Raw genomic sequence first — 72,089 nt, 5'->3', positions numbered from 1 at the left:
GTCACTTTCTCTCTAAATACGGAACCCTAAAAAAATTCCACTTTCTCTATTTAAAGTTGCAAAATAAATGTGTCAGAAAAGCGTGTCATCGCGATCACGATGTTCCTTCATCACGCCCACGATGAGAGCATCGCAGTCGCGAGAAAAGTAGTGGTAAATTCTTCTCTTTTCTTACTTTTTCTTCAATTTTTTACGAAGTCCCCATTTTTTCTCCTTTGAAGATTTTTCTCTTTTTCCACCTATTTGCTTTATTTTTTCTCATTATTCCACCTATTTTTTCGAAATTGCTCGCAAATATTACATAATGACTAGGTGTCATCTGCATGTCACACCTAAGGATGTCTACTCCATCCTGCCCCTTTTTTTATGGAGCAGGCCTAAATGGGCCAGTCATGCCCGTTTTTCCCTCCTAGTTATCATAGGATATTTCATTGATGCATGATGAAATCTTTAAAAAAGAGTTTTGATTTTTGTGGAAGTGCGTGCACCAAGGCGTGGTATTGATGTGGCTGATTCTATTTATAAATGTTTGAAAACTTTGAGATTCAAAATAAATTATTTTCAGTATCCATTGATAATGCTTCTTATAATGAATCATGCTTAAGATGCCTCAAAGATAATTTATCTCTAAGTTAATCCTTGATGGCTCTTTGTATCATGTAAGATGTTGTGTCTATGTATTGAATTTGTTGGTCCATGACGATCTTAGTAAATTTAAGGACATCTTTTTAATATTTGTAAAAGTGTCAAATATGTTGACCACAATAATGCAAAACTAAAGACATTTTGTGATGTGGTCGAGGAGAAAAGTTTGAAAGAAAGGAAACTCATTGTTGATTCTCCAACAAAATAGAATTCAACCTTTAATATGTTGCCAACTATTTTGAACTTTTAGATTTCATTTGTAGACTATAAAAAAGAGACTCGTTATGATTATGCCCTTTCACTTACATAATGAAATAAAGTTGAAAAAATTTGTAAACTTCTATAAGTATTTAATCATGTGATCTCATGTAGTTTATCAAATATTTATTTTTATTTTTATTCACTTTATTATTTTACTATTGTTTACTACAATTACTATTTTTCTTATTTTTTTTACTTTATTATTTTATTATTGTTTACTACAACTACCATTTTAAATGTAGATGTAGGTAATGAATATCTGACTGTAAATTTGTATCTATCAGAAATTTGAAAGGTAAAAGAGATACTTGATAAGGACGGTGAAGATGAAGATCTCTTCATGAGAAAAATGGTGGATCCAATAAAAATATAGTTTTGCAAATACTGGGGGAGTGTAATATGTTGATAGTTGTAACTAGTGTTTTGAATTCTATGTGCAAATTTCATTCGGAGCGTATATGTTTTCCCAAGATATGTAAATTTAAAGAAGTTTTATTGAAAAAATAAAGAAGGACATGTGGGACATGTGTTCATTGAAAGAATTATATGATGAGTATGTTGCAACTGTCGCAACTGTCAGAATTGAATTTGATGAAATTCTAAGCATTATTCAAGAATAAGGCATTCCTCTAATTACAATATAATTATAATTGTAAAATTATTTTGATGAAGGTATTAATTAGGGGTGGCAAACGAGCATGTCTTCCCCGTTTAAGAGCCTGCCCCATGAAAGTCCGCAAGAAAATGGGGCGGGCAGTCATAGTTGAGGATGCAGGCCTAAAACCTTGGTACGCCTCACACTAAAGTGTGAGCAAAGGGACATGTCCAACGGATCAAGCCCGTTTTTATACCCCTAGTATTAACATCCATAAAATGGAACAACATTATGAAATATAAAATATTGTTTAAGATGGTTGTTGATATACTAGTTATTCTAATCTTTGACTATAGCTTCTAAATTCACATTCAGTACTACAAATAAAGTTATTGATGAATGTTGCTCTAAACTAAATAAAGAATATGTTAAAGCTCCTTCTAAATTCACATTCAGTACTACAAGTAAAGTTATTGATGAATGTTGCTCTAAACTAAATAAAGAATATGTTAAAGCTCTCGGAGATTAGGTAGATTGTGAACTCAATTTGCTCGAGCTTCTAATGGCATGGGTGGCTCAATTGATTAGGCACTAAATTAGATGTAACTTAGGAAATATTAATTATAGAAAGGGAGAAGGGGTTACGGTTATAAATATTGTAAAAATATTTAATCATATTTAGACTTTGAGTTTTGTTGTACATTCACGTCACCAGAACTTAATATTATTTTTTTGTCAGAAATTAACGGAATGTAACAAATAAAATAACCGAAGTGAAATTAAGGGACTAACTTGTAATATTTTTTAATTAAAAAACTAAAACGGAACATTAAATTAAATTAAGAGTCTTGGTGACTAAATATGACTTTTTTTTATAAAGCAAAGAAAATGGTGCATGAACTACAAAATACAAAATCTGAAAATGGTGCATGAACTACAAAATACAAAATCTAAAAATGATGCATCATATTATTTTTGACATTGAAAATATAGAGTTATGTGATAAATAAATCAATTAAGTGCAGTGAATAAACTTGGGGCTCTGTTTTAACAGATTTCAAAGAAAGTTAGCATGAAATAAGTTCCAGCATGCATGTGATATGAGATAAGGAGCTAATTTATGAGTGAAAGTAAGTTTGGGTTAGAAACTTGAGAGTAAAGGTTAAGGATCACAAAGTGTGACCATATTAAATGTTAAAAACTAAGTGGATTCATCTCCAAGGTCCACTAACCTCTCCCTTAGGTTAACATGCAGTTTGAAAAAAGGATTCAAAAACAGAAAATAACAACTGAATTTCCAACCAAGTGGTTACTCAATACATGACTAGTATCAACATGTAGGTGATAAAAAGTTTACCCTAAATTTCATCAAAAAAGATGTGTAACTTACAGTATTGGAGGGAGATGGCCACCAATGCAAAGCCGCACCAGTATGAACAACTTCAATTGAATCTGATGCAACGGTTAGCGATTGTGTCTTCCCAAAACTTCCTGGCAACAATCCCATAATACACAAATGCCTTTAGCCCATATATTATCATCTCAAGACAGTTAAATGAAGGAGGCAGAACAACATAAGTCTAATACATGATGTATGCATTCGTACTCCTTTTCATCACCTGTATTTTAATTCATTTGCATAACACTATAGCGCCTCATCCTGCCTCAATTTATCAGAGTTTATTGGTGTTGCTGTCAAGTAAATATGATGTTAAGAATGAAACAGCAGAAATTGCAATAGCAGTAGTTGTAAAGAATTAGAAAAATCAAAGCACGGTACGTCAATAAAAATACAAGAGATTCTATATAAAATGTATTGCTAGAAAATTCAATTGTTCAATTCAAAACAAAATATCACAATAAAAAGTTAAGAATTAGTATTAAGTTACCATAACAAAGAAACTAAAATACATATATGAAAAAAAATCACTAATTTCAGTTAAAAATAAAGAATAATAAAAATAAAGTAACAAACTTTCAACACTAAATTTCTTTCTTGAAGTCTCCTGAAACAGCAACAGCAGCATTGCAGCATTTGATCTTGATCTACTTCAAAAATAATTCTAGCATTAAGACCAAGGTGATATCAAACTCTCAACACAATCTTCTGAGATGTCTTTCAACATTGAACTAACTTTAGAAGTATCATTCTTGAAATTGTAAACAATCAACGACATACTACCCAAAAAATGTTTAAACACGAGCAGCACTTGATCGTCTTGAAAGATTACATTTGTCAAGCGAAAAGAATTAGATGGAGGATCTAGCAAGTGAGTAACATTGAACAATTTAGTCCAAGAGTCTCGAATTCCATATTCCTTCATGACCCAAACATCATGATCCGAAATTATGCATAACCAATCCCTCAACACACTCAAACCCAAATATATAGGTTCTCTTTGTTGTCGAGGAGGCAAAATCTTTCTATAAGACTCGTTGACTAAATCAAAAGAAACAATCCAGCGTTGACAGGTCATCCAATTAACTGTACTGCTTACATATTTTCCATATCTTCCCTGTGGATAATCAGGGAGAGTACCAAAATCTGAAGGGAACGGTTGAATGGTTCTCCAAGAATCAGTCTTCAAAGTATAAACCTTTGCTCTGGTTGTGTGTTCAGTGAGGCAGCTGTAAAGAACAAGCAGTTTGTAATCATGAGAAACATGATCATAGCCGAAGCCATATGTCATACGAAGCCGAAGGCGATAGAGCTCAGCTGGGTTTTCAAAATGGGGCAATTCCTTATATTTTCTAATAGAAGGATTCCACAGTACAACGAAACGTTTATAATCCGGGGAAATGCGATAATTGGCAACACAGAGAATTCCGTCACAAGAGCCAACAAGGTGATGGGAGTAGCGTTCAGAAATAACATCGAGGGGAAACTGGAATCGAGTGAGGTTATAGTTTGTATCTGTGAAAACGGATTGGAGGGAGTAAGAATTTAAAATAAACCTGTGCGAGGGACTGTCGTAGCTTACACGGAGGAGGCGGCGCGTGGTGGACAAGTTAAGGTGCTTTTTAGCAAATTGTGGATCAGAGATGAGTGACTTCCATGATTTGGAGACGCATCGGAATTGGAGAAGGGACTTCACCGATAACCTACCTAGTATTTCTGAAATCACATCAAAAGGAAGTTCGGCGGAAGAGAAGATGTTAGGATTTGTTCTCATATGTTTGGGAGATCTCATGTCTCTCGATTAGAATCTACAGTAACTAAACCAACATATATACACTGCCTCACTACTTGTACTTGATAAGGATTGCAAGACTCCGCTACCAATCTTATTTTAATTTAAAAAATCACTAAAAAGTAGGACTGAAATTTATTGATAGGACACGTATTTAAAACCACCTTTCATTACTAATTTAAAAGAAAAATATTTGGCTATACAAACAATCAATCACAATTTTTTATTTAATTAAAAAATAAAAATATTTTTTCTCTCTCTTCTACTCAATCACAACCACCCCATGAATCTAATTAATAAAGAAATTAAATTTTAAATAAATTTAAAATTGTCTCTTTTCTTATTGGTTATTCCTAACACTCATTATTTATGTTCGTATCCATGCAAGTTTTTCTCAATTTAAAAAATAATTATATTTAACTGTTAATTCAAAAACAATCTCACAAGTATCCATTAATAATTATTATTAATTGAATTTAAAAAATCTTATTAAATTAAAAAAGCTAAAAAAATTAAATAAATAATAATAATAATAATAATAATAATAATAATAATAATAATAATTTTCATACAAATTACCAAACTCTTACTACTAATTCAAAAACGATTTCTCAATTATTCACTAATAATTATTAATATAAAAAATGAAATGAGTTGGCTTAAAATCTTAGCAAAATATTTTTCTCCTATTACTTAATTAAATAAAAGAAATTAAAAATAACTCATACATGGTGGTTTTCTTCTTATTCTTTTATTATAAAGTTAAATTAAAAATACTACAACTTGATAGTTTTCTTCTTATTCCTTACGTAGGTTTTTTTTTTTAAGTTTCAATTACATTTGATTCATCTTTATTTACAAATGTGTTGGGTTTTTTAGCTTTCAATAATATGGAGAAAAATCCAAACTTATCAAGCCCAGTTGTCTCGCTTTAGAGTGAAGAAATTAAGGCTAATTGCAACAGAAACCAAAACATAATAAGTGAGAGAGAAGAGAACAAAGAGCATTTCGCACAATTTTGAGCAGCATTTTTAGGTTTGTTGCCACACCTTCGTTCACCGTCGGATCAAGTTAAAATTTGGCCAAGTTTTGTGAGTTCCAGTACTTCAATCTGAACGGTTGGATCAGTAAAAAGTTGTTTGTAGTGAGAGATATGAAGCTCGAACAGTAGCTCAAAAATTTTGGTTTTTTCTGGTTTCTTGGTTCTCTATTTCGTGGTTGTTTATTTATTGTTTGGAAAATTATTGAGCATGATTATCTGCTGCATATTACTCTATTTAAGTTGTTATTTGTATGAAATTTCCCATCAAAGTGGTATCAGAGTTCTTCAGTTAAAGGGTTATTTGACTTGCTTGGATGATAGAGGCAAATACAAAATTAGAGAGAATACCAAAATTTGGATAAAGTACAAGTAAATTAGCACATGAAGGTAGTAATGATTGGAGAAATATTAGTGTTAGAGTCATGAGATGAGTAATGAGCATATTATCAATGAGTTCATGGATTGATTTAGAAATGAGATTATTAAAACATAAAACAATTGACAAACATGTTCAAAAAATAATTAATAGAGAAAGAGAACAATGGAGAAATTTATTACTTAGAATCATTGCGATTGTTAAAACTCTTGGAAAAAATAACTTAGCATTTTATGGAACAAATGAAAATATTTATGAAGAAAATAATAGAAAAAATTTAGGTATAATTGAAATGATTTTATAATTCTGATCCTCTAATGCAAGAGCACATTTGTCAAATAAAAAATAACGAAATTCATAACCATTATCTTATGGTTAATCTTTTCTCCGTGACCTCGGAATTCCTTACTCCGAATCTGTCAACATACTCTGTCAAGATATTCTATGAAGCCCAGTGGTTACTCTTTCTCCATGAAGCCCAATGATTACTCTTTCTCAGGACCTTGAAATTTGTGGAATCTGTCAACATATTCTGTGATATTCATTCACAAAAGCCCTTCACCTGGGCCCTTTTTCCATGCTTGCCAACAAACATGGACTGCATGATATGCATTCCAGTTTGCAAGGGTGTTAAACACAATTAACGTATATTTTTAAGTGTATTTAAGTTAGAGTTTTATTTTGTATTCATCTTCATTATTCAATGAATTCCAGATTTGTGTCCAAAGAACACCTGTTAACAAGAATATAATCTAATAAGAATCAACCATATTGAGGTGTTAAATTACTGCATTGGATTGAATATTTGCAATGAATCTCAACTCATATTTGAGACTAGTACAGTATGAGAAAAGAATCACTTTATTAATGTGAAATCTTAATGTTTATAATTAATGATTACATCAATTGCTATATTATTCTCTAAAATAAATAAATAAAATTCCTCTAAAATCTCTTGCTTCTGAAACTGTTGCAACCACCAGTAAGCAGGAAATTCCTCTAAAATCTCTTGCTTCTAAAATTGTTGCCACCACCAGTAAGCAGGATCATTGAAGACAATTTCGAAAAAAGCGGATCCCCTGTTTGACGAATATATTAGTGGCAAAGAAACATTGATAACTATCAACTCAAGCACAATAATCTTTGGGGGGTTAAAAACCAAGTGATGAAAGTTTATACCTGCAATGCAAAAGTAATATCTCCTTCGTCAACTTTGGGTGTCACTCTTCTCAATTTATCATCTCGGGATTGTCCTAGTTTTATAAGGCCCTGTAGTAATAATTTATGAAACATCATTAACTGATCATCTAGTGGCAAAAATTATATCAAGAAATTCATAATAAAATCAATTTAAATACCTGGTCATTTAACACTCTGCACATGTTTGAAAATTCCATAATTCCAGCTGGGGGAATTAGTGATGATTTGCATATCGCCGCATAAGATTTATATAACTGTATCATTATTACAGTTTTAGTAACCAATATAAAAATTAAAATTAGTCCATCTATAAACAGTTTCAGAGCTGATAAAGCGTACCTCGCCAAGGATTGAGTCTTTCTTGGCTCCTCGGAAATGTTTCATGGTAGAGCAGAGTATAATCTGCAAACAAATAAAAAAAATTCATCTTAGAAAGTAAGTTACGTAAAATAGATAGCTGCATGTATTTTTCAAAAATCTACATTCGACTTGTTCCATGTTTGTTTAGCAGGGATGCAATTACTTTACCTGTTGATGATGTGGCAGAGATTGTATTGTATCCACCACCGGTGATCTATATGTTTTGGACAAGGCAAGAGCCATATGATCAATCCTTACCTGCAATGAATTAAAAATATTAGGCCTATTATTAGCTACAAAATGGGAGATAATAGCCATGTAAATTAGAAACATAGAAACATGACAAATGCAAATTTGTACTCATTGATCACTGAGTTTTATCCTTGAACTGTTGTCAATTTGGAATTAGTGCAAATCAATGCAGGGGAATGTGGCCAATCATAGCAAAACTAGAAACAAATCAACAAGAACTTACCATATCAAGTTCTTGTTTTTTCACAACATCCAGAGCTGTAGGAAGATTTTGTTCCGAGGATGATTTCTCTTCTAAGGCATTCAAATTGGAAGCAGAATCTCTAATTTCTGCTTCTAACATCTCAATTGCACTCCTGAAAAAACAATCAAAAACATTCATTTCCTGAGGATGCAAAGTTTAAGCACTCAGCTTATATGCAATAGAGAGGATTTCAAATATAGGGGCAATGATTTATTCAATAAACAGTAAATAATAAGGACCCAAAAGACAGACCTGCATATGGAAAGAGCATTCCGCATATCTCCAGAAGCTGCGGCAACTTTCTGCAATGTCGAGTGCTAATTAGACTCTAAGAATATTATTTAATGATGAGATAGAATATCCCTTTCTTGTGCTCCTTATAGTAACATTAGATTATTAATCAAAATAAATGATGACTGAGAAGTAATTTGGACAGTGGTTAATGTACTTACTCTAGCACATAGTTCTAATGCTTGTGGTTGGAAGACAGTGTAAGGAAGTTCCTGATTGCAAGACAAAAAACTATTAATAAAATATTCTTGTAGTAATATTGCAAGGAGAAAATGGCACAATTGTAAACTTACATTTAGTCTTTCTTTAAGAATTCTAAGGATCTGATCTTTTGTGTATGCTCGAAAAGTTACAACAGTAGGCTTGCCTGAAACAGAAAAATAGAATAATTAAAAAGAGATCAATATACAATTACAAATGAAGAGGGCAGCTTAAATCTTGGGGTCATTTGATACATGATACTAAACTATTTGAAAAAGAAGTGAAAATCATTCATATGAGGCTTGATTTACTTTACTCACAATTTAATGCAGTAAGCCTTGGAAGAAATCGATCTGCTAGGTCAATTGCATTAGCTACACCTGTAAAAACAAGCACAATTATTCATAATCATTAACAGATCAAACTGTTTCACAATCAAAGGGCATGAACAAGATTAAAAACACTATTTGTTTCACAAATTTACCTATCAGTATACACCTGGAAAACGGGAAAGTGGTAAGCATGAAAAGGTCATGGAGCACAGCTCTGTCTTTGGTTATTAGATAATCTAATTCATCTGCTACAATCAATCTGATACAATGGTGGCTTATTGTTAGCATCCAAATTACAAAAACAATTAACATGAGTTCATTAAAGAAAAAATATAATGTTTAAATCAAAGCCATGGCAAGAATATGTTTCTTACATCATGTTCTTTGTACGCGATTCATGAGAATACATATTCCGAAGTTGCTGCAAGGCTGTGCCTGAACCCTTCTTCCCCAGAGTTTTGTGCAATCCAAGTATCTGCCATATCATCAAATTGGTCAGTCAACTAAGTAATGCATGCAACATTCAATAAAATGTGCTTAAACAGTCCAATTTCTCACCTTTGCAAAAATATCAGATGTGTTTGACAATGATGTACAATTTACAGATAAAACATCCGGCATCGGCAATCCTGCCTGAAAATGAAATTGCATTAACAGAAGAAACAAAAATACAGTAAACATTTCAATTTAAAAGATCTACTAAGAGTGTATTTCTTCTCCCAACTACACTGGATGGTATACTATCATCTACCGGTGTTGGTATTGTAATTATAAAAAACCATCATAATCTAATCAAACAAAAAATAATTAAACTAAAAAACAACCATCAACATCTACATCATGAATCCATAAACATTAGAGATTAATCTAAATATACAATTACCAGAGGGGCAAAATATCAAAATTGTGCATTGTTATTGAATCAATATCAATTAATTATATCACATTAAACCACTTGTTAATTGCATCTATATCCTTCAATACTATCACATAATAACATTCGCTAATTGTACCAACAATCAATGCCCACAAATTTTCATCAAAATTCCAAACATGCAATTAATTTCAATTCACCCAAAATCAATAACTAGTGAAATAGATATACCTCTGTAGCCCAATTGAGTAAATTCACTTTAACTTTCTCCATAGAAAGCGATTTTCCTGTTCCAGGACACCCACAAATATAAAGACTCCCGGCCTTTTCATGCTCAACAGATCCTTTGCAAAACCCTAACACCACATCTTGCTCCTCCTCACGACACACTATGGTAGACGGTGCAGTAGACAAGTGCAACACCTCCTTCACAATCCTCAATTGCTCTCCATCTATCAATCCACACCACACATATACAACAAGGATAACTAATTAATTAACTAATTGATTAACTAATTAATTAACTAATTAATTGACTGGTTAATTGCTAAATTGATTAATTATAATCTTACCTTTGGGATTCCATTTGGATTTCACTGCTACTGTTTCATGCGATTCGATTAGATTCTCATCGGTGATGAGTTTGCGGGCCACAGATGTAGCAGAATTGGGAGATGCAGCGATGCAATGGCGGGGAGATTTCCGGCATGGCGGAGAAGCGGCGGCCGGAGTAGGTGAAGCAGGAGATCTGAATCTGCGTTTGGAAGAAACTGAAGGCATTGTTGAATTCAGAAACTAAGAAGGAAATGGTAATGGAAATGAGAATCAGAGATTGAGATTGAGATTGAAGATAGAAAATGGAGATTGGAAAGAACCTAGAGGGTTTTGTAGTTTGTGTTGAGCGGGAATACATTGGCGCGGTGTTTTCGTTTTCCCGCCCCATGCTTTTCATTTCGTTCGGAAAATGTTTTGGGTTGCATCGTTTGCTGATAAATAAATTATGGAAATAAATCATTTTTTTTCTAAATATATTGGGTTGCGTCGTTTTACTTATTATTTAAGGAAAAATACAAAGAATTTATCTCGTTTTATAGATACATGATGAATTTGGTATTTTTTGAAATTTGTTGAGAAAAAAATTTATAAAGAAATTACTTCAATTTTTATTTAAATAATTTAAAGAATTGTGATTATTACATTGCATCGAGATGAATAGAACATAATTTAAACTCTTACTATAAGTATCTTTAGAAAAAAAAAACTCCTACTATAATTTGAAAATAATTTTAGTGGGCGGTAAAAATAAATAAATTATTTAAAAAATGTAATAATCATTATGTTGTGATTTTTAAGATAATAATCTTGCTGGTGAATTTTTTAAAGTATTAAATTGATTAAGAAGGAAAGAGGTTTGGAGTAATAAAATGTAATTGTTTTGAAAATAGAATAGGATGTATTTGTTAAATAATATTTTTTGGAATCCTATTTTCTTAATAATTATTTCTAAATATATTATTTTTATTTAAGTGTTTAACTAAAATTTAAAATTTCCATAAATATTTACAATTTTATTTAATTTAAAATAAATAGAAAATAACTTTTTTAATCTTTGAAACAAACGAGCCGTTAAAGAAAAAAATAATGAGAAAAAAACAACTTAAATAATAGAAAATACAAAATTTTACTATAAGTTTAATTTATTTAATTACACTCATTCGACTAATTGGTACATTTATTTTAAAAGTATTAAATTTTGTGATCTTTTATATTTTTAAAATAAAATTAATAACATAATATATTTTAAGAAATATACAAAAATTGATGAATAATAATAAAATTGTAAGAAAAAATTATTACAAAAAATTTTAATTTTATTAATCATTTATTTTTATAATTTAATTATTAATATACAAATAATTAACTTATTTGAGTAGTTTCTATCAATATATCGTATTTTATATAATTTACAACATAACGCTTTATTTATTTTTTGATTACAAAAATATGGAATATACAATTTGAATGATCTTAAATTAGAGATCATAATTGTTTCCATTATAATAATTACACCATTTTTATATAAATTTTTACCTTTTTATATTTTTTTTAAATAAAGTTCAAAGACATTAAGTGAAAATTGTTTTTTATCTAAAAAAATAATATTTTTTTCAGTAACCAAATTATTGTTATTGACTAGCAAAATTAAAAAGTCGTTAATGGTGGTAAAAGCTTTTTTTTTAATTCTAACATTTTTCTTGAACTATTAAGGCACATTGGTGGAAATGTCATCATAACATTATGTATTTGGATTTTATGATACCACATATTTTTAGAGAAGTCAACATGTGTGCATATAAGTTTGTCAGCATTGGGTTGTTCTTTATGAGTGGAGTTACGGTGTACTTCTCAAATAAGTTGTAGCTTCAAAAGTCATGAGTAATTAGAAGAAAGAACTCTGATAGAGCTTCTTCTCCAAGATCAGAAATCAGTGAGCGAGCTTTCACGTCAAGTTTAGAAGTCAAGATTTGTTAATCAGAAAAGTTGTTGCTTTTAATTCTGAAGACAAAGTCAAAGATTCTGAATACATCAAAGGTCAAGTCGTGAATAGAAGATCGGACTCAAGGATGTACTGAAGATCAAAACTAAGTTAACCAAACAAAATATCATATACCAAGATCCAAGAATCATAAGTGCTTTCAACAATGAAAGAACTTGTTTTCAAATTGGATGTTGCCTATATATATATATATATATATATATATATATATATATATATATATATATATATATATATATATATATATATATATATATATATATATATATATATATATATATATATATATATATATATGGAAAACAATGTTCCAATTCTTAAAGGATTCTGAAACAAAATCTGGACAAGCTATAACATATAACATCACAAGACCACTCCAGATCAGAAGTCGAGTATCGTTTTTCAAAAGAGCTATTGCTACCAGTTCTGATAAATAAGACTCTGACTATGATTCTACACTTCATAGCAAAGTAGTTTCTAGACTACACATCAGAATCATTATCAGAAAGATGAAGATAAATTGATCTCTTCCAAACTTACTACTTCAGAACCAGATGTACATTATTTTAAGATAAGATAAAAAAAACTTAGTCAATAAGAAAATAGTACAACAATACATTACAAATTACACTATAATCAAATGGGAGTACTATTTTAAAGAAGTTGTCTCCCACCAACTCACAACGTATCAAGCTACAAGACAAAGGAAATACTATCTATAATAATGCTTGATTCTGTCTGTTGGAAGTCAAAAGGACCTTCTTATCCTTCAACGTCTCTTTTGAGAACCATAAAAGAAGACCAAATCATCTAACAAAGGTTGACAACATTGGCAACACCAATGTTGTTCACATCACACCTATTGATTAAAATGCATCTGATGTAGCTCTTGATGCCATTGGTATCGCTACTAATGTCACAGTTGCTAACATTACATACGATTTTTATACTGCCATAACGATTGTTGTCGTTGCAGTTGTTAATTGTTGTTTGGATTGAATGGAACTCAACCAACACAGATTAACAAGAACAAACATGTGAGCAAATAAGGTAATGCTTAGAAATTGATGATAAGAAGCATATGTCAAAAGAGAAGTTGAAGCTCATGCCAATTCAAAATACTACTAGGCCAATTAGTTGATGCTAATGCCTAAGTTGATATGAAGAAGTCGATCAAAACAAAGAAGATGAAGAAGATGCTACTCGACATACAATCACATACACCTTTGTAAAACAATGTAATGAACACAAAAGTTGTTGCTTAGATTGTGTTTTAGTTATAGGATTCTTCATGTAAATTGTTTTAACATTAGAGTTGTTGCTCAAAATTATGTTAAACAATATGTGCTTAATTAATTGTGCAATCTGCTTAAGAGAAGCAATCATGTAAACACAAGTATTATCAACTGTATGTTAATGGTACCTTGAGAGATCGAGTGAAGATTAGAAGCTCGATAAGACAATGGCAGTGAGTCATTATGGAAATCCTCTTAGAAGACCGAGTGAAGGTCATGACTCTAATGGGGTAAATGAATGTTATATCCTTTGAGATCACCGAACCACTCATTTCTTGTTAGTTATTCACTTGCGGTTGCTCGTGTAGGGTTAGTCACTTGCGGGTAGTTTGTGTAGAGTTGTTAGTCACTTGCGGGTAGCTTGTGCATTGTAGTTAATCACTTGCGGTTGCTTGTGCATTGTTAGTCACCGGCGGTTGCCCGTGCAATTGTAATCAATTTGGTTATAGTGGATTAAGACCTTGATTTCAACGCGAAATCACCTTTGAAGGGTGGATTGGACTAACTTGAGAATTCTTAATTGAACCAATATATATTGTGTGTCTTTGATTCTGTCTATTATATTTTGATCATCATTTAGTCATAAGCTATAGTAAGGCTTAAAGTTCTAAGAAAGCTTAATACTTCTGAGAAATGCTAAGCTTTTGTTAAACAAAAGCTCCTTAAGCTTCCGCGTAAGAACTTTAAGAATAGAAAAGTTATTCAAAATCCAATTCAAACTCCCCTTTCTTGTGTTTTTCTCCACCTTCACCAACATCAAAAAGAGGGAGTATGTGAATGCATCTGTCTTTTAGATGTTTTGCATGATGTCAAAACTATTATTGATTTAGCTTTTATGTACATTTAACTATGTATTTGAGTATATGTGTGCACCCTTACATTAGAAGCTATTAGGAACTTAGAAAGCATTTAGAACAAGTTTGGATTGGTTCGTTTGGAAAAATGCATGAAAAAACATTTTTTTACACAAAATCACTTGCATGTGTCTACACTTAAGTGTTTTGTGTCAGCACGTGCACTGTTGATTTAAAGCATGTAGTTTTCTGTTTTTATGTGTCAGCTCATCCTTTCTTTTGTGTCGAGATATGCTGCATAAATCACTTTATGTATCGACACATACGTGTTTCATGTCGACTCATGTGTTATCATCTTAAACCACAAACTTTATGTTTCTTGGTGTCTACTCATAACAAGCTACGGGTCGACACATGCACCAATATTTACTATCATGTGTTAACACAACTTGCTTCTGTCGACACATACTGAAGCAAATTCTACAAATCAATGTTTCTATTGAGTTTCTAAGTCTTTCTTTTTCCTTTAAGTCTTTCTTTAATGAAATTATAAACGCATACTAAGATTGCTCATCATCTTCAACCTCTCATCTATGCATACACACAAACAAAGTATACATAATCATTCATTGTTTGGGTGCCATCTAGTCTTGGTTGATAACGTTCAATTTAGGTTAATTGTAACCTAGGACTGGGTAGAGAATCATAAGGGGTTCATTGAAAAAACTGTGAGGGTTTTTACTCCAAGATCAAAATGTGGATTTTGGGGTTTTCAACAAGATTTACGCAATTGGATCCAATCAAGTGAAAAGCTTTGAAGAACGAGTGGTTCTTGCATAGGAGTAGTGTGAGAAGGTGAATCAATTGGTAATCTTGGGACAACAAAAACTCACAATTTGGGTTCTGTAGCGGTAAAAATGTGACTCGACGCGTTTTCACGCATTCGAAGTACAACAGAGTCGCCACCGAACTTTATTTATTCCAAGAAGGAAAGGGAAAATATCGATAAAACCCACAAATAAAAAGAAATGGATAAGATGGTCGTTCGTAACCAAATTAGGGTTCGGGAGTCGGTTAAGCAAGGGGAAGGTATTAGCACCCCTCACCTCCATCGTACTCGATGGGACCCATTTAGTTAGTTTCGTGTTTGAGTGTTAGTATTTTTGTTTGCGTTCTTTAGCTTATTAATCGAGAAAAGATAAAAGAAAATGTTTTTTAGGGTTTTATTATTATGAAGAAAAAAGAAAATATTTTTTATTATTATGCTCGCCAAGACGTTTGTATCTTGTGCCTACGTATTCCCTCGTGCAATGGGAAAGTCAGAGCAATCGTAGTTCGGGGTAAGAACCACGAAATGTTTGTTGGTTGATTTTAGCGAGAGGTACTCGATCGCTTTCAAATGGAAATACTACGCGCACATGGATATGATATCACTACAAGAATGGATGACTAAATCAAGATAAGACATGATTTTGGCCATCATCGCATTCGAGTGGAAGATATTCGATCTTCACATGTGGAAGTATGTTCGTATTGAAAATTGGATAAGTGTCTCGTTTATGAAAAGAGTTTTAAAAGCCATAAGGCAAAAAGGTTGAATGAAATTGAGATTGTATTTTTAAAAGGGACATTTAGCAAAGGATTGAGCATAGGTGTGCACCCAGCGCGTCTTTACCCAAGGTATTGAACAGGAGCGAGCCCCATTGTCACTTGTTGTCCTTGTTAATTAATGTATTTTAATTCAAAAGATCAAGGTATTCAAGAGGTGTTCACCCCTTGTCACAGGACCTTTTGGTTTGATTAAGTGTTTTAGATTCAAAAGATCAAGGTATTCAAGAGGTGTGCACCCCTTGTCACTCAATCTCTTGGTTTGATTGATGTATTTTGATTCAAAGGGTCAAGGTATTCAAGAGGTGTTCACCCCTTGTCACAGGACCTTTTGGTTTGATTAAGTGTTTTAGATTCAAAAGATCAAGGTATTCAAGAGGTGTGCACCCCTTGTCACTTAATCACTTTGATTTAATTAATGTGTTTTAGTTCCAAAAGATCAAGGTATTCAAGAGGTGTTCACCCCTTGTCACAGGATCTTTCGGTTTGATTAATGAAAGGTTCAAAAGATCAAGGTACTCAAGAGGTGTTCACCCCTTGTCACTTAACCTTTTGGTTTGATTAAGGTGTTTTAGCTCAAAGGATCGAAGGTATTCAAGAGGTGTGCACTTCTTGTCACTTGATCACTTTGATTTTATTAATGTGTTTTGATTCAAAGGATCGAAGGTATTCAAGAGGTGTGCACTTCTTGTCACTTGATCACTTTGATTTTATTAATGTGAGGTTTAAAAAAGTCGTTAATCCAAAAGAATCGGGGTATTCAAGAGGTGTACACTTCTTGTCACTCGTTCTTTCGGTACCGTTTAAAGAATTTTTGAAAAGAAACTCGACGTTGGATCGAGAAGTTTATTTGAAGCGACTTGGCGTAGGGCCAAGGTTTATTTATTTTTGGATTTTTAATATTAAGAGAAAGAAATATTAAAGCAAATTAAACAAAACAAAACAAACAAAATAGTTGAATAGCCAAACAAACAAGGAGTGTGTAATGTCTAATAAAGGTGTATGGTGGGAAATGCATGGGCTTCTTAAGGGAATTGGCCCAAAAACTTCGAGACAAAATCTAACAACAAATGGGGAGTTGTGGACTGACTAGGGGGTGATATTAACAAAAAAACGGAATGGGCCATAGAACCAGAAGCCCACACACAATTAAAACACATGAAACCCTAGCAATCTAATAGGACAAAAACGTCCGCCTCCCCTGTTCTCATTTTTCTCACGTTAATCGCAATGAACGAAACAACACAACAAGAAGAAAAAAAAATTATCTCTCCGCCTCTCTCGACCTCTCGCTCTCTCTCATCTCTGTCCCTCTCTCGCTGGACCGAAACAAAAACAACAACAATGAAACTCTCTTCATCTCTCTCTCTCTCTCTCTCTCTCTCTCTCTCTCTCTCTCGTTTTCGAACAACAACAACAGTAATCTAGACATGGCAATGGTAGCACATAACACTCAACAAACCATCTAAACAACACGGTTCAACAATTTCAAAGATACAAACATGAATATACATACAACAATTAGCAATGATTTTTCGAAAGAATGATAGCGATTACCGGCGAAGAGAAATTTCTAGGATCCAGGTACGAATCAATTGATTGCTCGTCGTTTCTCTTCTTCTTTTCCTCGGAGCGTCGATGATGATGACTCAATGAGGAATTCAATATTTGCCGCTGAAGATTTTGACGCGAACGGTTTTGTTGCTTCGGTGATGACAATGCGACACAGTGAAACCTTGTTGAGATGCTGATTTGCGGATGCTTGTGGTTTCTGTAGATACAGGGTGATGTTCTGTTGGACTCGTGTGTGTATGTACTGAGTTCATGAATGTGTTGGTTATTGTTTTTACAAATTTGTTATAATTTCGATAATGGAAGGTTTTGAAGGTTCTGCAGAGTTGTTATTCCAACGTGGCTGTGAGGGTGAGTGAGTTTGTAGTGTTTGATAGAAAAGAAGAAGATGAAGGTGAACGTTGAAGGGTTAAGTACACTGAGTTGGTAGTGATTGAAGATATGTGAGAGGTTTGAAGTGGTGAGTTTGGTTCATATTTTGGAGGAAGATTTTAACAGCATAAGGGTACCTTTTTCTCCTCCCTTTGCAACTGCTGAAAAACTTGTTATATAGAGCTGAGATGAATTTCCAAAAAAAGAATTGAGGCCTCCTTGTTCATTAAGTTTTCCTCTTTGTTCTTCTTTTCTATTTTGCTTTAATGATACAGATTTGTTATGGACATTTTGGTGAAATTTTTGGACTGATACAGGGGCAGAGTTTTTGGACACATTATGCAGTGTTTTGCAGGTCTAATGGTGCAGCAAGAGATAGCAGGGATTGATAATGATGGCACAAAGTGAGCAGGAAGCGTGGGATAGAGATTAGAAAAAGAAGGACCTCTTTTTGTTTATGTTTTGTTCTATTGTAAGAAAATAAAAATGGGCTTAAAAGAAAAATGTAATTTGGGCCCAACTTATAAAAAAAAAAACTCTCTTTTTTGTATTAAATATTTTTCTAAAAAAGAATTTAGTAATAATAATAATAATAAAATCTAATAATAATAATCAAGATAATAATAATGATAATATAAGATGACAAAAAAAGAAAAATCAAATGAAACAAAACTACTTATTACAAAAGATAAAATTTCAAACCTAATAAAGAAAAAATGCAAATAAAAAATAAATGCGACGATTTAAATGTATACCAAATATGAATGCAATATGACCAGATGAATGAAATTCGTAGGGCAAAAATTGAGGTGCGACAGGTTCGACTAAGTGAAGGCTTTGAAGAATAGTGGTTTCTTGCAAAGGAGTAGCGCTAGACAGTGAATCAATTGGTATTTGTTGGGTGACTTGATCAAACTAAAATCAAGGGAAGAAAAGTGCAAGGATCAACAACAAACATATGGTTTGTAGGTTTAGACTTCTTGACATCTCTTGTAAACAATTTTTTGCATAGTAAGATTGATATCTCCATTCCAAATTGGAATCAAGGGAAGACGTAGTTGTAACACCCTTCTAAACCCCGTAGAAATTAATAAAATAATTCAGAGTAAAACATGAAATCAAGGGTGCCACAATTCAATTTAAAACAAATTATCATAACTCACTTGTCATGCTTTCACTAAGGAACAATTCATCATAACTCATAAACATCTCATGTTAACACAGCGGAAAATCCATCATACGGATAAGCATAACATCATCTATGCAATATCCCACACAATTGATACAATAACAACATAACAGAGTATCATCTTAGACTCTAACTAGCGTTCCCCAGTGTTACAATATCAGAGCATGACACTGACGCTATGCTTAAACAAACTGGCCTATGAGCTATCCTCACCAAAGCCAAAAGCCGCTACTCGCCAATCTCAAAATGTCAACAGTAAGGGTGAGTCTCATTCAAATTAACAAATGTTATTGAATCATAAATAATAACACATCATAGTTACATCATTCACCCAATTGAAAACATATTTAGAGTTCAGACAAGTTTTATCATCACAAAACAATCAACCAACACATCATTAATAATTATAACACTGGAATACATCCAATCATGTTATAAAAGTATCCATATGTATGAACCGACACTATGCATGTGGTACCAACATCATCAAATGGGAATAACCCATGACTGATCCAACATCATCAAGATACGGCCCTGCCAGCACAGATTCCACACAATGGGAATCATGCCCTTTACTGATCCAACACATCATCATGGATACAACATCAACAATGAATATGAATGAATGCAACATATACAACATACTTATACCATCATCATCATCATCAATATCATCATCATCATCATCAAGTATGTTCATATATATTAGCATCATTCAATTACAATTCAATCATCATCATCATCATTAAAAAACATACATGTATTCGCATCAATCATCATCATCAATAAGAAATAACATACATGTATCCACATCATTCCAAAACAAATCAATCATCATCATATAATTCTCAACAATCATCACATAATAATGTTTTCAAAACACATCTTATATTGTCACATTTCATCATATATGTCAACAATACATCATTCATCAAACTAACAAAATATTCACATCATACTCATATTCTCTCATAGGATGTCTCATACGCCTCGTCATATAATTCAAAAAAAAAATCATCATACGACTCACATTTTAAACATAGCATACATCGTCATATCTTATAATATATATCCACAACACATCATACATCAAAACAAGCAAATGATGATAAAATAAATTCAAGATGCTGCTCATTTCATCATTATAACACAAAGAATATTTCATAAGCTTCATCCTACTCAAAACGGCACTTAAAACAGGCCAATGGTTCGAAAGTTATGCATCTTTAAACTTTTCAAAATTTACTAGCAGCACGCGGCGCCACACATTGTTCGCGACGCGCTGCCAGGAAATGACGCCTTCGCGGCGCCAACAAGGGACGCGGCGAGAACTGAGCGAAATAATTTTCCTTAAGCTTTCTGCCAAGTAGTTCGCGGCGCCAAAAATGGGACGCGGCGCGAACTGACCAGGTCAGAGATCCCAATCGCAATTGACAGCATACGAACCTGAATCCCAAATTCCTCAACCTCAACCAAATGGATTCAAGTTGATCAAACACCACAAAACAGCCATCCAACATATATCATACACACATATAACATATGTTATACATCATCAAACATCATACCACACCAAATTCATTGGATTCATCGAAACAGATAATTATCAACAAACATCCCAAAACCCAAACTCTATCATTCGACTCAATTGACATGAAATAATATATCTATATCAGTCCTATTATCCATAACCCGATAATAAATGTTAATCGGAAGAGTCTCCCCTTACCTTAACCAAGAATCTGGACTTTTCCCCTTCTTCTCCATCAAACCCGTAAGCCCTTTTTCCTCAAATTCAGCAAGAATCTCCCATCTTCAAACTCGCCTATCTCCCTCATCAAAAACCTCCATGACACGAATTAATATATCAAATCAAAGGAAATTTCGTGTAGAATCCGAATCTTCAAGAATTATCTGATTTGGAACTACGAGCATAAAGTTATGACATGATTTGTGGGAGCTGCTCCATGAATACGAAAATAGGTCTTTGTCCATGAGCTCTCTCCTTCTTCCTCTTAGGTTGTCCTCTTCTATTTTCCAATTTTTTTCTTTTTCTTATTTTATGAAAATAAAGTAAAATAACTTTAGTAATAAGGCCTGTCAATTACACCCCTCCATTACTAACCACAACTTGGCCCAATAGCTTATTTTACACAATTTCCAACTTAAGTCCAATTAAAAATACCAATAATCCAAGAAATTAATTTAAACTCCCATTAAATTAATAAATGTAAAATATGGGGTGTTACAGTAGTCGTAGCGAGGAAGATCGGTGAACTGCCCAAACAAACTCCTCATGTCCTCTCTCTCTCTCTCTCTCCTCATCTCTCTCTCTCTCTCTCTCTCTCTCTCACACACACACACACACACACACTCTCTCTCTCTCTCTCTCTCTCTCTATTTCTGTTACATTTAAATTTCCATTATCAAATTGTTAAATATATTGATTGAGCAATTGATTCGTAGTAAATTTCTAGAAATTATTTTGATAATTATTAAGTTGTTGATAATCTTGCAATCACTTTGATTGTAAGAGGATTTGAGTATCAATAAACTTGAAAAAAATTTATGAAAAATCAATCGCAGACCAAGTATTCGATAATCTGACACTTTATTTTTTTTATGTTTAAATTGGTTAGAAATTGATTAGCTTGTGGATACTTGAACTGCTAATTTGAGAATTCAATTGTTCACATTGATTACCTCATTGTCATATTGTTGGTGCGAGTACAGGGCAAGCAACAAAAGATTTGGAAATATTTATCTAGGAATTATCGTGTCCACAGATATGGTTGTAGAATGCCATTCAACGTTTCTATGGTTTTGAGCTCGGGTTTGAATGAACAAAAATATAAAAGCGGAAAAGTAATTATTAACACAAAAAGAATTCATTCTTTGAAAAGATAAGATTTATCAAGCATTGCATACAATATACTTCTCACAGACTTAAACTTATCGACCAATTATACTCAACCTACGATACTCGTCTATGTTATCTCATATCTCTCACATCAGTGTCCATCTCTGGAGCACCTACGAGATCAACTCACAACCAAGGTTATCTCTAACACAAAGTTGTGAGAACATCTGTATTCTCGCGTCGGCAATCTCTCACGCGCCACTCATACACGAAAGCATTAAGGACATATACACAAGTGATTGTCAGCTCTAAATATATCTATAGAGTTCAGAAAATAACACATAATCATTCTAGATAAGAATTCAAGAAGTTTATCTCTAAAGCAACCCAAATCCCGAGCACAGAGCAAAAATCTAAGACAATAATCAACACAGATTTATAAAGCAAATTTTATATAACGCCATGGGCAACAAATATACATGAGTTCAAAGTAAATACATACAAAAAACCCAACTATAAGAGAAACACACAAAGATGAAGAGAAATGAACTGAAAATATCCCTGTTTGTCAACTCCGATTGATGAGCAATCCAGTTCTAATCATCCAAATGCAAGCTCCATAGTTGTTCTAACATAATCTAACCTAAAAATGATAGTTTGATGAGTTGGGAACAAATACACCAAAACATAACCTAAAAAATATGATTTTTTCCCCTTTTAATGAGCTGCTGTCTCAGGAAATCTCGCTTAGTGAGCTTAGTTCGCTAAGCGAGTAGCATAAAAAATCAAATTTTGTTTTCGCCATAACTTGAAAACCGTAACTTCAAATTGTGCCCAGTTCGAAGCGTTGGAAAGCTTATTCAATGATCTATCTAACAATGACTAAATGGAAACCAAATTGATGATTTTTCTCATCCTTATTTTGAGCCTATGGGAGCGCGCTTAAAGACGACTAAGCGAGCTTCTACATGATTTTCATTTTATTGCTCCAAAACTACGAAATCAAAGCCGTGCCTTCGACACTTTATTCCTCGAGACTCCGATATGCATAAATATCTAAAAAATAAAGGAAAACTATCAAACAATACACAAACCGAATCAAAACTCAAGAATACAAATAGTTACCCAAAAGTTGAGATTTTATAACAAAAACCAAAAGAATAGAATCGATAAGTGCCACAATGATATACTCAAAATAAAGACATTTTGCACTTATCACATACCATCTACGATAGCGCATATCCGAGTTCCAATAACTTGTTCAGTTTAGACAAATTTTGATTTAAACGCTAAACTTCCATTGTCCAAAGTTTAAAATCTTTTCAAAAACTTTTAAACTTGTAATTTTGAATTAGGGGATCTATTCACCCCTGTAATACGGTGAACTGACTTTTATTTTTATAAGCAACAATGTTGCGGTGAGCATGAGTCGCCACCGACTTTTATTTTGTCCAATGTTAGGAAAGGTAAAAAGTACAGAAAAAGACCTTTTGAAAAAGAAAACGGGCTCGGGGGGTAAGTTATGAAAAGGGAAGGTGTAAGCACCCTTTTCATCCGTAGTTTTCTACGGGCTCTTAACTTGCTTAGCTCATGTTTGTTTGTTTTGAGTTGAAAAGAGGCATAAGGACTTTAGCGTAAATGCGTAGCCTTAATTTTGAAAGAATATTGAAAAGAGGTTTTTTAATTGAGCTAGGCAGATTAAGAGCACTACCCTAAATAATTGGTCTTTTTCTATGCTTTTTAAAGTTCCTAAGACTATCCATACTATATAGAAGTAGGTAGTCCTTGTTTATATTGGATGTGCGGGTCATCGAAGGGTCATCGAAGTCGTTGAAAGCAACAGGTAGAGGTACCTTTAGCAATTTCGAAGGGACGATCGTCACTTTTTCGTAGGCAACAGTCGCGGGTCATCGAGGGACTTAGTGACGATTTTATACTGAGGGACCTTTGCTAATGGGTACCTCCACATTTCGAGGGACACGACCTTATAATCGAAGGCAACTAAGAGGGGCGTACCCTAGAAGTGAGTGAGTGCAAGTGAGTTAGATTCAAATATTTTATCTGAGATTAGTGAGCTAACGATTGAAATTTGAAATCTTTTCACTCCCTAAATTACTAACACACGCAGACATATATTGCAGGAAAGTAAAGGGCAGAAAGTAAAAGGTCCTAGCTATTACATGGCTTTGGGGAGAGGGGTTACAATAAAATCGGGAAGCGAAGGGATTATTATATACAAAAAATTATAAATGCCCATCAAATAATCCGAGTGTCTCAAGATAATAATACCTCGCAAAAATAAACAAAAGTTAGTACGGATATAGAAAATGATTTATGAGAGATGATAAAAAATTAACATTTAATCAAGATTAATTAAAAAAGCATATTAAGAAATGTCTAAAAAAATATTTAAATTAAACAACATATTTTTTGTATTTTAATATAAAAAAAACTAATCTAATCTAATATTTTTGATATTTTTCTTTTAAAAATAAATATATATTAAAAAAAAAGGCATTTACCATGTTAATAAAATAAAATAAAATAAAAATGAAATAAGAAGAGAGATGATACGTGACATCTCCACCTCCTCCTAATTATTCTCTCATTTGGTTTTCTATTTAAAAAACTAATAATAAGTATTAAATAAATATATTAAAAAAACAAGGAAGAAAAGTGATATGGTGGAGAATTGAGTGGGTTGAAACGTCCTACCCCTAATTCTTCTTTCAATTAGTTTTTTTTATTTATTTTTTTTATAACAGTAAAACAAACGAAATAAAAAAAACTTGGTAAGAATGTTTTTTAAAAAAAAACTTACATAGTGACATTTAGCTTTTGAAAAATAAATAAATAGAAAAACAGAATTCAATGTGATATGAATGAACAACCGAGACGTTGTTATCACTATTCAACATCAAAATGCAAGTGTACTTTCTCATCTCTCTCTTGCCATATGGTTTTATTCTTTTCTTCTCAAACATTATTCTTTTCTCAAATCAATAAATTACAAAATTCATACAGTCTCAAATCAAACCCTATAATCAAACATGAACGAAAAGAAAACAAAAGCGAGAAATTGTTACCGGATCGGAAAGCTCGCGGTGGCAGCGGAGGGATGGTTTTGAACGGCGGCGACTGGTTCTTCACACGGTGTTGTCGGCGTGTGATGGTGACGGATCCGGTGAGATCTTGAGCGTCTGTACGTGTTGAAAGGAGGCGTTTTGGTGTGGGTGTATTTGTTGGAAATTATTAATATTTAATAATATTTAATCACCATAGGTGTGTTCCAAAATGACAAGAAAATGTCTATGTGAAGTTTGTATTTTGAATATGAAAATAGGCAACACTTCGTGAAGTGTTGCAATAGGCTGTTTGTAGTTTGAATCAGAAATAGGTAACACTTCGTGAAGTGTTGCAGAATGAAAACATGCAACTCTTGGTAAATGTTGCAATAGGCCAAGCATTGTAACTTTTGGAAAAGGAACTGTTTCACGAAGGGTCGCTACCTTATGAAACAATACTAAAGTGGCCTATAAAAACCTCATTCTTGATTCAGAAATTAATAACAAAATTGTACATCTGATAAGCCTATTATCTTCACTAAAATTTCAGACACTCTTCGCTACATCCGAGTTTTCGTCGGTCTTACGCAAACTCGATAAAGGCTGAATTATCCTGGGTATTCCTGCGTTCCAACTCTAAGACATATTGAGAGTGCTTGAAATACTTATAAGGAAAGTGATTTCGTTCACGATTCTAGCCTCGATCCATTTGACCTGAATTGATTTTTCTAACAATCTTATAAGTATTTTGTATAATGGTGATCGAGGCTTCCGTTTCAAGTGTCAAATAGAAGGAAGAAAAGAGAGAAGAATTCGAATAAAGAAATCAAAGAACCGAACAAGAATCGTCGTCATAAATTCAGGTACAATCTTATTGTTTTTCATTGAAATTAGAACACGGTGAAAATCATAATATCAATCTTGAATTAATAGTTACGGATGTTATGACTTTGTTAAAATAATTTAATATCAATCGGTTGTATTTATGACATATCCATTTTGTTTTGCATTTTTGTTTAAAAAATAATACGGAAATCGAATTGTTTTTGCATATCATCATAAAAAAAAAAAAAAATTTTTCTGCACTGTGTTAGAGTACAGTGCGTTAAAATTAAATTACAATATTGCATGTGTTTCACTTTAATGCATTATGATAGACATTGTGAATTTTGCTGCTAAGAGCATCTCCAACCGTGAACCTATTTTTTGGTTCCTTGTGGGACTTATTAAGCCACGTCAGCTTGAAGCAACTCAACTAAATTTTATCTCCAATGGTGCAACTCTGAAGAACCCATATTGGGTCCCACAATTTTACTTTAGTTATTAATATTTTATTCATATTAAATTTTATAGTAATTAAAATAATAATTTAAATTATTTAAATTAAAATTGATATAAAATAAATAAAATTCAAATTGAACTTATAATTTAAAATGATAATTAATATTAATCTCAAATACATGACATATAATTAAAAACAATAAAAATAAATAACATCACATAATAAATTAAACTTAAACTTCATCATCTACATGTCCAAAACGATCCCAAATATACTCGACTAAATTTCCTTGAAGTTGACGATGAACTTGTTTTTCTCGAATACTTGCTCTTCTTTGTAGTCTTGTTGCAAGATTCGGATGAGGACCGCTAAATGTTTCGGTTGTTGAGTTGTTGTCATCCACATTATCATAAGAGTAATCAAAATTACCTCCATATGTATGTCGTTCGTCTTCAACAATCATGTTGTGCAATATGATGCATGCATATATGGTATGCTTGAGGGTGTCCATGTGCCAAGCACGTGCTGGGCGACGTATAATTGCAAATCGAGATTGAAGCACTCCAAATGCCCGCTCCACATCTTTTCTAGCTGATTCTTGATGTTGAGCAAATAACTTTTTCTTTTCTCCCTGTGGCATTGAAATGGTTTTGACAAATGTAGCCCACTCAGGATATATACCATCTGCTAAATAATACCCCATATTATATGGTGTCCCATTGATTGTATATTGCACATTGGGAGCGTGTCCTTCCAAAATATCGTTAAACACATTAGATTGGTTTAACACATTAATGTCATTGTTTGAACCTGCAATACCAAAAAAAGCATGCCAAATCCATAAGTCTTGTGATGCCACTGCTTCAAGCATGATTGTGGGCTTACCATGATCACCTCGACAAAATTGTCCTTTCCATGCAACAGGACAATTTTTCCATTCCCAATGCATACAATCAATAGAACCCAACATACCTGGAAAGCCACGTGACTCTCCCATTTGTAAAAGATGTTCAACATCAGTGTTGTTAGGCTTTCTCAAATACTCAGCCCCAAATACAGCATTCACTCCCTGAACGAATCTTTGTAAGCACTCAATTGAAGTGCTTTCACCGATTCGAACATACTCGTCTACAATGTCAGCAGCAGACCCATACGCCAACATACAAATAGCAGATGTACATTTATGCAATGGTGAAAGACCCATTTTACCAGTTGCATCGACCCTCATTTGGAAATATTCATCATGATTTCCAAGGGCATCTACAATTCGAAGAAATACATGCCTATGCATTCTGAACCTTCTTCGGAATTGAACATCTGTGTATACTGGATTTTCCGAGAAGTAGTCATTGAACAATCGATTATGCCCTTCTTCACGACCTCGATCTATCGTTGTTCTTTTCTATGCCCTTCTCCGATGATGCCTCACTAGCATAAGTCTTTGTTATTTTTGAAGAACCTTCAATCGATTCTCCCATCCATTTAGGTTCATCTTTTAACAATCTCCATGCGTACTCAAGGTTGAATGTTGTACCTTGATCCTGAGCAAAAAATGCATTTGCAGCGGCCATGACATCGTTCTCCGATGTCCCACTTTTCTTTCCATTAACAGCTTGTTTGTAACACCCAACAAATTTTTGAACCAAGCCATTTATTCGATGCCATCGACATTTTAATTGTCCCTTTAACTTTTCCCGCGATTCCCCACGATACTGGTTATAATTGGCAGCGACTCTTACCCAAAAACTCTCAGCCTTTTGATCAACTCCCACAATTGGATCCTTTGAAACATTGAGCCATGATTGGATAAGTAGTATATCTTCATCCCTTGTAAATTGCTCTCGAGATTTTTTTTTAACAACAACCCTTTCTTCATTTTCAGTACCAACTTGAGTAGAAAATGGTGGAACTTGAGTAGAAAATGGTGGAACTTGAGTAGAAAATGGTGGCATCGGTGGAATTTGAGAATTTTGAGGATTAGGATTTTGATAATTTTGCATGAAATTGAACATAGCTTGTTGATAATGAAAATGATTAGGATCCATTTGACCTAAACAATTGTAATTTGAAGTAAAAAAAATGAAAATTTGAATTAAAATGATAAAATTGTGAGAGAAAATTGAAATTGAAGAGAAAATATAAGTGTTGGTTAAATTTGTGTTGGTTAATTTTTTTCACAAAACTATATTTATAACTAAAAAATAACTAAAAAAAAAGAAAAAAAAAGAAACTAGCCGTTACCAACGGCTATTTTTATTATTAAAATCAAAAAAAATTTTGAAGAACCGTTACCTATTTATGCACTGATGGCCAGGTGGAGTTTCAAGGAAAGGAAAAAGTGGGCCCCAAAGCATTGCCATGCTGGCAAACTCTCCCTAAGAACCAGCGCTGGAGCTGCTCTAATATAATATTAACTATAGAAATGCATTGTTAAAAGTGCCACCTTTGTCAACCGGTGTAACAGGCAGGACCGTCACTTTCCAAACAGTGTGATTGTTTTGAAAATTTGTTTTCATTTATCGTCGGTTAATGTTGCACGAAAAGAAGCACAGCGTGAATGCCATACAAATGTTAGCATATATGTCATGGGAATATTGTGTGTCTCACAAATACTGTGTTCAATTTGATTAACATATATATATGCATGAATTCCATGTTAATTTTAACGTTATAAATTACCCATAATAAGAACATCTTGTTTATAGTCGGTTATGCGATGCATCTTGAATAGACAATTTATATATAGACTAATTAAAGATAATAATTAATAAATAAATGAAAATATACATTATTTTTTGTTTCGATAAATGAATCATTAAAGTATATAGTTGAAAGTAAATCTCATTCTTGAATAATAGTTTTCGGAAATAGCTTTGAAAATTCGGAATCAAATTGTGGGATGTGAACAGTAGGTATTGTTAGTACTGTATGATAAGATTTTGAAAAAAAATAAAAATAAAATTATGCGGCGTTAAATCACTGAAAAGCTAAATTGAAATCGAAAAATTTGAAATTTTAAAGTATGGATTGGTTGATTAGTAAAGTAGTCAAATTTATTAAAATTCATGATTTCAAATTATACAATTGAGTTTTGATTTGGATTCTATATGAACAACTTGTTTGTGTTCAAATGAAACTTATTATAAGGCATATAATGATAATTCAAAGATGAATCATGATTTATTATAAACCTCTGAATTTGGAGTCTAATATAACTATTAGATCCTGAGATGTGGAATTTTGAGAACCTTATCGTGGAGGATAAGAAATTTGAGTTTCTCACAAATGAAGAACCTCATGAGAAAGGTTTTTCACACGGCTTGTTGAACCGAAAGTTCTTCACGAATTGTTGAAACATATTCCGAACTAAGGACAAGGTAGAGAGTCTGAAATGCTAAGGATCTAGGACCGAACAAAATTGCTTTTTGACTTATTTCTCTTGTGTAGAAGGAAATAGTGAGAGTTTTGTTGGTAAGATTTCTATTATTCTTCAAGTGGAAGATGATCCTAAGATTTATAAGGAATAATTTTAAAGGACTCCTCTTGGAATGATGTTATCCAAGATGAAATGGATTCAACAATGTCAAACCATACTTGGTTGGATGCAAGTGGGTGTTTAGAATGAAGTATTATAAAGATGGTACACTAAACACCTACAAGTCTAGATTAATAGCCAAGGGTTTTAGACCAAAAAAAAATGTGTTGATTGTTTCAACACATATGCACTAGTAGCAAGCACAACGAAAATTAGAGCTTCGTTTGTATGACCCTATAGTTCATCAAATGCACGTCAATATGACACTCCTAAATGGAGATCTCGATGAGGAGATTTATAAGGAGAAACCACAAGGTTATGTGCTTCCTGCAGGTAATGAACAAAAGGTGTGAAAGCTTGTTAAATCCTTGTATGGATTAAAACAAGCATTGGGACAATGACATTAAAAGTTTGACTTTGTCATTGCAAAGTTCACAAATTAAAGGGGAGACACACAAGTTATGGGGAGAATTTTCAATCTTATCAAAACAAGAATTCAAAGAGTTTGTCATCATCAAAAAGAGGGAGATTGTGAAGAATATATCTTATATCTAGTTTTGATGAAGACAAAGGTTATCAAAGAGGAAAAAAGATCAAAAGTGTCATGCACGTAAATGATGTAGTTGATCAAGAAGGTTGAACATAGAAGTTCAAGAGAAGATTTGAGAGAAGTGAACATAACTAAGGTACTCATTGCAATTCATACTATTTATTTTAAATTGCTCATAAATTTATCTCTCACTTCATCTAAAAACCTTCTTGCATCATCATGCATGATTATCTAAAAACATTCTTCATCTAATTCTTGGGATAAGTGTTTGTACACAAAGTTGAGTAAAACTATTGTGATATTCCTTTGTCTCTATGTTGATTACATGTTGATCATTAGCAATGAGATGAATTGAATCTTAGAAACAAAGAGGTTTCTAGCTTCCACATTCAAGATGAAAAATCTTGAAATAGTTGACACTCCTTTCGATCAAAGTAAAGCGAAAGAGTGGGGGTTTAAAACATAGTCAAATACACTATATTGAGAAAACTTCCACATTCAAGATGAAAGATCTTGGACTAGTTGACACTTTTTTGGGGATCAACGTAATGCGAAAATAGTGGGGGTTATGAACTTAGTCAAATACACTTTGTTGGAATACACAAGTGAAATTGGTTTTCTAATGCAATATACTATATGCAATATAGCAGTTGCAATTAGTAAATGATATACCAATATGAGTTGGATATCGAGTGTTGGAGATCATAAAATTACAACTGAGTGGATATTTACACTAGTTGTAGGTGAGATTTCTTGGAAGAGCAAGAAACAAACATGCATCACTCTCTTGACCATGGAACCGTGGTGTGTGGATCTCGCTTCCACTAATAAAAGAAGTTAAATGGTTGAGGGACCTTCTGTCGGAAGTTCCATTGGCTAAATACAGTGTTTCAAAGGTGTTAACACAATGTGTTAGTCAAGCCAATTTAGCAAGAGAATTCAGATAAGTGTAAAATGGAAGTCTGGGCACTGAGGCCTTAGACATTCGTGAGAAAATTGATTAAAGATGTAATCATTTACTCGCATATATATGATCGATCTATAATTTGGGAAATTCATTTACTAAGCCACTGGCCAGAGACTTAGTAAAAACAACCTCGAGATGTAGGAGGTTGAAACTCCTTGAGTAAGAGTTCCGACAATGGCGGTAACCCAATCTTACGTTAACAGAACATTAACCTCAAGATTTTCAATGGGTAACAACAAGTCTTTGATTTGGATAATTGTCAAACATTTCGTGGTAATGTTGACCTTAAAACGAGGGTTGAGTTTTATTTCAAACTCTTAATGAAGTTCAATACCGAGGGTACGTGTCTCATGGAAAAAGACACAATATGAACTTCACCTATGTGAATTTCGAGATGGTGCCGTCTCAAAGTGAGAGTTGGAGTTTCTCTCATGAAAAATTCATGAAACAGGATAGCACATGGCCATAAATAAGTGTTAGGCGAGAAATGTAGGCGAAGAACTCTTAAAGAATGTGTGTAACGTAACGCCGGTATAATCATATGGATTAATGGTTTAAAAGCATTACTACCTAATATTCCGATTAGACTTTGTGTTATCCTTACTAAGATTAAGTTTAAAATCGAAAGATACTTAATTGTATTAACATTCTTTGTTTCCCTTTTTCTGGAATTGATCTTGTCATTATTAGAATAAGTGGGGGATTGTTGGAAATTATTAATATTTAATAATATTTAATCACCATAGGTGTGTTCCAAAATGACAAGAAAATGTCTATGTGAAGTTTGTATTTTGAATATGAAAATAGGCAACACTTCGTGAAGTGTTGCAATAGGCTGTTTGTAGTTTGAATCAGAAATAGGTAACACTTCGTGAAGTGTTGCAGAATGAAAACATGCAACTCTTGGTAAATGTTGCAATAGGCCAAGCATTGTAACTTTTGGAAAAGGAACTGTTTCACGAAGGGTCGCTACCTTATGAAACAATACTAAAGTGGCCTATAAAAACCTCATTCTTGATTCAGAAATTAATAACAAAATTGTACATCTGATAAGCCTATTATCTTCACTAAAATTTCAGACACTCTTCGCTACATCCGAGTTTTCGTCGGTCTTACGCAAACTCGATAAAAGGCTGAATTATCCTAGGTATTCCTGCGTTCCAACTCTAAGACATATTGAGAGTGCTTGAAATACTTATAAGGAAATTGATTTTGTTCACGATTCTAGCCTCGATTCCATTCGGTTTAAATTATTTTCTAACAGTATTCAGAATCACGATCGGTAGCGACATGGAGTATAGGTTCCGCCAGAGATTTCTGATCAGACTCGCGGTGGACGATATTTGCGTCGCGGTAGTTTTTGTTCATCTACGGATGCGATATTCTTGCAAAGAAAAGCACAAACAAATGTTATTGCAATTGTATTTCTGTTTTGATCTAATATGTTTCCATTATTCTTCTATCGTATCCATTAGTTTGTGTTGTTGTTGATGGAAAATCCGTGGCTAGATGTTGATGTCAGTATGAAGAGTTCTTGGAACACTCGACGACTGTGTGGAAGGATACGGTAGAGAGGCCGGAGCCGGATTCGGTGTTGCAATGCAAGTTTTTACGCGGTAGTCCTGATTTAACATTTCATGGTTTTTTCGGTGGCCCTTGCAGATCTGCAGAAAAAATCTACAATTTGAACTTTAATGTTTTAGTGAACATGATGATGATTAGTTTTTGGAATTAACAATTAGTGTAGAAATACACACAGGGATCAGTTAGTATTGTATGTGAAAATATCTATCCGAAATTATGTTAAAATGTGGTAACAAAAAACTAAGGAAAAGTCAAAAAAATTGATCGATGTAAAAAAATGTTTGAAAAAATTAGATGTAAAAAAAACTGTTATAATCATCAAACAAAAATTTATTTTTAAGAAAAAAGAACCATCAGACTCATCATCATCTGGTTGAAACCACAAATAAATTAAAAGTTTAAAATCAATAATAAGAGGGTGGCTTCATATGTAAATCATCGGCCAAAACAAAAGAATTGAATCATTTTGGAAAAAAGGGAACCTCAGGTGTCATCATCATTGGCCAAAAGACTTGAGAAAAAGTAAAAAACGGTTAGGGCCTCATATGTTAATCATCGGCCAAAGGGTAAGCCAAAACAAACCTAAAAGTAAAAGAGGTTATTTTATTGTTAGTGTTTGTGTAGAAATTGTGAAGAATTGTTTATGAAAATTGTTGATGAAAAAGAGAGAGTGGACAGTCTCTATTTATAGAGAGGAATTAGGTCAAAACTCATAAAAAAATCCAATCCAAAGGCCCATCAAGAACCTGGACGTACTTGTGTCCAGGTACGTCCAAGATGGAAATGCACCAAGCGGGAATTGAACCTGTGACCTTTTTATTTGCAAGTCTTTCATTCTTACCAATTGTGCTATGTTATTTATTTGAAGTAAAAATCCAATTGAAAGTACATGAAGCATCGGCCAACATTTTCTATTTATTAAAATATAAGCAACTTTAAGAGCAAACTACTATATTTTAAAAATAGACTTTAAATCGAATGTTTATAAAAATAGGATATCAATGTAAATGAACCCTAAATTTTTATAAAACCCAATTTTTGAAATTATTTTGAATTTTTGAAAAGGTGTGGGCAAATTTTGGGGTATGACAACCCCCTATCTAGATAAGGTCTCATCGTCTAACATTTTATTCTTACTCTTGTTAGAAAAATTAATTTAAATCGAATGGATCGAGGCTAGAATCGTGAGCGACTATTTTCCTAATAGTATTTCAAGCACTCTCAAATTGTCTTAGAGTCTGCACATCGGAATACCTAGGATAATTCAACCTATTCTCGAGTTTGCACAAGACCGATGAAAATTCGAATGTAGGGAAGATGAAATCCATAATTTTTATGTGAAGAGGATAGACTTTTCTAATGGATTTTTTAAAATCTGAAATGCTCAATTTATAGGGCAAAGTGGTGTTATTTCACAAGGTTGCGACCCTTGATGAAACACATTTTAGCAATACTTGCACCAAATGTTGCACTATTTCACCTACAACGACACTTTTACCAAATATTGCACTGTTTTGCCTATAACAATACTTTTACCAAATGATTCACCGTTTCGTCTACAACAACAATTCAAAAGCATTGCCTATTTCCGAATTTAAAATACAAACTCCTTATTGTAACACTCATAAGTGTTGCGTTACCTATTTATGATTTTAAAAATAAAATAAAATTTTTCTTACTTATTTTCTTGTCATTTTAAAACACACACATGATGATTAATTATTATTAATTACAACAACTCTCATGTTCTCAACCACTTCCATGATTCACAAATCACAACATTTTACTCCTACTTTTTTTTTTCTATTTCCCATTATTTCTTTCTGCCATTATCATTGACTTCTTAAATTTCTTTAATAAAATGAATTAAATTTTGAATCGAAAAGTTGGATCAAGATTTGTGAGTAGTTAAATGATGTTAGATATGGATTGTACCACTTTTCTCTTCCATTATACATCTTAAAAATTTATTATTTTTGTGAATTCGCTAACAAAAATTGAAAATTTTGAGAGAATTCGCATATGATGTAAAGATTTGTGGAAAGAGATAGTTGTGTTTAAAAATTCATCTAAATGCTCTATTGTGTTGATAAAAATTGTTTTCACAAATTGATTAGTTAAAACAATGCAAAGGATAAAACTATTTTTTTTCTATGGTTAAAAGTGATTTTCTTCTTTCGTTGCTGCCGCTGTCAAGGGTGTGAAACATTTCTATTCCTAATTGTGGTTTATGGTTGTTATTATTTGATTATGTATTTGTCTATTCTTGAATAAATGTTAGGTATGTTTTGTTATGTCCCATAATATTTTGAATCCATACTCTTTGTTATCCATGTGTTATCAGTAAGATCAAAATTCATCTTCAGGTAATTAAAGGTAATGATATGTATTTGTGTTTACCTATAGTTTTCTTCAATTAATGCAATGATTAAATGAACTTGTTCTTTGTCTAATTTCCATATTTCTTCCATATTAAATTTGTCTGCCTTACTTCTCTTCAGTTCATTTTTGCTGATTTTATGGTAATTTGTGATCGGTTTCATGAGATTTAAAATGAGGTTAATCGATATTTAGAAAGCGTGGACAAGCTACCATGCTTAGTCTTCCACCGATCAGGACAATTCACTTGGAACAAACGAGTAACGCGGTTCGTTGGCTTGCGATTGAATTGAAGCATGACATTTCTCATCTCCAAATTTTTACTGTGGCGTTTTCTCATTTACTTGTGTTCTACCCAATTAATGATGTTTGTTTTACGACATGTCTAATAATATAACTGAAGGTGATTTTGTTAGCAATTATTCTATGACTTAACATTCTCATCTGAAGGTTATATTAGATCACATAACATTCTCATCACTTGAATAACATAAAGTCTCATTAATATAACTGAAGATGACAAGTTCAACTCAACCGAAGGTTGAGAGATAAGTAAGTAGTCAGGCTAACAAGACAATGAGCATCTGCTTACACACACTTCCCATAATAAAAATATACCATAAACATTTATTAAGAAATAAAAATGCTACTAAAATACAACAATGTTCTTAATTAATCACTATATATTACAACTAAATCATCTAATAGCATCTCACCGGTGCTATTTATAGATTGGATCCAAATTCAACTCCTTTTGTCAATCATTTCTCATCGATGTCTTCTATTCGTTTAGTTCTTCTTGGCTTATTAGAAAACCAAAAGAAACATCCACTTGATCTGTTAGTCTTAGATCCCATTATCGTGCTTGTCTTGGGTCTCTTCACTTCTTCCTCTTTCTTTGTGATCATTTTTTCTTTGTGCATCTTTCGTAACACATAAACTTCAGCAATATCAGCTCCCATTGCCATCTTACGAACATACAATATTATTATCTGTTTTTTGGTGTGGCTGATTTGTTTATTTATATGCATATAGGTGTGTGTTTCCTTTCCATTGCCTTGGCTAACACGCAAGTTTAAGAAGCCATCACTCCACAGTATAAATAAACTAATAATATGTGTACCTTGAATATTTGACTTCTCTTCCACGTGGTGGAGATATACTTTAAAATGTTTGAGACTACTTTGTATTTATAGAATGCCTTTTGTTTGATAGTTTATGTGAATCTTGGCGACCAAGCAAAATTGTAGACACTTGCATCGCCACTATTTTGCCTTGCCACGTCTACTACTTGGTGTGTACACAATCTTTCAACTCCAAATAGACCAATAGTTAGTGTTCTCATTCGGTCACACATGATGAGATGTCAAGTAAAAATGTTTTTAAGTTCATTTTGGGTTGACTAAAAAAATTTGTTGAGCGCTAAAAAAATTTGTTGATGTGATTACATATAGTGTTAAACATGTACGAATTATATATATAAAAAATATATTTTTAATTCAGAAATAAATTTAAAACATTTATTCTAAATTTTAACCTTTGATTTTTATTAATATAACAATTTTAATTGATTATTTAATCTAATTATTTTAAAAATATTTTTTTATATAAATAAACAATTAAAGTTCTTAGATTAATAAAAATTAATGGTTAAGATTTGGAGTAAGTGTTTTAAACTTCCTCCTAAATTAAAAATATTATATATATATATATATATATATATATATATATATATATATATATATATATATATATATATATATATATATATATATAACGAATATTATGATCAAACTATAAAAATAGAGATGTAGAAGAGAGTGTGTGAGTAATTTATTTCACTTGGATAGTTGTTGCATTCTAACATGAACTCATAGTAAGTTATTTATAGCATTATGATTGTAGATGTAATAGTTCAAGTTACTATGTTAAGTTGACAATTTTGTAGATAAAAGATATTCACTATTCACAATATATTTTAAAATAGTAATAATAATAATAATAATTGCTTATTATTATAACATTTCCTCTTTTGAAATATTTGTCATGGTGCTCCGTTGAAGTCATGTTGAAAAGAATAAGTTGCATCGTTAAAAACCTTATTAGGAAAAACCCATTGAAATAAAATTCTTAATAAGGGAAAAAGAGTACAACATTATGCTCCCCCTCAACAGAACACATATAGCTATTCTTTAAAGATCTCGAAGGTGACGCATTCCAATATTTTGTACATGCTTCTTGAAAATTGATGTAAGAAGTGCGAGATTGCCACATTATCATTTGTAATGATTGAATTGGCCATCAAAATTTGATATTCATGAGCAGATTTTAAGAGGTAACTAAAATAAATCAACCATCGATTTAGAGACCAAAATTTTGTGATCGCCTATTCGGTCACGAAAAATTGTTTTTATATACAATTTAATCTATAATATAAGAAAATTAATGGTTGTGGAAAAGTCAAAAATACCCTTATTTGATTTTTTGCCACCACATTAAAATTGTTGTTTTTTGATCTTTTCACAATAAAGTTCTTAATTTTATTATTAAAATAATACAACACTTATATTTTATCAAACTTATCAAATCTCTCTCCATTCTCTATTTTTTTCTCTTTCATCACTTTCTCACTTTTTTCTTCCACAAAAAAAAATCTATTATTGATATATATATTTTTATCTACGAAAACTGATATTTATGATCGAAATATTTTTTAGTCAAAAATGATACACGGGAAAAATTTATTAAAAAAATCTATTATTAATCTAAATATTTTTATATACGAAAATTTAATATTGATTCTTGTAAATGATACCTAAATAAAAATAATACTTATATACGGAAAAAAATCTATTATTTACGAAAAAATGGTATTCATGATCCAAATATTTTTTATTCAAAAATGATATACGGGAAAAAATCCTCTATTGATCTAAATATTTTTATATACGAAATTTACTATTGATCCAAATATTTTTGTAAATGATACCTAAACAAAAATGAAGTCTGTATACGGGAAAAAATCTATTATTGATCTAAATATTTTTATATACAAAAATGTTATTTATGATTCAAATATTTTTTATTCTAAAATGGAATAGGCCAAAAATTCTATTATTGATCTAAATATTTTTATATATGAAAATTTGATATTGATCCAAATATTTTTATAAATGACACCTAAAAAAGATAATATTTGTATACGGAAAAAAATCTATTATTTACGAAAAATGGTATTTATGATCCAAATATTTTTATTCAAAAATGGTATACGGGAAAATAATCTACTATTGATCTAAATATTTTTATATACGAGAATTTACCATTGATCCAAATATTTTTGTAAATGATACCTAAATAAAAATGAGGTCTATATACGGGAAAAAATCTATTATTGATCTAAATATTTTTATATACGAGAAATGGTATTTATGATCAAATATTTTTGATCCAAAAATGGTATACGGAAAAAAATATATTATTAATCTAAATATTTTTTTATACGAAAATTTAATATTGATCCAAATATTTTTGTAAATGATACCTAAATAAAAATAATATTTGTATTATTATTTACGAAAAATATTATTTATGATCCAAATATTTTTTTATTTAAAAATGGTATACGGGAAAAAAATTTACTATTGATGTATATATTTTTACATACCAAATTTACTATTGATCTAAATATTTTTGTAAATAATACCTAAACAAAAATTAAGTCTGTATACGGGAAAAAATCTATTATTGATATAAATATTTTTATATACGAGAAATGGTATTTATGATCAAATATTTTTTATCCAAAAATGGTATACGAAAAAAATCTATTATTGATCTAAATATTTTAATATACAAAAATTCAATATTGATTCAAATATTTTTCTAATTGATACCTAAACAAAAATAATATTTGTATACGGAAAAAAATATATTATTTACGAAAAATGGTAGTTATGACCCAAATATTTTTTATTCAAAAATGGTATACGGAAAAAAAATCTATTATTGATCTAAATATTTTTATATACGAAATTTACTATTGATCCAAATATTTTTGTAAATGATACCTAAACAAAAATGAAGTCTGTAAACGGAAAAAAATCTATTATTGATCTAAATATTTTTATATACGAGAAATGATATTTATGATTAAATATTTTTAATCCAAAAATTGTATACGGGAAAAAATCTATTATTAATCTAAATATTTTTATAAACGAAATAATCAATTACTTATCTAATTTTTAAAAAATATTTTTATTTAAAATAAATGATGTATCCAAATTTGCGTAACCGAATAGAACCCGTGCGTATGCACGAGTTTGTTACTAGTTTATATAAAAAAATTAGAGACTGAAATTTCGGTCACTAATATTTTTTATTTTCTTTTTCTATTTTTAATCCTCTTTATTAAGGTACAATTTTCTTACCATTTTTTTTTAAAGATTTTAATTCTCTTTCAATTTTAAATTTTACTAAAAGTTTTATCGTTTTTATTGTTTTAACAAATAATATATTTATATAAAAATATAAATATATATGTTTAAATATAAAATATAACAATAGATGTTAAGTGGTGTAGTGACAAAGTATTAAAATATGTGGAGCTCATGAGTTCGATTCTTAGGTATCAAAACGTTTAATTTTATTTTACAAAAAAGAACACCAAAATCAGTCACTAAATTCGTCGCAAAAGCTTAGTGACTAGCACTTTTTCAACCAAAAATTAGTAGTCGCTGAATCGGTTTCTAATAGTGTAATAAGGTTTGGAGTTTGAGGGGTATAAAACACATCTACATTATATATTAAATTTTTTATGTTCTAATTGATTAAACTCAGTTGTTAATCGATTAGATAAGTCAAATATAAAAGGCTTTTGAGTTATGCTTTCAATAGTCAATTAAAAATTTTCTTAATCTATTTGGATGTATTACAAATGAGTTAATCAATTAACTGTAACATGTTAATCAATTAACTAGTGCTAAAAGTACACCTAATTAATTAATAATAAATTAAGTACGCGTATAAAAATATTTTTAGGTGATTTATAACAATAAGGGAGACTTCAAAAATATTTAAGCGTGTGTGTGCTTCTTTAGTATCTCGAGAATTACTCTTATACATTTACATTAAACTAATCACTCATACATGCTCTAAGCGCATGACCAAATGAGCTTTAACACTTTCTCTCTTCACAACTTTTAAGCATAAGTGTCCTTGTTGGATTCATTATTTATTTAGCATTTAATCTGGAAATTCTTCCAACGGATGAGTTTTGAGATAATTTCTTTGATAGATATCATCATCAGAGATCACTGATACCATTTGACCTTAGATATTATCATCATCAAAATCCCCAAGATCATGTAATAGTTACTGACAATTGTATTTACATACACATAGACCCACATAATCCACTTCAACCCTTGATAAAAAAAACTTACGGGCTTTTGTTTTCAACACTTGGTAGAAAACTTATGTGCCTCAAAATAAGGGGTTCCTTTAGAATTGAGTTAAACAAACGTTCATTTTTTAAGGTTATGTGGTTTGATATCATCTGAAATCAAAGGAGGGTTAGGTGTTTGTGACATTTTTTTGGTCGATTTGGCGTTGCTAGAAAATTTGTTTAGACACCACATGCCAGTGCACACAGAACAACAATCATCTTTCGAAAACACTTATTTTAGTGAATATCTATGCTATGCATGCAACACTTTTTCAGTTGTACAAATTGAAAGGGTTTTGTTTTGCTTGAATAATTAGGGCTGTTTGAATTAATTTTTTTTTAGTTTTTAAAATATATTTTATAAAACTGTTTCAAAAAAGTGTTTAAAAGAAGAAAACAAAGAAAAAATTTGTCTGGTAATATCAATTTTAAAAGCTGTTTTTAAAATGGGAAAAATGAAAAAAGTCATTTGGTAAACTAGTTCTTAAAAATAGTTTTAGAGATGAAAGCTAAAAAAATTATTTGGTAATTTGATCTTAGTTTTTATATTAATTAATTGAAGGTGATTTTTTTAATTATAATTGATAATTTAATTTTAATTGTTTATAGTTAAATATACAAATATATAACTTAATTGCTGAATAAAATTGAGATAATTGTTTTTTGTAATTAAATATATAATTTACTTATTTTCAAGTCAAGTTTATAACTTGTGCACATAAAATGTTTTTATATTTGTAAAGCTGAATGATCATGATCTAACAATGTGAAATGATTTTACACTGTGGTCCAATAAAAAAATCACTAGTATATCGTGTTATTAAATTAATTTTAAAATATATGTGTGATTTGGAAGAATAGACACTGATTGGTTGTTGGTAGTGTTTTAAAAATCGAATAAGATCTATCAATTGAACTGATTGAATCAATAGTCGGAGTGGTCACCAATCTGATCTGATTGCTAGATTAGATAAGCTATTGAATCAGTTGAAATCGGACAAAACTGTTTAAAACATGTCAAAACCAACGAACCAACGATTTTGAAAAATAGACGGGTTAAATGCTTCCCTTTTTTTCCTCAGACAAATCGATGCCATTTTGATGATTTAAAATAAAAATAAAATAAAAAATGAGTAGACTTTGTTCAAAATTTATTTGGAACAACTTTTCCCCTTAAAATTAAATTTATTGGACACCGCAATTATTTTGTTATTCAGTATGTTGCAATTATACTTTGTTCAAAATTTATTTAGGTTTGTATTTTATCTTATTTTATTGTGCGATGACTATGTTTAAAATTTAAATTTAAAGAATGAACTTGTGAAATTATGATATTTTGAAATTTATAGGTGTTGTAACTTTTTTTAGAGACAGAGTCATCAGGTTTAATTAGTTTAATATCTATATAGTTTTGTCATAAAAATCTGTTTATTTAACTGAATTATCATGTTTAATCTGATTTAGCCATGCGATTCAACCAATAACCTAAAAGTTCGATCAATAAATGAGTGATTCAACACCTTATCAATTTGATGATCAATTCAATTTTTAAAATATTAATTATAATAAAATTATTTTACATTAATAATATATATATATATATATATATATATATATATATATATATATATATATTTATAATATAAAAAACTCACCTTATTGAAATTATACTTCTATTTTAATATTATTAATTATATTACTATATTATAATTAAAATAGTTTTTATTGAAAACAAATTTGTCAATATGAATATAAATAAAGGAGACAATAGACCCAATTAGTAAAATCTAAAAATAAAAGTATATAAACTTGTTTTACACGTCATATAAGTAAAAATTATAAAAATATTAAAATAAAACAATACTTTTGGTTGTATTGTGTATTTGTGTAATACATGAGTCATTAAAGAAAAAAAAAACCACTACCTTTTATGTTATGCAATACAAGAGGAAATAAAATTAGATCAAAAGTTTAGAAATATATACAATTACAATTAATGACAAGTACCTATTTTTTGGTGTTTTTTTTCTTTCAATTTTACTATTTTTAAAACTAAAATTTAGAACCAACAATCAAAATATCTATGAGTTAGTTGTTTTGTTTTTTTTTGTTTTTAAAACTAAATAACAGAAAACAGTTTTGAAAAATATTTTAAAAAATTGTACTATCAAACAAGTTTTTTCTTTTTGAATTTTTAAAACTAAAAAGTTGTTTTCAAAAACTAAATCAAACAGGATTTTAGTTTTTTTTGTTTTGTTTTGTTTTCACTATAAGTATCTGGTTTATTAGACCAACTAATTCAATTTAAGAGGTTAGTTATAACATCAAATAGTCCCAACAATCACCATGAATTATCTAACGTTTGGTGCTTGAATAATTAGTTTGTTCCTAGCAAACCATTATAAAATGTGAGAAGAGTATGTAATTATAATTTATAGGCATCATTTAAGGTTATTTCACACAAAAACTACATCTTTAAAATTAGAGGGTGAAGCCCTTCGTTTGGGGTCTCCATGTTGTTTTGTAAGCCTCTCTTTGGCTTTATTTTGGCTACTAGTGTTGTTCTATTGATAGTTGTGTTGTGGGCTTTCAAGGTGTTGTCTTCCCCTGATATTGCAGGTGGGACCTTTTCTTGGCTTTTTAGTTAACTGTCTTGTATTTTTTATTTTTTATTTTTGGTTTTTTTTCTCCTCCATATAGTCAAGTTCGAATGTCAGTTCTACCATCAAATAGTTTTAGCCTTTTACAGAACATAGTTGCAAGAGATCGAACTTTGGTTCTTCCTACAAATTCAACGTCTGTTAGTGGTATCACTGTATATGTATTATATAATATGCTGCCTACATATTTAATAAGAGGATAAAAATGCATGAGTAAGATTTATATTTTAAAAGTATATGAGATGAATACATATTTTAAGCTTTTTTTTTTTTATTTTTTTTAGAGAAAATCAGCAACCTCAGCCGAATACATATTTTAAGCTTTAGATTACACTAGACTTAATTTATTTTGATTGATGTCAATTTTAGATTGTCTTAAAAATTATATATTTTGTGTCTTTGTAATTTCTATTATGGGGAAATAAGAATTCACCCATTTAGAATAATGTTGTAAATATTCATCCTATGTAGTCTTGAGACTATATTAAGTGATTAGCAATGACAAAATGATCGAAATATTATTAAAATACCATTGTTATTCTTCTATCCATTTCTCTTTAAGTTAAAGCAGGTCTAGAGATTCATTTATGTGTTCATTGCAAGGAAAATTAGTTCTTTTAAGATAAATCTTCTACACCATTTCTTAGTTCAATCTTGAATGAAGATTTCATGTTCTTAAAAGGCGTAGAATTTAATCAATCAAATAACCACATTATCCGGTCTACTGAACTGCTTAATCTAGTTTAGAGATCAGTTTTAACAAATAGTTTTAGTCTTCTTCCAATTGCAACTGCAGGGGGATTGAATCGTGGTCGTTCCTATCAAATTCAACGTCAATCACTACTAAATCAACTAACAATTGATTATTAGTGATTATATTTATTATTGATATTAAAATTATTGTATGAAAAAAAGTGAATTATTTTAGGGTTGTGTTCATTCTTGGTTTGGTTTTGTGTTTAGTTTAAAAATAAAAGAAATGTGTTTGAAAAGTAAAAGATAAAGTGCATGAATGGTAAAAAAAGGTAAAGTGCAGGAATGAATAACATGGATATTGACTCGAAAGCAATTAAAAAAATTAAAGACTTTACTGAATGAAAATCTGAATTGATAAACTGTAAAGTAATTCGATTAACATAAATTGGTAATTCACACGTACATTCTCAGCACTCGTTTCTCAATTCACTTGGTACTTTGAGTATAATTGAGTTTTGTACATATTTGAACACTAAAATCTAACGCTAATGACCTTAATTTATACTAAAAAACTTTTCATCACGGTTTCTAAAAACAATATGGTTGTTTCATTCAACCATGGTTATATGTTTCATATTTCACTACAGTTGTTGTTAGGAACCGTTGTGAAATTTTTTACTACAAAATTAAAACATAATAGGTACTTTATTTTTTTCATAACACACGAGGGTGCCCTAGCGAACGAGGCGACAACGATGGCAAAATCTTCACAATCTCCATTAATTTTTGTTAACGAATATCATTTCTTGATCTCTTCATCTTCTTTAAAGTACGCTACGTTACCATTCTGTGTTCGTTGTTCTCTCTCTCTCTCTCTCTCTCTCTCTCTCTCTCTTTGTGGTTAGCAGTAGTTGTACAAGTTTCTGAATGTTTATGTTCTTCGCTAGGGTTACTAGTTTCTTTTATTAACACATATAAATGATGATGGCTTTTGTTGCATTTCATGAATCAACGATTTCAGCATTGACATTGTGATATTTATTGTTCATGTTGCCCTATTCATGTTTTATTCATATTTTGTGACTATAACTTTGTGTAGTCACAAATGAAATTATCGTTGATTGATGTGATGAATTGTATTCGTGGTTATGAATATGCTTTAGGTTTTGGTGTTGTTAAATAATATATTGTTGTGATGGATATGCATATGCATATAATCATATTAGTATGTTGTGTATGTAGCATTAGTATGTCATTCACATTAGTCTTTTGATATAAACTTCAGAATTTGTTATGGATCGTAGTTGGATGAAAGCTAATAAATTAGGTCCGATGTACGAGAAATGAGTTTTTGAATTCGTTGAATTCACCGAACAAAATGTTCTCGACAATAAAAGTATCTTTTATTGTCATTATATTGATGAAGATATGGATGGTCGACTAGAAGATATGATCTGTGATATTAGAGAATTGTCTTATATGAAAGCCCATATTCATGATACTTTATGTAGCAACAAAGATGCACATTTATATAAGGGGTGCACAAGCTTTACACGATTGTCTGTGTTGTTAAAATTGTTTAATTTGAAGGCGAAAAGTGGATGATCGGATAAAATTTTCACATAATTTCTTGATTTTTTGAAACAAATGTTACCAAAAGATAACCATTTTTCGGATGTAAGACATTGTCTTGATGTGATGCATGTGGAGAAAAACATGTGTGATAGTTTGATAAGAACACTTCTAAACATTCCAGGAGAGACTAAAGATAATAAGAACTCCCATTTAGATATGGCAAAGATGGGTATACGACAACTGTTGACTCCAGAAGATAGAGGAAAACAAAACATATTTGCCTTTAGCATGGCCCACTCTATCTAAAAAGGAAAAGAAAACCGAGGAATTGACCTTCTGCTCCATAATCCTCTTGAGTATATTTCCACCCGATAAGTTAGTTGCGAAATAGTAGAAGAGGAAACAATAAGAGAACAAGAAAATTCAATTCAACAAAAAAAACCAATACACTCCTAAAATAAAGGAAATATCGCCTTTAACCGAGGAAATGATGGTCTTTGAATCTATATGACATGGCGTGGCTCTTATACTTAAAAAAAATCTATATAGTCCTTTATTCTTTTAAAAAGACTCGACTTCCCCATTTTTAACATTTTAGAGCCAAAATGGAGATTCTCCATGTTTTCCTTAAAATGGTCATTCGACCAACATCAGTTAAAACAAGGTTTACAAGGTCTACCAATAGTGCACATCGATTTGTGTGAGGCCTTGACAAGAGGCAAGTAATTGTAAAATGGTGGTGAAAATAGTGATAAGGGTGTGGTAATAGTTTAAATATAGGAAAGCCCGACATGAAAATAATCAAATTATAGGCGTGCTTTGAAACCTTCCAGTGGATATGAAACATGGTGCAAAATATCGAAGCACAAGGTTTAATTTTAAGATAAGTGCACAAATGTTGAAAAGCTCGAATATAGTTCTTAGAAGGAGGATATATCCTTGAGCGACATAATAGTAAACTACATTGAATTGTGCTCGAAGGTTGTGAAATGTAACCATAAGCCATAATATTGGAAAGTAATATTGTACATATGAAATCGATATAGGGGGAACCACCCACATATCTGATCATTAGGTTTTGGAAAGATAAATGCCCATTGTCAGAGTTCTCCAAAATTCTTTTGGGAATCAAAGTGTCATAGGTATTAGAGATCAGAGAAAATCGACAGAGAACTATGATAGAGACAATTGACGTGATCAACATATATATGAAATCCACTAAAAATACTATAACTTTATGAAGGTTACACGTTGTCTAATTTAGAGCAATCTAATTGATGCGAGGCTAGACCGATAACGTCGTTTCTCAAACTATGAGTCTAAAGAAGGTTACATGACCTCGGGAACAAGCATGGAACTATCTTAGAAAAACACATGGTCAAGGAAAATGATTGAAGTAAGACCAATAATATTCTAACATATGTCTATTTGGATAGCTATTCTACATAAAAAGATTATATATTCCCAAAATCTTAGAATTTGACTATAAAAAGAAATACAATATTGTTCACACTTTTTCCAACCTAAATCTCTTCTTACTTTCGATAATCGTTGACTCGGGCGTTGATGTGTTTATAAATACCACGACCCCCTAAAATTGGGTCAAACTTAGAGCCCATCATAAATTCTCCAAAATCATCTATGATCTGACTTTTTCACACATGTGTGCTCAACTTCAATCAAAGTGAGATCGACATGTTATATTACAAGCTTAGTGGTTTGTTTTTATTACCAAGTTTTAAGAGTTTTTCAACTTAGTTTTGATTTATGTTGTCTAAAGTGTTATGCATTATTTTGTTATTTTATGTAGGGTTAAATATGTCTGAGGTCCTCAGAAATATCTCATAATTCAATTTTAGTCCTTATAATTTTTTTTCAAAGAATGGTTCTCCTAAAATTTTCGTCTCCACTTTTGGTATTTGCTACGTATTTTCTCTAACGGAAGCTGGCGTGGCACGCCACGTGCATGCCACAAAAGTCAATAGTTTGTTTGATTGCAAAAATTACATTAGATTGTGGGGGTTACAAACCTCCCCAAATTAAGTGATTTTCTTCACATTCATTTTGCACTTTTGCTTCTTCTTTTAACCTCAATTTCCAACTTGGATAAAATTGTTACATCCTAAGTTCTCATTTTGTCCATTAGATTATGTCACCAAAATCATATTAAGTCTAGTACCATTTTGTTTTCACACTGTCACACAAAACAACCCAAAATCAATCTTAAGTAACAAACAAATTTATACATTGGGATCACAAAGACAAGAACAAATAAATCAGAGTTAATTTCGTAATGATCTATAACGAATGTATGTATAGAATACAAAAATGCATACATATAGTGAAATCAATAGATAATGCACATAGGTGATAATCAAACTTTTGTTTCTTGGAAACAATTTTTTTGTCCTCCTCTATGACTCGCTTCTGAATGGTCTCATAGTTCTTTTCTGAATTAACGATGGCGACGATGATTTCCAGTTCCAGTGAGGTGGTTCTCCATGAAATTGTAGTGTTCAGGAGAATGAACATTATTTTTGCCCATTTGAAAAACCCAAAACCTAGAACCTAGTTTATTTCATTGTTTTGGCCTGTTGAGTTTTTAATGCTTGGTTGAATACCAGAGGACCTTGTCTTCCTTGTAATTTCCCAGGGCTATTCCACTTGCACGTGGACCTTTACATATGTCTCCATACCATTGTCCAATAGCAGGTGTTGATTGTCTTTCATCATCCCTCCATATTTCCAAAAAAACTTTAGTCTCAACTTCTATTTTTCCTTAACGTGCATAAAGAGTATTAATTTGCAAAGTACATGACCAACTAGTATTAGAAAGTTAGAAGGACAAAAAATAAGCATCTCCATTTTGATCCTATCAATCTAACAGGATCTACAACACCTATTCCAAAGGTGACATCATGTTTGATGATTCAATGTGCAAACCACCTTATAGGATCCACATCCACATCACACATCAATGTGCAAACCACCTACAGGTTAAAATCATTAAAGCTATATTTCAGGTAATCTAAATACCTTGATGGTAATTCATTTATTCAAAAAAATTTCTGTGATTATACTTGATCCTTCTTATAATTGATGTCATTGTTATTATAATTGATGATTGAATTTTATAACTACGATCTTAATAGCAAAAAGGTGAAAATATTAAGTGTGTGCCAGTTGAAACAGAAAAGGTTGAAAATGGTTTTTCTACCTTGAATTCGTTCAGACAAATCAACTTTGACAACTTGGGGTCCAGAGCATGCTACAGGTCAAAATAGGAAAATCGGTGAAACAACACTTGTTATAGTGTCTAAATGTAGTAGGTCTTCCTCTGCTCGTGGTAAACTAAGGTTGTTTACTACTACATTAAAGGCATCTCAGAGGGTTTCAGGGTAAACTCCTGTTAAGCAAAATGAGTGTTTGATGCAGATATTAACACTAATACATATAGTGACATGCAAAAAATAACGTTTTGTTTCCATTGTGCAATGTGTAACGCCCCAGACCGCTTTTGGAATTATTGACTGACCCCACAAACCAACAAGGGTCTTTTCAGCATGCTTTGACCTTATTCACACGCTTTCCGGGAAACTTCTCAAAAGGTCACCCATCCCATAATTGCTTTAAGTCAAGCACGCTTAACTATGAAGTTCTTATGGAACGGGCTACCGAAAAGAAGATGCATCTTGTTGGTATACGTAATACCTATCAATCCTTATATGCACTCCTTCAACCATGCAGTCCCATACCTGCACGGCCTCAGGATCCCTCTCATTCCGATGTGGCGACCACCCTTGTCCCCTTCGGCCTCAGGTGTTACATGCGGTGCAACTACCCCTTGCCTTCTTCGGCCTCGGGTATTACACAATGCCTCTTTTTTCTTGTTGATGTATCTGTTTACGGTGGAATTTCGTAAACAAGCATTAGACCTCCAAAATAAAAAATACATTGATTACTCACAGGTTCGACTGGATTGATCCTAGGACATAGTCTAAGTTTCGAGATTTTAATGATTGGGTTGTGTTCATTCTTGGTTTGGTTTTGTGTTTAGTTTAAAAATAAAAAAAATGTGTTTGAAAAGTAAAAGATAAGGTGTATAAATGGTAAAAAAGGTAAAGTGCAGAAATGAATAACAGGGATATTAACTCGAAAGCAATTAAAAAAAATAAAGACTTTACTGAATACAAATCTGAATTGATAAACTGTAAAGTAATTCGATTAACATAAATTGGTAATTCACACGTAGATTCTCAACACTCGTTTCTCAATTCACTTGGTACTTTGAGTATAATTGAGTTTTGTACAAATTTGAACACACTAAAATGTAACGCTAAAACCTTAATTTATACTAATTCGACCGTAACGGCCTTTTCCTAACGGAGTTCCACGTTTTCGCCTGCATGCTCCTCGATTTTCTAAGACTTCCACGCATCCTTTTTGGAAAAGAAAGATCGTTTGAATTCAAATCTTCTTCTACTCGAGGCGCCAAAACGTAATCAATGTGGCCGTCGAAGCTTACTTTCCAAATGCTCTGAAATATTCTAAGTCTTTTACCCTTTGCCTTCGAAGATATTTAACTAAAGTTTCACTTCAACGAGGTAAAGCCCTTTTTTACACAAAAAGAGAATCTCGAATGACCTTCAAAAGCCATGTGCCTCTCTTTGAGGTATATCCTTTAAGACATATCTTCCTTCGCCTGTCGAAATCTTCAGTTAACAATATCACAATTAATGGAAACAATCAATTGTAACATCCTTATGCTTAGAAGCTGTTTGATGAAATTCCTGACAGAATTTAAGAATTTATGAGGGTTTGTAACATCCTTATTTAAAGTAGACAATATGAACTAAATGTGTGAAATTTTATAAAGACCATTATTTAAAGAAAAAATTAATAGAAACTAAAATCGAATTTAAATTATTTATAGAAAGGAAAACATATTTAACTTTACTCTTGAAAAAAGTTTTTTAACTTCATTATTTTTGATAATATAGTGAAAACAATTTCTCATAGTAACATGCTTATGACCCTATACTATTTTTGATAAATGAATGAGGAATGCTATCTGTTAGAACTATACTATTTCAACAAAATTAAAATAAAGAATAAGTGTTGATACTTATTGCCATTAAAAAAAACTACACTTCTCACTTCTCACAACTTTTTGCACAACTTTTCGACAGTGATTACATTTCCCCTTTTAGAGCTTTTTAGAGAGAGAAAATGGAGAATCTATGGCGAGCAGCAACCGGTCAAGAACCCGACCCAGAAGCCTACGCCGGAATCGAATTCTGGTCAAACCCCGAACGCTCCGGCTGGCTTACCAAACAAGGCGACTACATCAAAACCTGGCGCCGCCGCTGGTTCGTTCTCAAGCAAGGCAAACTCTTCTGGTTCAAGGACCAATCCTCCGCCGCCACACACTCCTCCGTCCCGCGCGGCGTCATCTCCGTGTCCACCTGCCTCACTGTAAAAGGCGCCGAGGACGTTCTGCACAAAGCCTCCGCGTTTGAACTCTCGACGCCGGAGTCTACTATGTTCTTTATTGCCGATAATGATAAGGATAAGGAAGATTGGATCAATTCGATTGGGAGGGCGATTGTTCTTGGGTCGAGATCTCATGCTGCTTCTGAGGTTATTGATTATCGTCAATCTAGTGAGACTTGATCCTTGTTCTTGGTAATCTCTTTGTATACTATAGTTCTTTCTTTGTCTTGATTGTGATGATGAACTCAGTTGTAAAAGTATTCATCTGTATTTTCTTTTTTGTTTTTTCAATAAAAATTTATGCTTTTTTGGTTTTTGGTAATTGGGTATGTAGGATTTTGATTTGATCTGGTTGAATAAGTGATTTTTGGGATAAGTGCTTTATGAATATAATTTTTGTGTCTTTGAAAAAAAGTGATTTTTGGGGAAAGAAGTGAGGAAGTGGGATTCAATTGTTTTGCTTCTTGATTATCAGTTTTGTAAGCTAAGAGTTGATGTTTTGAGTTTTTCTGAGTGAAATGGAAATATGCAGTGAAGCATATTCTGTTCTGGCATTGATTGAATTGGTGCTGGAAATTTGCTTGAGTTATGTGTTTTTCTCTAATTTGTTTTATTATGAATAAATAAGTTAGTAGTTTCATAAATCATATATAGGTGAATGATGATTCCCCTCTGATAGTCACTCTCATAGAAATTATGTAACTCTTAGAACTCTTGTGGTATGAATTGAGAATTTGAGATGGCTGCATGACTACATGCTTTGTGCTTAAGCAGTCCTATTATTGGACTTGGAGAATTTTAATGGGTATGGAAAGAAGCCTTCCAAAGGGCTTGGAAGAAACCGGACAGGCAGGCAGCCGTTACCCCTGGGTCGCGACCTAGATCCGTGTTTGCCACCTAATCCACTTCAACAACATGTGCCTAGCTAAGGTACTAAAAAAAGAGTTAGTTGGACTATAGCATCAAAGAAGAACACTTTCCCCCCTATAATGCGGGAAGAACAAGTTTCCCTCTACTCCCATGAATTCTCTGGGAAAGTAAGAGAAAATCCTCCCATGAATTCGCCGGGGAAAGTAAGAGAGAACCGTTTCTTCCCAACTAGCCTCCCCGAGAAACCATCTATTTATACTCCAATCTCAAAGTTTGGACATTTATTCACTAATTCTCAGATTCATTCAATCCAGAATCTTTGTGTCCCCCTTGCGAAAAGGTTTTATCATTGTATTTCACAAGTGTAATTAAGAAATATTTTAAACTAGATTTGTGTTGGGGAGGAATGAGGAATCCTTGTTATAACAACAACACCTAATAATGATGATAATTAAGCTGTCCAGTCTTTTCTTTTTGACAATGGTAAACAAGTGTGTTGTCAAGTTAGCAGCATAATTATATGTTTTGGAAAAACATGCTGACTAATTGCTGTGAATATTGCTACCAGTAAGAAAGTGAAGTTTTAATTTGTTCACAAAGATATGCATGGTATCATTGCTTTGCATTTAGGGTTGAGTTGATGCAATTATTAGTTCTAATTAAGCTAGTTAGCATGCCTTGTTTCCTATGATACATAATTTGGATAACTCTGTCCCTTATCATTATCATGAGGATTAAGGAGTGACATCAAAGTAACCAAAGTAATAATCACCAGTTTCATTAATACAATAGAGCACAAACAGTCGTATTTGTAGTAAGACATTCCACTTTTATTAAATTAATTTTATAAATGTGTTAAAAATAGTGTAAAGAATAATAATTAAAATATACAATTGAAAAAATAACAATCATAGCTACTCCCTCCGGTCTGAATTATAAACAAATATGTTCTTTTTAGGTTCATTGAATAATGAATTTATCTAGTCTATATAAAAGACCAGATACATTCATTATTCAATGAATCTAAAAAGAGAATATTTATTTATAATAATAGTCTAAAGACATTAAAAAATTGAGAATGATATTTATTTTAAAATAAATTTTATTAGTTAAAACAATAGTATGACTGAAACGGGAGATTACTCTTCAAATGTAAATGTAGTAGAAGTTATTTTTGTACTTCACTCTTTATGATTTATATACAATCAGTTTCATTTCCAAGCCATTGTTACCTTATTCATCCATGATAAATAGAAGTTGAAGGAAAAATGGCAACCTGCCCCATTTTTGACATCATGGTTTTTTTAGGGTCCAAAACATCATAGACTAAAAGTGAACAGAAATTCAGTTTTGCACTCTCTTGGGCTTAGTTTATTTGTTGATGAGAAATTCTATTTCCGCCTTTGAAACCTCTATTTCTCTGAGTGACAGTTGATAAGAACTAGTCAGAGATCCGTGCTGTCGCTCGGGTGTATTAATTATGGTGTAGTATTTTTTGAACGATATGAAAAATGTGAAGTAAAGAAGTTTGACAATATAAAATAAAAATAACCATTTAAACAAATAGAATAGATAAAAAATGTCTTAAATACAATTTTTTTTTAATATATTGATAAGATAATGAACAATAGTGCATCATCTAATTTACATAATCTTAAATGAATATTGATTTGATGATAATTATAGGATTCCATTTAAAATAAAAATGTATAATCATAAATATTTATAAATATTTTATTAATTAAAATAAAAATGTATAATGGTGATAGTGATCTGTGAAAAATAAGAAAAATTATACTTTAATTTAATTACATAAATTTAAATTATACTTTAACAAAAATTAAGATTAAAAAAAATAAAAATAAAACATAATGAAACACAAATTGATAGAAAAAAATGAAATGCCAAATTGTTAACGATAATATTTGAAAGTTAAACGGTTGAAAGTTATACATGTATAAAAAAGGAAATGTGATCCTCAGCTGCAATGTGTGCAGCCATTATGCAGCCAAAAAATAACCATTGGATTGAATATTCAATCAATGTTATATTTTTGCTTATTTATTAGTAGGATTCTTTTTACCTGTTACTTATTATTTCACTAATACAATTTTATGTTTCACTAATAAATTAATTAATTAATCAATTAACTATTTTACCAACTCAATTATTTATTTCACTAATAAGTTAATTAATTATCTAAAGGCAAGACAACAACAATAATTAATTAATAGATTATAATTTATATATTATTTTAATATAAAACAAATTATTTAATTCTTTACAATAAAAAATATTTATTTATTATAAACATCATTTAAATGTATTTTAGTTGAACATATTATTATAGTTAGAAAATAATAATATTACTTTTGTAAATAATAATATCACTCTTGTAATTTATTTTTTCTAATTAACATGTAATGTTAATTGAATTCTGTTTTTGCTGTCTCAACTATTCAACTATGGGATAATACTTCTATGGTATAATACTCCCAGATTATTCACAATTTGCAATAACCATGTTAAACAGATATGCATAAGGGAGAAATTGTTTAACTGTTTTGCTTGGTCTCTTACGTCAAATGCTTCTGCCATTGTAATATCCAACGCATTTTCGAAATCTAACGAAAAATTGTGCAGAAAAATTGTGCACAAAATCATGTGTTCTTAATTAGTTATACCAAGGCTACCAAGGCATAAGGTAGATAATGTTTAAGTGTGATTCTTTGTCTCTTACGTGCTCACATGTCGGTCTTTCATTAGATGGCTACTAAAATAGCATAATTTACCATTATATTAACAATATATATAATATCAGCCTAGATCCTACTATGCTTTTTTCTGCATCATTCTAACATTTAGAGTACCAATGCTTTTGCTTTAAAGATGAAGAATGAAAAGCTTATGCAAAGAAGAAAAGGTAATTTCACTTGGGTTATGAGAGAAAACTGTTGGATAATGTTTTTGTTGGAGGAAAGTTGAAATAATTATTTTGGACCAATGAAGTTGGGACATTTGTCACGTTGCTAGAGAAAAGCATCAAGTTTGGAAGACCGAATTTGTTAATTACGTGATTGACCTTTTAGTAGTGCAATTGTAATATTGGTTGAAGGGCATAATGGGTTGTTTGGGCAATTGATTAGTAAAAGTTTTACTAGTCAGAGACCCGTGCTGTCGCACGGGTACATTATTTATGGTGTAGTATTTTTTAAATAATACGAAGAGTGTGAAGTAAAAAAAGTTTTGACTAAATTGTATATATAAAATGGAAATTAACCATTTAAAAAATAGTTTTACTAATAAGATATTAGTAATATGAAAATTAGGTTCTAAGTTAAAATAATGATCCATAAAAAAGTTTAAGATAAGTCAAGAACACAATAGCAAAATAAGGCCAAGTATTGAATTAAATAATTGACGACCCAACAACAATAGAGGATAACATGACCCGTTATATAATTCAACAAATGCAAATTTAAAGGAAATGTGAGTTGGAGAAAAAATTATATCATGACCCATTAAATATTGGACATGTGAGTTGGGGGAAAAAGTTGTAACAAATGCAAATGTAAAATTTAAAATATAAATGAAAAAAATGAAATAATATACTTAATTGTAACTTGAACAATAATTATATAGATTTAAATGTATTAAATAATTTTATGGGAGAAAAAATATTTAAAAATAAGAATTTTATCTCTCAAATTAAGATAATAAATTAAATTCAAATTAAGATAATGATTAATTAAATTAAAAACGATATTATGTTGGTAGTGACCCGTGAAATATAAACTCTATGTTTAGGACACTTTATTTTGTAAGATATATTTTATTATGGTGATACTAACTTGTGAGATTGAACATTTTATTAAATTAAATGTTAAAACATATAGATCCTTGCTGTATCCTTAAAATTTGAAATATTGCTTGTTATTGTCTTAACAACTTACAATTTAAAGGTGAGTGATTAAGTCTTGGACTGTGTATATGTATGTTGTGGCAGCATTATTGGAAGGATCACATGCAAATGAGGTTTTGAAACAACACAACAGAAAGAATGGTAGCTTGTTGGAAATAACACATGATGGAAATGCAAATTCCAATATACTATTACATTAGTCCATCTTAGTGAATAAAAAATATTCACATGTGAATAAAAATACTCACGTGAAATAAAAAGTATTTCATTGCATTAAATAATAAAAGTAATAAAACTTTAGGTCAATTAAATTATACACCCTAGAATGAAAGAAACACTTTTAAATTGAAAATGAAGAAAAAAATAGCATAACAGATAGAATGTTATCCGAAACCTTAAGTACTACAAGACCCCCCGGCAGAACAGTTCCCAACAAAAGTATTAAATTGATTTTTCTAGACCATCACACTTCAAATGAATGCAATGTTGCACTTCAAATGCACTTTTTGTTGCTGCTTCTGTAGGTGGCAATGGTTGAAGAAAGAACCTTTCTTTCAGTGGTAGCTTAAGGTCTGTTGCTTCATCAGAGTTCAGTGATTAAGCTGCCAAATACCATAAATCAGTTCATTCAAGTAAACAGGCATTTGCATTTGCATTTGCATCGTATCACTCAAATACATTCAAGTAAACATCAATGTGAATTCCCATGGGATTCACATACATTGAGCACTGGTTTCAATTTTTACAGGTAATGACACTCATCATATCCTGAAAGCTAATCAACTTAATCATAGCAAACGAAAAATTTAAGATACTGTAGCATATTTAAGTTAAGAATTCAAGTGCTCACTAGTGTTCTTCAAAAGTAGCTTGAGAACCAGAATGTAGGAACAGTGATTGTGAAGCGTCGGGATTTGAGTTCTCGGCATCAATTCTGAAAAGACCTGAATTAAAGGATAGTCAGCTTTAAAATGCGGAATAGAATTTATCAAGTGATTTGGCAAGAATAGAATTCAGAATTGCATACCTAGCCTTGAAATCAACTACTTGAGTAGTAGTTTGGAACCGTTCCAAGCGTTTGAAAGATTAAGCTTCCATGTGGCTTGTGAGATATTGGATCGAACTCTAGTATTGTCGAAGGGTAGCTTATTGGTTCGACAGTTCGACAGAGTTAAGCATGAAGTCGAAGGATTGTTCACATGCTGGTGTCGAAGTGTGCATGCTGTAGTCAAAGATGGGTCTAGCATGCAGATGTCGAAGATGCTAGGGTTGTTAGCATGTTAAATTAGGTTTTAGTGTTTAAACCCTAATTTGTTAAGTTAGCTTGTTTATTAAGTTGGCTTGTGTAATGGGCCTTGCTGAAAAAGCCCATTAGTTAGTATGTTAGGTTTTATTATAAATAGCATACTAGTCTCTCATCATTGCTAAGCTGCAAATCCTAATTTAGGGTGAGAGAGGTTATTTGTTATTCTTGTAAACTTGTAATCTTGTTCTAAGAGAAAGTGAAAGAATAGCAGTTATAACCAATTCTTGTGTTCTTCTTATCCTCTCTAATTCCCTATTATACTTTGTTATTGGTATCGGTTTTCACAACAAATTGGTGCGGTGAGCGTGGAGAAGATGCCTTCAACAAAGTATGAGATTGAAAAGTTCACCGGAGTGAATGATTTCGGTCTGTGGCGCTTGAAGATGAAAGCTCTACTGGTTCAGCAGGGTTGTTTGGAAGCGTTGAAGGGAGAGGAAGCCATGAATGCAGAATTGACGGCAGCGGAGAAGACGAATATAATCGAGAAAGCACACAGCGCAATTTTGTTGAGCCTTGGTGATACGGTTCTCCGGCAGGTATCAAAGGAGACGACGGCATCAGGGTTATGGGTGAAACTTGAAAGTTTGTATATGACCAAATCGCTGGTAAATCGACTCTACCTGAAGCAAGCTTTGTATTCATTCAAGATGATTGAAGACAAAGTATTGGCTGAGCAGTTGGATATGTTCAACAAGCTGATTCTTGATCTTGAAAATATTGATGTGAAGATCGATGATGAAGATCAAGCGCTGTTACTATTGTGTTCTTTGCCTCGATCACATGCTCACTTCAAAGAAACTCTCTTGTATGGAAGGGAGTCCCTGACGTTTGAAGAAGTTCAATCAGCCTTGTACTCTAAGGACTTGAATGAACGAAAGGAGCATAAACCTTCGACTGTTGGCGAAGGTTTGGCCGTTAAAGGAAAACTCTTACGAAAGGATGGTAAGTTCGACAAGAAGAAAGGCAAAAGCCAGTCGAAGACTTACAGTGGCGAAGCATCTGGCATTCGATGCTACCATTGTAAGAAGGAGGGTCACACAAGAAAGGTGTGCCCTGAACGCTTGAAATATCATGGAGGTAAGGATAATGGCAACGCTGCCATTGTTCAAGATGATTTCGAATCATCTGATGTTCTTGTGGTTTCAAGCAGTGACTCTAAGAAGGAGTGGATTATGGATTCAGGTTGCACTTGGCACATGACTCCAAACAAAGACTTGTTCGAGGAATTATGTGATCAAGATGGTGGATCAGTATTGCTGGGAAACAACAAGGCTTGCAAGATTGCAGGTGTTGGATCTGTGAGATTCAAGCTCCATGATGAGTCAATAAGGTTGTTGACTGAAGTCAGGTATGTTCCTGATTTGAAGAGAAATCTGCTTTCTCTTGGTGAATTCGACAAGAAAGGATATGTTTTCCAAGGAGAGAAAAGTATCCTAAGAGTCATGAAGGGTTCGAAGGAAGTCTTGAGAGGCGTGAAGAAACAAGGCTTGTATACCCTTGAGGCTGAAGTTGTAAGTGGTTCGACAAATGTTGCATCCACGAAACCTTTGTCGAAAACAGAAATCTGGCACATGAGATTGGGCCATGTCAGTGAAAGGGGTCTGATCGAATTAGGGAAACAAAATCTGCTTGGTGGAGACAAAGTCGAAAAGCTGAAGTTTTGTGAACCCTGTGTACTTGGAAAATCTTGCAGAGTGAAGTTCAACAAAGGCAAACAAAGAACACATGGATCCCTTGATTACATCCATGCTGATCTTTGGGGGCCTGCAAGGTGTCCATCACATTCAGGAGCAAGGTATTTTCTATCCATAGTAGATGATTATTCCAGAAAATTATGGGTATTCATCCAGAAGACTAAGGATGAAACTTTTGAGAATTTCAAAAGTTGGAAGACTCTGGTTGAAAATCAGACTGGCAGAAAGGTCAAGAGGTTGAGAACCGACAATGGCCTTGAATTTTGCAATGAGGCATTCGACAGTTTTTGTGCTGCCTCTGGTATTGCAAGGCATAAAACTACTGCAGGTACTCCACAGCAAAATGGTTTGGCTGAAAGGTTTAATCGAACTATTTTGGAGAGAGTCAGATGCATGTTGACTAGTGCGGGGTTAACAAAGGTGTTCTGGGCTGAGGCTGTTTCGACAGCAACATATCTGATAAACAGATGTCCTTCGACAGCGTTAGATATGAAGACACCTGAAGAAGTTTGGTCGGGACATCCACCAGATCTCGACAAACTGAGAGTATTTGGCTGCGTAGCCTATGCTCACATTAGGCAAGACAAGGTCGAACCTAGAGCTCTGAAATGCATGTTCATGGGATACCCTGAAGGAGTCAAAGCTTATAGGCTATGGTGCCTAGAGCCAGGTCACAGGAGGTGTATCACCAGTCGAGATGTAGTTTTCAATGAAGCTGAAATGGCTTTTAAGAAAACTAATGATGTTGGTCGAAGTACAGAAACATCTGACGAAGAGCTGGAACAGGTAGAGATTCCTGTTGAGGTGGAGCATGTTGATGCTAAATTGCATATCCCAGATGAAGTCGAAGAAGAAGCAAAAGATGCTGAAGTTGAGGAAACTGACGATGACTACCTATTGTCGAGAGATAGGTCGAGAAGAGTCATCAAGCCACCTCAGAGACTTGGATATGCAGATCTTATAGCTTATGCCTTAATCTCTGCAAGTGAGGTTCTAGACGAAGAACCTAGAGACTATAAGGAAGTTATGAGGAGTCGAAATAAGACTGAATGGCTGAAGGCCATGGATGATGAGATGAAATCTCTTCATGATAATCATACTTGGGAACTGATCAAGAAACCTGTTGGGGCAAGGTTAGTCAGCTGTAAATGGATTTTCAAAGTTAAGGAAGGAATTGAAGGAGTGACGTCCAAAAGATACAAGGCAAGGTTAGTTGCAAGGGGTTTCACTCAGAAAGAAGGTGTCGACTTCAATGATGTGTTTTCTCCTGTTGTGAAGCATAGGTCCATTCGAATGTTTCTTGCCATGGTGGCACAGTTCGATCTTGAACTGGAACAGATGGATGTGAAGATTGCGTTCTTGTATGGTGATCTAGATGAAACGATCCTGATGAGGCAACCTGAAGGGTATGTCGAAAAGGGGAAGGAAGATTATGTGTGCAAGTTAAAGAGATCTTTGTATGGGCTGAAACAATCTCCTCGACAGTGGAATAGGAGATTCGACAAGTTCATGGCACACATAAGTTTCATTAGAAGTCAGTTCGACCACTGCGTTTACTTCAGATTTCGACCTGGTAATTCATTTGTTATTTTGTTGCTTTATGTGGATGATATTCTCATAGCAAGCAACAATGTTGAAGATGTGATGAGGGTGAAGGCTGAACTCAATAAGGAGTTCGATATGAAGGATCTGGGAGCTGCTTCTAGGATTCTTGGAATTGACATTCGAAGAGATAGAAAGAAGTCGAAGTTATGTCTATCTCAAGAGGCATATCTACGGAAGATTCTTGAAAAGTTTGGTATGTCGAATTCGAAGCCAGTTGTGACTCCAACAAACCCTCAATTCAAGCTGAGTATTGATCAGTGTCCCAGTACTGATGTCGAAAGAGCCTATATGAATAGCATCCCATATGCTAATATAGTTGGTTCTTTGATGTATGCTATGGTCTGTACTAGACCCGACATAGCATACGCAGTAAGTCTTGTAAGCAGGTACATGGCGAATCCTGGAAAGGCTCACTGGCAAGCATTGAAGTGGATTCTAAGGTACATAAATGGATCTCTAAATAGAGTCTTAATTTATGGTGGAGCCTTGGGTGAAGATAGTAAAGCAGCAATAGAAGGATATGTCGACTCTGATTATGCAGGTTGTATGGATTCTAGAAAGTCTATTTCTGGATATGTTTTCACTATGTTTGGCACAACAATTAGTTGGAAAGCAACTCTTCAGAAGGTTGTTGCTTTATCAACCATTGAAGCGGAATATATTGCTCTCACTGAAGCTGTGAAAGAAGCATTGTGGCTTGAAGGTTTTGCGAAGGAGCTGAAACTTCAAGGTCGAGGTATCACTGTTAAATGTGATAGTCAAAGTGCAATACACCTGTCAAAGAATTCAGCCTATCATGAGCGAACTAAGCACATTGATGTGAGGCTGCATTTCGTCAGAGGAGTAATCGAGCGTGGAGAAGTCCAAGTGCTGAAGGTTTCGACTGAAGACAATGCTGCTGATATGATCACCAAGACATTGCCGAGTTGCAAGTTTTTCCACTGTATGCAGTTGATAAAGCTGCGTGAAGAAAGCTAGTCTGTTCCTTGACGTTGTAGAGTTAGGTCCAAGGTGGAGATTTGTGAGATATTGGATCGAACTCTAGTATTGTCGAAGGGTAGCTTATTGGTTCGACAGTTCGACAGAGTTAAGCATGAAGTCGAAGGATTGTTCACATGCTGGTGTCGAAGTGTGCATGCTGTAGTCGAAGATGGGTCTAGCATGCAGATGTCGAACATGCTAGGGTTGTTAGCATGTTAAATTAGGTTTTAGTGTTTAAACCCTAATTTGTTAAGTTAGCTTGTTTATTAAGTTGGCTTGTGTAATGGGCCTTGCTGAAAAAGCCCATTAGTTAGTATGTTAGGTTTTATTATAAATAGCATACTAGTCTCTCATCATTGCTAAGCTGCAAATCCTAATTTAGGGTGAGAGAGGTTATTTGTTATTCTTGTAAACTTGTAATCTTGTTCTAAGAGAAAGTGAAAGAATAGCAGTTATAACCAATTCTTGTGTTCTTCTTATCCTCTCTAATTCCCTATTATACTTTGTTATTGGTATCGATTTTCACAACATGGCTGAAAGCATGAAAAAAGTTTACTTCAAGTGAAGCATGTAAAGGACAAGGAATAAACATAGCATAGAGTTTTATGAAGGAACTGACTTGAACTTTGGCGATACCAAGCATGAGTTAGTATGACAACCGGTAGACCGTTTTCTTTAGTAAAAGCTATAAGTCTTTTCTGCATACATCTCCCAAAGGGTGAGATCAATCTCAGCTCCACTAACAAAACAAAAAATACAACAAAACAATATGAAGCAATGAAGTGTATAGTGCTGTCAGGTGTGAAATTGTAACGTGACATACCATTCATTGGCCAAAATTAGGTTGACACACAGTTTTTTCCCAGCACCTATAACCTGGGTCCTAACGACTTGTTGCAGGACACCAATAATATCTGCACTTCCAAATTCGGCTTTGTCAATAGTTGGAGAAGAATATAATTATATATTGCAAAAAGACATATAGAAACTTATACCGTATAAGCGATCAACATCAAAATCTACATACAAGAATTCTGCAAAGGGCTTGAATTTGAATTTGTGTACTGCAATCTCAGGCATGTCGATACTGGTGATTGTAGTGAGGGTTATAGTCCTAAGTTCCTAACCAGTGCAAGAAAAATCACACAAGTATTTGACATCAATTTATATTTTTCTGTGACAAATTGTTGAACATAAGTCAAGTCTCAAACTACAATTTACTTGGTTAACCAAAAAATGTAAAAGATGATTTTTTACCTAATCTTCACTCATCTTGAGAAAGCAAAATTTCTTAGTCTAAATTGACTCTGCATCCCCTGCAGCAGGGAGAACCAGCTTTTCTACATTTAGAGAAGACAACAACCTCTATATGCAAGAAAATAGCAGTTGAAAATAACCCTAAATGGAAAACCGCATGTTAATAGAGCTCATCCTTGGGAAAAAATCTATGGTAATGCATCTATTGATCTACTTTTTCAATTTTGATTTGAGCCATTTGTGATGTACAAAAAATTGCTTACTTTTCCTTGATACTCTCTGCTTGTAGCTACCATGGGAAACTCTGCAATATTGCGGCCAAAAATCCTGAGAAGCCCAGCAGATACTACAATTGAACTGCCAAGAACGATACATACAGAGTCAGTTTGGCCAAAATTAAAAACTATTAGCTAAAACAAAATGGTTGCAGACATGCAGTAAATACCAAAAAGGATAGAGAATAATCTTCACCGTCCTTCTCCCACAAAACTTTCAGAACCTTCTCTTCATCAGCTCTACCACACCGGATTTACCTGAACAATGTGAATGCAAAATTAGAAGACTACTCCATATGGTGAGAAATCTATAAAAACATCAAAACCCTAAAAGGTATAGCAAGAACACATAATAGCTTACCATAATAGCCTAATGCTCCAGTCTAATCTATTTAACACCCTGATTGGAACATCACCCACATAGAAACTGCAAGCAAATCAAGCATAGGTTAAGCAATATTGGAACATCCCCCTGTAAATCTATAGTGATATCAATTAATAACAATACAGATTTTCCGCGGATCTAACACTTAAGAAGGCACAATTATAATGCTTCTTATGTATATCTGTAATCAGATTTATCGAAATCAAAACAAAACAAAAACGAAAACGAAAAAACAGTAAGCGAAATTGAAGAGAGAATCAGCAACATACATGCGGGGTGATTTGCGAAAAACTGAGATCGAAGAGAACGAAGATTTGAAGATTTTCCGCTTTGGTGGATAAAACTGATTCATCTCCCGTGCTTCAACTATTTGGACGACGGGGAGGCGTGTTCTAGGTTTTGCTTGTTCAATCACTTTTAGGGTTTGAGAAGAGAAGAGAGAATGATAATTTGAATCGTGAAGAGAGAGGAAAGGTGAGGAGGAAAATGTTAAAGCAAGTACACAATTGTAAAAGTAGACGAATGAATAGACAACACATGGCAAGTGCAAATATTCAATTTGTTAATTACTTCACTAACCTTTTGCAAGGGTAAAGTTTATTTTGCATAAGGTTAAAATTGGGAGTTTGGTCAATTTTATAATATTGGGTAGATAGTAGACTAGTAAGATACCCGTGCTTTCGCACGGGTAAATTTATTTAATATTGTATGAAATTAATTAGATACATATAAATTTTTAATAAATGATTTAATTACAAATAAAAAATATTTTATAAATTTAATTATATTAAATAATTATATAAAAAAGAATTTGGAAGATGAAGATAAAAAAAATGAAATTTTAACATTTAAAAATAAAAATCATCTCTCAATTTATAGTAATTGTTGATTAAAATAAAATAGATACTTTGTTGATAATGACCCGTGAAATAAAAAATTTATTTGATCTGATATAAAATATATTTAAATACAAATGTAAAATTAAAAATAATCATATGAATTTAATCGTATTAAATAATCTTTAAGAAAATCGTGAAATGAAGAAAAGAAAAAAATTTAAAAATAAAGATATTATCTCTCTAATAAAAACAATGTTTGATTAAAATAAAAAAAGTATTATGTTGATAGTGACCCGTGATATTACAATATTTTTAATTTTATTAAAATTAAAAAATAAATTATTTTTTAGAGTTGATACATAAATAGAGAAAAAAATTAAAATGAAAGTAAGAAAGTGTGGGAAGAAAATTTGAGAGAAATTTGAAATTTTAATTAAGAAAGAGAAAGTGTGTAATGATCGATTAAAATAAATTAAATATTGTATTGATAGTGACCCGTGAGATAAATAAATATTTAATTTTATTAAAGTTAAAAAAAATAGATTATTAATAATTTTTGTGATTAAATGAAAAAAAATTAAAATGAAAGTAAGAAAGTGTTGGAAAATGAAATGTGAAAGAAATTTGAAAATTTAAGTAAGAGAGAGATGAAGTGTGTTGGGGAGAAATAGTTGGTTATTGAAAAGTTAAAAAGTTGGACAAATGAGAGGCTGACAATTGGCGCTTGGTTATTGAAAGGTTGAAAAAGTGATATGTGATTTTGTTAGTTACCGAATTGCCCTTTTTTATTTGTAAAGAAATTTTTAACTAAGGGCATAATAGTCAGATTGGTCAATCTTTTATTAATTGTTTGTATAGTAGATAGTAGATATAGTAAATAGTAATTAGTAAATCTACTATCTATCTATTACTAAGAAATTGACCAAACTGTCAAAATTACCCTTCCCACTAAAAAACATTACACTACAAATTGGATAAAATAGTAACTAACAAAATCACCCAACCACTTTTCTATTGTCCAATGAAAATCAACTTTTTTGCCAAGTGTCAATTGCATGTTTATGATTCAACTTTTTCTCCCAAACACACATCTTCTCTCTCTTATTTAAAATTTCAAATTTCTTTTACATTTCATTTTCCCACACTTTCTTACTTTTATTTTAATTTTTCTTAATTTATCTATTATCAGTTATCACAAAAAATATTAATAATCGATCATTTAATTATTATCCCCAAAAATATTTAATTAGTTCACGGGTCACTATCAACTCAATATTTATTTATTTTAATCGATTATTACACATTTTCTCTATCTTAATTAAAATTTCAAATTTCTCTCACATTTTTTTTCACACTTTCTTACTTTCATTTTAATTTTTTTCTCTATTTATTTATTATCTCACGGGTCACTATCAACATAATGTCTATTTTATTTTAATCAATCATTGTCTTTATTTGAGAGATAATATCTTTATTTTTATTTTTTCTCCATCTCACGATTTTTTATTATTATTTAATACAATTAAATTTCCATGATTATTGTTTATTTTACATTTGTTTTTAAATATATTTTATATCGCATCAAATAATTTTTTTATTTCACGGGTCATTATCAACATAGTAGCTATTTTATTTTAATCAACAATTACTATTAATTGAGAGATAATTTTTATTTTTAAATATTAATATTTCATTTTTATTATCTCCATCTTATAGTATTTTTTTAAATAATTATTTAATATAATTGAATTTATATGATCATTTTTCATTTATAATTAAACCATTCATTTTTAATTTATACGGATCTAATTAAATTTTATACAATATTAAATAAATTTACCCGTGCGGAAGCACGGGTATCTTACTAGTGCTTTATAGTAATTAGTAATTAGTAAATGCTTTATGGGTTGTTTGGGCAATTGATTAGTAAATGCTTTATTATCTATTATCTATTCTCTATATCTATATCTATGGGTTGTTTGGGCAATTGATTAGTAAATGCTTTATTATCTATTATTATCTATTATCTATTATTATCTATTATCTACTATAAAGCTTTTACTATTCAATTGGCTAAACTACCTAAAATGCTCTTCCCTTCAAATTAATTTATACTATAATATGGACAAAACAGTAATTAACAAATTAACCATTCCAAAATAGCTATTTTTTTGAATTCTTGCACCAAGTGTTAGAATCCTATTGGTGCTCATTTGTGGATAATCTTTTTGTCTTTCAGTTTCATAGTTTTATACAGTGACCTCACACAACTTGCAATATTTATTTTACTACCGACATGATGTAGTTGTTTATACATACAATTTCAACGAAACTTATATTATGACTAAATAATATAGTTTACATACAATTTCAATTCTATGACACTTACTGGTATTACTTTATTATTCAATAAAAATTACTGGTATTTTCATAATGGATTTATTTGTGCGGACGTACGGGTCTTATGTATTCGTATACATAATGTGCATATGTTTTTTTATATGTTTATTAAAATAAATTTTAATAAAATTAATAGTTTATTTATTTCACGGGTCACTATCTTAAAACTTAATTTTCATACTACTAATATCTTATTAGTAAAAAAAATTTTAGATAGTTAATTTTCATTTTATATATGCAATTTGGTCAAATTTTTTTACTTCACAATTTTCGTATCCTTCAAAAAATACTACACTACAAATAATGCACCCGGACGACAGCACGAGTCTCTGACTAGTAGTAGATATATAATTCAAAACCTTCACCTATTCCACTATTGCTTTACAAGATAAATCACAAAATCATTTTATCATTTCACAAGAATATAGAATATAAATCCTTGACCTAATAAAGATGGTAATTAACCTATCCCGTCTTTTCTTTTTGTGAGTGCATAAATGAGTGTGTTGTGAGCTTGGCATAGTTTGTTTAGCAACATAATTATATATTTTGAATTGAACATGTGAAAGACAATTTTGTTAACAAAGATAAGTATGGAATCATTGCTTTGTATCGAGGGTTTGGGTTGAGACTACAATTATTAGTTCTAATTAAATTAGCATACCTTGTTTCTTATGATACGGAATTTGGATGACTCTGGTCCTTATCATGAGGAAAGAGAGATCAAAATAATAATCACCAGTTTCATTAATGACAATAGTGCATAAACAGTTGCATTTATTCACTCTATGTTGTGAAAGTTTATTGACTTGTTGGTTTTACTATGACCTAAAATTAGTTAGATGCAAGGTCTAAATCTTACTTTCTAATTTCTTCAATGTTACTCTTTTTCTCCAAACAAACTTTCTTTTAAATTTGTATTTGGATAATAATAGAAATTATTTTTTACTCCATTCTTTATGATTGGTACAATCAGTTCCATTTCCCACTTACATTATTGATCCACTTAAGTACCTAATGCAATTTCATTTATGTTCGCTATTTTTGGAGATACATATTAAAAAATATTTTTTTTCTGTCAAGATTTGATTTTTTTCCAGAATTACAGCTACGGAACATGTCTATCCTAAATAATTAAAAAAGTGTCTGTGGAAATACATTTTCGCAAATAGAAAGATAATTTTAAAAGCGCGCATGGTGTCTAAAAACCTTAATGGAAGGGAGTAAGAAGCTCTGAAGGAAAAATTGCAACTTAGCCCCATTTTCAACTTCATAGGCCTTTTTGGTTACAAAAGTAAGAGATTATATCTAGCACCGTTAATATTATCTTGACACCCCATATATAATTTTAAAATATCAATAATGTCCCTTTTATAATTTATATCTCAATTTTATACTTCTCTGAAAAAATTATTTCCAAAAAGTCATGTAAAAATAAAAAATCGAATAGTTTCTAAAAATCTAGTAGAAACACATAATTGATCATAAAAAAAGCTTGGTTTTGCACTAGTTTTTTTGCAATTTATAAAATCCGGTTTGAATTTATATCAGATATATTGAAAAACAAATTTAAAGATAGTGTTGCTAGTGTAAATCAAAATTATACGAATATTCGATCAAAATCTTTAAATTCGCCAAGTCATATCAATATTTTAAAATTAAAAGAAAGATTTGATGGGATATACGTTTCTCATTGGTTACAGTATAAAAATATTTTACACTGCCAGTGTATATTTCATTTTCTTTTGAAAAATTCAGTGTGTGTTTTGTCCATACTAGATATTTTGAAAAAATTTGGTGTATAAGATTTTTGTCCTTCTCCTTAAAAACCAGGTGGCCTTGTATATGTTGTTAAATTACACACCACAGATGCATCTGAAATGGATGGTTCTTTAGAAATTTTTACAAAATTCTTCACCACTAACTTAATGTGTTTTATTTATATGTTTTATCTGAATTTTTAATTAAAATGTGAAATCTATAGGTAATTTATTTATATTTTAATTAATAATTTTTTTTTTCTAAAATAGAAGTGTTATTATGTGCACAATATATTGGAAGACAACACGATATTATTGTGGTTAACATTCATTCTGATACAACAAACGGGAGTGGAAAGAGCGCCAAACTTATTTCTTGGTTGTAAAAAGGGAAAAAATTACAAAAACATAGGAAAGTCGAAAGTTACTTGTAGTAGAAGAGTTGAGTGCTCCTTTCGGTTAAGATTTGTGCCAAGTTGTTGTGGTTGGAACATAAAGGTTAGATGTGATATTCACAATCACCGTCCAACTGAGGATTTAGATGGTCAATACAAACTAGGATATCTAAAACCCGATTAAAGATAGTTTGTGAACGATATGACAAAGTACAACATGGTGCTGAGGTTCATAATGGATGCATTGGAAGAAAGGAATGTTAAGAATGAAGTGTGGTGCAAGTGTAAAAAGCAAGATCTATATACCGATCTACTATTAGAAGTCTATTGGCGGAAATGCAAACTTTTTGTTGAGCTTAATTCATAAGCAGTGACATAAAATGCATTACCCACCATATTAACACGAAACCATTCATTAATACTAAATGGTACAACAGAGTCTGGTCTAAGTATGCTTTCGACATAACCAAATTCGAAGAGACGCCTCTTAGGTAAATAAGTAGTGACATTAATCTTTTGTCGCAAATAACCTAAAAATAATGCAGTGTCTTTGAACTTCCAGTGCACTCTATGACCAATGTACCATGTCTAGATGACATCATCTAGGGTAAAAGCGTCAATCTTTTGTATGTACTCCTGAATACCTCCTTGATTTGGATGCTTGGAGCCCCATTTCATGGCATATGGAGAGCCATATGCGATAGAATCCCAATCACGCATGTCACAAATGGTTAGAAAATGCTTGTATATCCAACCGTACAAAAAACATATAATTTTAATATAAAAATTAATATACGAAATAAACATAATAAATATGTAAAAAATAAAAATAATAAATATTTATACCTAAAATAGGTTCATCTAACCGACAAGTTGTTTTGTCTCAAATGTATACGTCTTTCCAAAGGCATAGTAAAGTAGCATAACAGCAACACAACCTCATGTCCAACTATAAAATCTAAGATCAACGAATAAGGCCATGCACCTCGCATCAATGTAAACATGCCACTTATCTACCAAAATAATGCACTTAACGAGATGCAACATGTTCACCCTGACACCCTCATGGTACATAAAATTCTCAACCAATAACACATAAGTCTCGTGGAGCCAAGAGAGACAAAAATGAACACCCTTGTAAAACCTAAACTCTTATAATATCATCCTTCGTGTAACCCTTAAGCATGTCTCTGTACTCATAGTTGCAAGCTCGATGCTCATCAATGAAGGGCGCTCATCAATGGAAGGGTGAAAAAGTTACTTGCAAGTGGAAGATGGAATAGGATGGAGATACCTTCCATGGTAATCATCATCTCACCAAATGAAAAATGAAATGTAGATGTATTTTATATCATCGCTCAACAAAACTAGATAATAATTGAGTGTCAATCATTTTGCAGTGAGAAATGGTGAGAGCTACTCTATCCACCCTGGTGAAAAAAAGACCATCACCATAATCTTTGACATTTATGTCAGAACTCACTACAACATCCCTAACAGGTCAGCCGCTCAATATAGATATAATTTTACCATTTCTTCCTCTTTATTTATTTAAAAACAAAAAATCATACTATTAAAAATTAAAATTAAAGTTGTCTATCAAATTTTCAAAAAATCTGATGTCACCCCTATAAACATACCAGGTTGTTAAAATTACGAATTTACCCCTAAATTTTCATCGAATATTTAAAAAATGCCGATATAAATCATAGAATTTATACTATAAATTTTGAAAAAATTGGTGTAACTGTATGGGTTTATAACAGACTTATTAAAAATGCGGAAAACACAAATTATTTGGTATTTATTTTTTAAATTTTTGGTAAAAGTGCATAAAATGTGTGCATTTGTACCATATATTTCTCAATTTGTGCTTGAGCTTAATTTATTTGTAGCACTGAATTTCTTCCCAACATTTGAAAGCTCTTTAAAACTTCAAATTTTGACAAAAATATCTATTCAATTTTAAAATTTGAACCATTTTATACATCTCGTGTCCAAAAACAAAACTCATGCTTACCACTTTTTCTCCCTTCTTTTCAAATCCTACATAACACTTCTAGAAATACCTATTTTGTGTTTCAAATGCAAATCAAATCATCAATGGATTCTAGACACACCCTTTTCGTCTAAATGCAAATGTAATATGACTTTGAACCTTCTCATTGTATTTAGTCTGTGTTGGTTTAATTTGGATTGTAGGATCCGAACAATTTTATGAGTGTTCAAATTTTAATATCTATAACCATTGCAAATCTCATATGAAATTTTTTATTCTATATTTTAAATTGATTTTTTTTGAAGTAGTGTTGTTTTTAAATTGGTTTTGCACGGTTTTATATATGGATTCTTTACGGTGATATTTCAAGTGTACTATATAATTGAAAGTTATATCGTAGGAATACCACTAAACATATAACACAAAACTACAATTATTATTCAATTTAAATTTCTACTAATTGATAAAAACAATTTTAGCATATTAGTTTGAGGGTTTGAATGGCAAAAGTTAAAGTTGTAGAATTAATAATAAAAAAATTGTCATGAATAAACCCGACTTAAGTTTTCCCTTGCATTCTTTATATGACTTTGCTAGTTAACGTTATAAACCCGACTTATTTCTAAGAATATTATACCTTAATTCTTTAGTGATTTAACTTTTATAAACGTAGAAGAACTCATCAATTCATTGAAAAGTTAAAATGTAAGGTTAAACATTTATATAACAAGAATATATTAGTTTTAAAGTTTCATCCATCTCCCTAGGTGGTGGTCAACTATGATATTTCTCTCAATTATATCATCTGTTATTTAATTGTTTTGATACTTTACACTCTATAATTCATTATTCATCGTATTTTGAGTTTCCTCTTTGTATTAATCATAAAACACATGACAAAACAAGTTTTCCATACATTTTAATAAGTTGACTAAAATTCATAGCTTGTCTGACTAAATTCAGAGACCTATTGAATATATTTAAAACTTTCTAACAGACTGAATTAATTTAGAGACACATTGATTAAATTCAAAATTTTCTAATTGATTAACTCG

General features: G+C 31.7%; 5 protein-coding genes across 9 annotated transcripts in view; 1 reads left to right on the top strand and 4 right to left on the bottom strand.

Moving 5' to 3' along the window:
• Positions 1-4,745, bottom strand: part of LOC131662210 (F-box/kelch-repeat protein At3g23880-like) — an 8,211-nt gene extending 3,466 nt beyond the window's left edge. Inside the window, exons 1-3 of one of the 5 annotated variants that reach the window (XR_009301431.1) lie at positions 3,477-4,745; positions 3,121-3,193; positions 1-2,992 (exon numbers count right to left, since the gene is read on the bottom strand). The exon at positions 1-2,992 is cut by the window's left edge and continues 3,466 nt beyond it. Coding sequence is in view for 2 of the 5 variants with exons in the window: in XM_058931928.1 (XP_058787911.1) it covers positions 3,147-3,193; positions 3,684-4,692 (1,056 nt within the window). In the remaining 3 variants the exon portion in view is untranslated. The other 4 variants (XM_058931928.1, XR_009301429.1, XR_009301430.1 and 1 more) reach the window with 4 other exon arrangements.
• A 2,147-nt stretch (positions 4,746-6,892) lies between these two features.
• Positions 6,893-10,785, bottom strand: LOC131656398 (cell division control protein 6 homolog B-like). The gene is made up of 15 exons (XM_058926127.1): positions 10,437-10,785; positions 10,096-10,316; positions 9,549-9,623; positions 9,365-9,465; positions 9,143-9,249; positions 8,979-9,038; positions 8,751-8,824; positions 8,619-8,669; positions 8,419-8,468; positions 8,146-8,278; positions 7,839-7,928; positions 7,650-7,712; positions 7,469-7,564; positions 7,290-7,379; positions 6,893-7,189 (listed from the first exon to the last, which is right to left on the bottom strand). The coding sequence occupies exons 1-15, from the start codon at positions 10,642-10,644 to the stop codon at positions 7,157-7,159; spliced, it is 1,452 nt and encodes a 483-aa protein (XP_058782110.1). The 5' UTR covers positions 10,645-10,785; the 3' UTR covers positions 6,893-7,156.
• Positions 10,786-26,690: 15,905 nt separating this feature from the next.
• On the bottom strand, positions 26,691-27,662 carry LOC131658626 (uncharacterized). Its single transcript, XM_058927898.1, has one exon. It carries the CDS (start codon positions 27,660-27,662, stop codon positions 26,691-26,693), a length of 972 nt encoding a protein of 323 aa, XP_058783881.1.
• A 169-nt stretch (positions 27,663-27,831) lies between these two features.
• LOC131658625 (glutathione S-transferase T3-like) lies at positions 27,832-28,503 on the bottom strand. The gene has a single exon (XM_058927897.1). The coding sequence runs from the start codon at positions 28,501-28,503 to the stop codon at positions 27,832-27,834; it is 672 nt and encodes a 223-aa protein (XP_058783880.1).
• A 22,489-nt stretch (positions 28,504-50,992) lies between these two features.
• On the top strand, positions 50,993-51,668 carry LOC131656397 (pleckstrin homology domain-containing protein 1-like). Its single transcript, XM_058926126.1, has one exon. The coding sequence runs from the start codon at positions 51,083-51,085 to the stop codon at positions 51,524-51,526; it is 444 nt and encodes a 147-aa protein (XP_058782109.1). The 5' UTR covers positions 50,993-51,082; the 3' UTR covers positions 51,527-51,668.
• The last annotated feature ends 20,421 nt before the right edge of the window (positions 51,669-72,089 follow it).

This window comes from Vicia villosa, linkage group LG3 (assembly GCF_029867415.1).
Source record: "Vicia villosa cultivar HV-30 ecotype Madison, WI linkage group LG3, Vvil1.0, whole genome shotgun sequence".
In the NCBI taxonomy this organism is placed as follows: domain Eukaryota; kingdom Viridiplantae; phylum Streptophyta; class Magnoliopsida; order Fabales; family Fabaceae; genus Vicia; species Vicia villosa.
Note: the sequence above shows the minus strand (reverse complement) of the source record. Positions and strands in the feature narration are given on the sequence as shown.

Coding starts and splice junctions, on each gene's coding strand:
- LOC131656398 (XM_058926127.1), bottom strand. CDS start 10,644: ATGCCTTCAGTTTCTTCCAAACGCAGATTCAGATCTCCTGCTTCACCT. Junction 9,466..9,548: donor CATCTGATATTTTTGCAAAG/GTGAGAAATTGG, acceptor ATGATATGGCAG/ATACTTGGATTGCACAAAAC. Junction 7,190..7,289: donor ATATTACTTTTGCATTGCAG/GTATAAACTTTC, acceptor TTCGTCAAACAG/GGGATCCGCTTTTTTCGAAA.
- LOC131658626 (XM_058927898.1), bottom strand. CDS start 27,662: ATGGGTCTTTCACCATTGCATAAATGTACATCTGCTATTTGTATGTTG.
- LOC131658625 (XM_058927897.1), bottom strand. CDS start 28,503: ATGGATCCTAATCATTTTCATTATCAACAAGCTATGTTCAATTTCATG.
- LOC131656397 (XM_058926126.1), top strand. CDS start 51,083: ATGGAGAATCTATGGCGAGCAGCAACCGGTCAAGAACCCGACCCAGAA.